Below are 72,089 nucleotides of genomic sequence, written 5' to 3' on the forward strand. Positions count from 1 at the left end.
GCAGCCAAGGCTGCCCTTGAGCTTGATGTCCCCTACCAGGCCCTCCTTATTGGTGAGAATAAGGTCCAGCATGGCACCTGTCCTCGTGGGCTCCTCTATCACTTGGAGGGGAAAGTTGTCATCGACACATTCCAGGAACTTCCTGGATTGCTTGTGCTCTGCTGCGTTGCCCCTCCAACAGATGTCAGGGTGATTGAAGTCCCCTATAAGGACCAGGGCTTGTGAGCGTGAGGCTGCTCCTATCTGCCTATAGAGGATTCATCTGCTCAGTCTCCCTGGTCAGGTGGCCTGTAGCAAACCCCTGCTATGATGTCTCCTGCCCCAGCCCTCCCTTTAATCCTGACCCATAGGCTCTCAGTAGGCTCCTCATCCATCCCCAGGTCTTCTTAGCCTTATTTGTTTTCTTTTCTTAATGTTGGGGAATAGAGACCAAAAGCAGCAGTAAAGTAACACTAAGAAGTCACTGGTCAACTTTGTGGCTGGCAGAACAAGATCTTACTGCAGCTGATACATGCAAACCTTGCCAAGCCTACTTTAAAAAGTCTTCATAGTTGTTTAAACGTTCCTTCCCCCCCACTCCCCCTTTTTTTTTTCCTTCATTGCCTGAGAGTGAAATATTTTGTTTGTATCCTAGCAGTCCAACTTTGGAGGCCATTTCCTTATGTAAAAAGTATGGGCATCCTAAATTAATAAACTAGCTTTCACATGATAGTTTTCATAAAGAAAATGAGTCAGTTACAAGATCTTTGGAAGAAAACTAATGACTGTCACTTTTACCAGTGCATTAACATTACTTTTTGGAGAACTTAATGTGAACTATTACTCTTAAGTTTATTGCCAATATTTATTAGTTTCCTTGCATAACATCAGTTTCTGTTTGTCTGTGGCGTCTCTAAAATGGCCTGAGGTGACTCTTACACTCTTTGGTTTTAGGCCTTCACTTATTATTGCTTTTTTTTGGGGTTGTTTTTTTTCAGGTCATCTCCTCCTCTTTAAACTCTGTGACTAATTACTGCTATTTTATGTGTATGGCTCCTTGGACCCTTGCTCTTCATTACAAATATTAGTGTCTCATTGAAATTGGCAGCCTGGGACTGAGTGTCCTTGATGAACAGCAAATTGTACTGGAGGCCTTTCAATTTTCTTCAGATTGGAGCTGATAAAGCACCTCTCATCTTTCCCAGCTGGTGCAAGTCCTCAGTTGATCTCGTAGGGGATATGTGTTTTACATGAAAACCCACAAACTTTTAAAACCTCAGCTCTCACAGCCTACCCATATTTGTCATCGTTAGTCTGCTTCATGTGTGTGGTCCTCCAGTGAGGGCAGGCTTGCAGAAGGTTGAAGTGGCCAAATGAAAACCCTTACATCCAGCATGCAGTCTCAGGTTAGAGTTTAACAACTGTGTCTGGAAAACACAGTCATGCCCAGAAGTGGTTGTTGCGAGGTCTGGGTAGCCTCATATTTGATTGATGAAGAAAACCATCAGTCTCCATGTATGCTTGTCCTCATGGGCAGTGCCTGGATGCCCAACGGGTGGTATTCTTGTCACAGCCCAGTGAAATCTGGGACTGCTGCTGCTTCCTTACTGAGGCAAAGCTGAGTACAAAGTTAGGCAAAAATGCCTTGCCCAAAGTCTTGAGCTGTGGTCGCCTGGATTTCAGTGCGATGTCTTGTGGATTGTCACTGTATCTCCAACACCACACCATGTTACTTCTTGAAAGAAGACTAAAGGGAGAAATAATGGAAACATAGAATCATAGAATGTTTTGGGTTGGAAGATCTGTCTTAAAGATTGTGTTGGGTTTGTGTGGCAAGGTTTTGGTAGCGGGGGGGCTACAGGGGTGGCTTCTGTGAGAAGCTGCTAGAAGCTTCCCCTGTGCCTGATAGAGCCAATGCTAGCCGGCTCTAAGACAGGCCCGCCGCTGGCCAAGGCCAAGCCAATCAGCGCCTCTGTGATAACATATTTAAGAAGCAGAAAAACACTTAGAGAGTTTTTGCAGCCGGAGAGAGGAGTGAGAAGATGTAACAAACTCTGCAGACACCAAGGTCAGTGCAGAAGGAGGGGGAGGAGGAGCTCCAGGCGCCGGAGCAGAGATCCCCCTGCAGGCCGTGGTGAAGGCCATGGTGAAGCAGGCTGTCCCCCTGCAGCCCATGGAGGAAGGATGAGGGGGTGTAGAGATTCCACCTGCAGCCCGTGGAGGACCCCACGCCGGAGCAGGTGGAGGCACCTGAAGGAGGCTGCGGCCCGTGGGAAGCCCACGCTGGAGCAAGTTCCAGGCAGGACCGGTGGACCCGTGCAGAGGGGAGCCCACGCCAGGGCAGGTTTGCTGGCAGGATTTGTGACCCCGTGGGGGACCCCACGCTGGAGCAGTTTGCTCCTGAAGGTCTGCACCCCGTGAGAGGGACTCCATGCTGGAGCAGGGGAACGATGAGAGGAGTCCTCCCCCTGAGGATGAAGAAGCGGCAGAAACACCGTGAGATGAACTGACCGTAACCCCCACTCCCCGTCCCCCTGTGCCGCTGAGGGGGGGAAGGTTGAAGCTGGGAGTGAAGTTGAGCCTGGGAAGATGGGAGGGGTGGGGGGAAGTGTTTTAAGAGTTGATTTTATTTTCTCATTCCTCTACTCTGTTTTGCCTAGTAATAAATTAGATGAATTCCCTCTCTAAGTTTGGTCTGTTTTGCTCATGACAACAACTAGCAAGTGATCTCTCCCTGTCCTTATCTCGACCTACAAGCATTTCGTTATGCCTTTTCTCCCCTGTTTGGTGAATGAGCGGAGTGAGAGAGCGGCTCTGGTGGGCACCTGGCCTCCAGCCAGGGTCAACCCACCACAAAGATCTTAAAGATCATCTAGTTCCAACCCCCCCTGCCATGGGCAGGGACACCCTCCACTAGACCACGTTGCCCAAAGCCTCATCCAACCTGGCCTTGAACACTTCCAGGGAGGGGGCTGCCACAATCTCTCTGGGCAACCTGTTCCAGTGCCTCACCACTCTAACAGTAAAGAATTTCTTCCTAACATCTAATCTAAATTGACCCTCCTTCAGCTTAAACCCATTACCCCTTGTCCTGTCACTACACTCCCTGATAAACAGTCCCTCACCATCTTTCCTGTAGGCCCCTTCAGGTACTGGTAAGCCGCAATTAGATCTCCCCGGAGCCTTCTCTTCTCCACGCTGAACAAGCCCAACTCTCTCAGCCTGTCCTCACAGGAGAGGTGCTCCAGCCCTCTGGTCATCTTCGCAGCCCTCCTCTGGACTCGCTCCAACAGCTCCATGTCTCTCCTGTACTGGGGCCCCCAGAGCTGGACGCAGCACTCCAGGTGGGGTCTCACAAGAGCAGAGTAGAGGGGCAGGATCACCTCCCTTGACCTGCTGGTCACACCTCTCTTGATGCAGCCCAGGACACAGTTGGCTTTCTGGGCTGCAGGCGCACACTGCCGGCTCATGTTGAGCTTCTCATCAATCAATACCCCCAAGTCCTTCTCCTCAGGGCTGCACAAAAAAAAAAAAAAAAAAAAAGGCTAGATTTCTCAAATTATTTAGTGAGGTAATGCTGAAACCAAACAAGCCAAGTGAGACATAGCTCCTTGTCAGACTGATTGGAGAGCCCAGCTGTTATGTTCACCCCTAAGGTATTGTGGGTGTGACTGTGGGTGTGACTGAATGCGACTGAGTGGGTTGCTTGGACTTCTCCGTTCAGACCAAGGCCCTGTTAGTTTTTCTGTCCATTTGCATATCTGCTTGCAGGGTTTTCTCCTAAACTCAAGCTACCTTCTCTTGAGTTGTCCCTTGTCACCAGCATGAGTTGTTTGACTCGAAAACCATGGATTGGCTCAAGCCTTTTGCATTTGCCAGTTCCCTGTTTAGGGCTTGCCACAGTCACAGAGTCGTTGGATTTAAAGAACGGTTAGTATTTGGGTTGAGTAGCACCAGGGAATATGAAATATCTGCCTTTACTGCACAGTCCTGATGCCAGAACTGTGTAGAGGGTCTGGGCAGAGAAGCCTAGGCTGCAACTCGCACCCACCACTGCATCACGTAAGGGGGGGTTTTAGCTGGAAAGGATGGACAGATGCATAAAGCTGGACGAGGAAATCAGGGAAGGGTTCCTTGCTAAGGAAACCTTGTTCTGAGGTCATTGCAGAAGAGGAACTTTGTTGTTCCCATGTGCAGCTGCTTCCAATTTAAGGCAAGTAATTTTGCTTCTTTGTAAGATTTAATTTCTTTTGAAGTACATGATATTTCCAAATCTCTTTCTTTTTTAGATGAGTCTTTGTGATGGAGTTTCTCTTGAATGCAACTGAAGCAAACACAACCTGGTACCATCATACAAAAACCCCAGAGCTACATGATGACTGTTTCTAGAGGTAGTTCATTTACCTTGAAGAAAAGGTGGAGAGACAGAGGCAGAAAAATTACTATCTATTTTAGTTTTCATTATTTTTCTTCAGTCTCGGGGAAAGTAGAAAACCCAGCTGCAACCCTTTTTCTTTGTATTCTTGCCCATGTTACATTAAGTTCAGATTCTTTGTTTTAAACAAGAAACAAAAATTAAGCTGTTATTGCATCAGAGACCTGGCTAGTTGACAATTTATTTATTAATAAGTAGCATTTATTTTAATTATGACCCAAGTCCTAACTGTCTATGCCACACTACTAATTATTATTCTTGTTTATAGCTGTGGTAAATTTCACAAAGGAATTTTAATTAAAAAGATGTTTGAACAGTGAGTAGGTGTATTTGCTTGTTATTTCAGATAACTAACACAGCAACATGGTCTGATGATGTTTATTAGTCTATTATTTGAGAAAGATGGTCCCACTGGAACTTTGGGGTTTCAGCTCCTCAGGTACAAAATCAAGACAATTGTAGCTGTTCGTGCTCAGTACCACAAGATGACAGTGGTAGCGTTAAGAAAGTTCCTTCATCCCAGGTTTCCTACAGCTGAGTTTCAGGCTCTAAGTCTCATGAGATAATTTATTTGGGTGGTACAGCAGTTGTAACAGCTGGAACTGGGTGCCTCCATAGAGGCACCCTGAACAAAGAAATCCCTAGGCAATTATACCCTTAAATCTAAGTTCCCCTCCCGTGACAGTTCAGACTAATAGTAATATTAGGATCTGGGGTCTTCCTGTTCTTCACTGGGTCCTTTTCTTGTCCTAGGTGGGCTGCTTCTTTTCTTATCTCTAAGGTTGCTGCTTCTGCTGGTGGTTGTACCTTCCTTATCTTCTGGCTTGAACCAGCTCTGGGGCCTTCTTTTACTTAAAATAAAAGGCAAAAGTTTAACAAAAGTTCAACATATGTAGGTGAAAGTTCACAGCTTGTGGCCTAAGGTTTTAGCAAATTTAGCCACTTAGGCTAAGCTAGTTCACCAACACTTATGCTAAGCTTGACAACTAATATTTCCCAACAGGTAGCAGCTTGAATGTTTATGTTCTAGTGAATGATGGTATCTTCCTGACCATTCAAGACTTGGCACGCTTGAGAAGTACAAGAAGTTTCAGATTTTACTTAATAGATTTTTTTTAAAATAAGTGATAAGATCAGTTAGAGTTACTGCTGTATGAAAAACTTACAAGAACCCCTTTTCAGGAGGGAAAATAAGACAGGAGTAATGTAGATAAACTGATTCACTAAGCAATAGATAATGACAGGTAAGTGCAAACTACCACCAGCCAAGGCAAGATGAGCTTTCTGGAAAAGGCACGAAACAAAGACCAAAGTCTGGGGAATTTGGCTTTTTCTGACTTTCTTTGCATTGTAATATCACACATAGAAATAACTAATGCAACAAGGAGAATGGAACAGTATAGAACTGCCCATTATCCCTGCATTCACTAATGATTTATCTTTCTCTCTCCCTCCCTGTCCCCTCTCCAGGGCTGCTCCTGCTCTCTGCCTTTCATAGGGGGCATCCACAACCTCTTCCAGGACAGCCCAAGGACAGCTTGCTCAGCAGGCTGGGCCACGCTGGTCACCGCCTGTGGCTGAGATCCTTCCCATCCAAGGGATGATTGTCCATGTCTGTATCCACCTGTGAATGACGCGGTGAGTGACAGGCAAGTCCATGCTGTGGACACCAGGAACACCTCCGAGACACACGGGGTAGTCCTGGTCTTGGCTCTGTGGTTAGAATCCACAATCTTGCAGCACTGCTCTTTAGTGGGTTTGATCTGCTCCCAGCATCAATGGTTGCTCAGCTACTCCATCTGCCCTGGCACTGGGGATAGTCCCAATATTGTAAATAAGATGACACTATTTACAAGAATCCTAGCCCCCAGCTTTGTCCAGCTAAGCTGCACATATGGAGGCTGCTTGGGGCTCGGTGGAGTGGTTTGGCAGCTCCGAGAGCCCACACACTGGTGGCTGAGTGATGAGTGGGGCAGTGGCATTGGCTGCACAGCTCCTGGAGAAGGAGAGCAGAGCGAGTGGCAATGTGGTGTGAGAGGGTGATTCCTGGCACATCTGGGGGAGGATGGCTACAAGGGAGGTTTCTGTGGCACTGAACCTGCTCAGCGCTCCAGCTCCATTGCCTGAAGCAAGGTGGCAGCTCTGTGAGGTGCTGCCCGTATGTGCCAGGGCTGGCCATGGCCATGGGGCACCGTACCACGCTCTGCACCGTGGGCTGGACCTGCCCTGGGATTTATGGCAGGGGAAAGCAGCAGCGCGGGCAGAGACCAGTGGTATTTCCTGCATTTTCATGCTGTACACCAAGCTGGATGAAATCTGTTCTCCTGTGGCAAGCCTCCAGGGCTTGCTGCTCTCTTTTAGTGCTCCTATCAATGGCGTGGGCTGCAGGCTCAGGCGAGGTATCTCAGGGAGGTATTTTGAAGTTTTTTAATGGACACTTTAGAAAAATTTTTCCTGAGAGTGCTTTTCCACTTCATCTTCTAAAGCTAGAGGAAGCCAGGTTCACTTAACCAGAGCTAGTCACAGAAGAAAATATATATGTTTATAAAGTAATTATATTACATATGTATCTAATTATACATTAGGATGATGACACATTCACAGTTTCAGGCTTCTTGGAGGTCGCTGCCTTTGTCCATAAAAGAGGACAGAACTGGACTAAGAGTTTGTTTTCCACATACATTTAGTATCGTAGACATGTCTGAAGTCCTTCTAAGTGGTGGGTGCTGGCCTCTCTGAAATAACAGGGGATAAAAAAATGCTCTCTGAATTGTATGGTGCTGCAAAATGAGGAAGATGGAATGGGAAAAAGCTTACAGTTATTCTCTGCTTTCATCATATTTAGTAGGCTTTTTTTTGGGGGGGTGGAAATGAGAAATTCATGAAGCAGGAGCAATCGTGTGGTGCTCCAAAAACTTTAAATTAGACTTGCTATAGTAAACTCTTTTTCTTGGGTTGAAACAAGAGCTGGACTCTACTACGAAACTACAGAGCTCTGTCTTCTGAAGTAAAAGAGGTGAGATGTTGAGAACTAGGGGAAATTCCCAAAGACGAGAGAAGATGTTTTCCATAGCTTACCTGGAGGAAAAAAAAAGATGTTTCAAAGAAACACAGTGAGTAGATTTACCCTTTATTTTTCTTTTTACTACAACTGGAAATCTTCAGATTTGTTGAGGGACTTCTGATGCCAGTTTCTCCTCAGGGCACTCAAAAACATTTTTATAGCGACAGTTCATAAAATGCTACAAGAAAGTACTGTATGGGTCCAATCCACTTTTCCTTTGTGATCTCTCCTGCAAGCTGGGTTTTTTTTAAAAATTTTTTTTTTTTTTTAATTTCCTTTGAGGCTGTCTTCCTAAATGACTTTACTGGAGTAAGTTTTTATGGTTTCCTGGACTGGAGGCAGACTGCACACTGTTTCACAACAAATAATGAGCTTTACCAGCTGCAAAGCAGATCCCTTGAGGATGTGTCGATGACCCTTCCCAGAGCACCTGAGGACAGTTTGTTTTGTTGTTGGTCAGGGCTTTTATTGTTGTTGTTGGTGGTTTTTTTTTCTCCACTTTGACATGTCTGCTTTTACCCTTGTTGAAGGAGGCATTTTTCCTCTGAGCTGATTTGGGAAAGTACTGGCCTGCCCTGACATCCCAGTCCATTACTAAAACATGTGAATTTGGTGGTGGAGAGGAAAAACATGTTGTATGGCCATCTGGACTGGAGACGATATAGAGGAAATCCTGCATTAAATCTGATACATGCATAGGGGAGAGGGTAGATGTGAGGAAGGGGAAAATCTGGGGTGCAGCTTTCCTCCACAAGAAGTCTCCCAACTCATCTGAGAGAGCAGCAAGTGTATGGGCCTGGATGGGTATAACCTCTGTGGCTGGATGTAGGTGTTTGTCTTGGGTTTAATATTGATTGCTTTTACACTTGTTAGAAATCCAGCAAATCTATTAGTGGCTGACCCAGAACACTGTCCTTCATGCTCGATGGCCTGCATAAAATGCTTCCCCTCTCCCACTTCTTGTTTCAGTGCAGTTAGTTCATCAGCAGCACAGTTAGGAGAGAGCATCACCACAGCTGATATTGACTGGCCTCTGCGTTGCTTATCATCTTGTGGGATCCCTGTGAGCCATGCTGCCTTCACATGGCTGAGGGCAGAGCAGGCAGTCGCGCTTACCCTGCTGATGAGCAGAGGACTTAATTTCCCAAGCACATTGGCCCTCAGCACTAAATGCAGTTGTCCATTCTAAGCATTTCTTATAGCTCTGCTTGGAAAGAAAGCTTTTGCCGGCTTTCAGCTCTCGTAAAACTATTCATTATATCAGTAGGACAACTAGTATTTTGTCTCAAGTTAACTTTGAGTTTCCTGATCCCAGTTTTGTATTATATATGTTCAAAGATGCAGTTTTGTTGTTTTCAGCAACTGCTTAAAGATATTATTGGAATTAAATGTCCTTAGCAGAAGATACAACTCAGAAGGCATTGTATTGGCTTTTGCTGAGTGTTTTGGTCATATCATGCCAGCTCTCATAACATTCTTCTGCCACTTGGATAGAATAATTATTAGTTACTCCTTAGAACCCAGCATCCTAGTAAATTAACAGATTCAATATCTTGGCATAACACTTTAGATGTTATCTCATAGTAGCAGTGCATTTTTACCTGTAGAATATGCTTGAATTTTGTTGATAAACCCCATTCAACCAAGTGCTGAATCTTTGCTACTGGTTGCAATACGTGAATCATACAATTTTCCTGCATCAGTCTTTGGACAAATAATGCCACAGTGCCTTAAAAGAATTTCCTGTCTTTTTTGGAAGCTAAATCAATCAGAGAAGGCTTCTTGACAGTTCAGAGACAATCTATTCTCTTGTAGGAGCTTGGCTTGTTTATTGTCCAAACTGTAGTTGAGTTCTCCTCAAAATGTTCTCTCATAGTGAGACGCACTGGATTAATCATCTCATGTTAAGAAGCAGCATGATTCAGGTGACAGCTCAGAATAACTGCAGGACCATGCATAAACTGAATCACAGACTCCCGAAAAAGTATCGCTGGCTGCATTATGGAGATGCGTACAATGGTCTACAGCTGTAGCTGTGCATCACTTCAAGTTCTCTGAATCAGTTGAGTGGACACTGGCGTGTACCCTAGTTTCTACACTCTCTGCATAATGAAAAGGATTTCTGAATCAGAAATTTTCTAGGTGGAGAGATAGGTTTTCCTCTGTAGCAGACTTTGTAACTAGCCTGGATGACAGTCCATTCCCATTCGACTAAATTTTGTTAAATAAATGAATGAGCACTTATAATAGCTGAGAATATGTGACAGCGTTGCCTGTTTGCTTGCACTGATGATTGCAGTTGGAATAATTCCGGAAAATGCTTTTATTCAAGTCATTGCTATCTTTTAGACAAAGTTGGTATTAACTGTTCCTTATTTCCAAGTCCCATAATCCTTTTAATGAGCCTTGGGGAATTACAGAAGAAAATTTGTTCGCACTTTATAGAATGTAGTTTCCACACCCAGTGAAAATATAAAGTGGGCTGGGAAATATTGATACAGGATAATATCCATTTTCATAAGAAACTTGGACTAGGTGAAAAATGAAACCTCTCCGAGCAGCATCCTAAAAATTTCCTGTACATATGTGAGAGGCAGATGTCTTTTCTTCCAGATAAATGGTTAAAGAGATCATGGCCAGACTCTTTTCAGTGGTGCCCAGTGACAGGCCAAGGGGCAATGGGCACAAACTGGAACAGAGGAAGTTCCCTCTGAATATGAGGAAAAACTTCTTCACTCTGAGGGTGACTGAGCACTGGAACAGGCTGCCCAGAGAGGCTGTGGAGTCTCCTTCCCTGGAGATATTCAGAACCTACCTGGACACAATCCTGTGCAACCTGCTGTAGGTGATCCTGCTCTAGCAGGGGGGTTGGACTAGATGATCTCCTGAGGTGCCTTCCAACCTCTGCCAATCTGTGAATCTATGATTCTGTTCCTGGTCTTCTTTTCAGTTTTTTCTGTTTATGTGGGGTTTTCTTTTTGTTGTTGGGTTGGGTTTTTTGTTTCCTTTTTTTTTTTTAAACATGTACCTTACCAGTACTTTGCAATGCACTTTGTCATTTAACAAAGCTGGACCCTCCTTGGCTGCATAGTGCCAGTCATTATGGCTGTGATCAGCAAGAACAGTGAACAATACAGGACATGCTGCTCTCTGTTGATCATTACTGTATATGGGTCAAAGCCCTTGTTTTGTCATTTTTTATCTTATGCTGTCTGAGTTCATTCATGCTTGATTACCCTTCTTGGTTTTGACCTATAGTCTTGAAAAATGACAATAAAAAGAAAAAACCCTCAAGCAAATCACCAAAAAAAGCAAATCATCAATAAAGTGCAATCTTCTTCCTTTAAAAAAAAAAAATCTATGGGAAGCCAAGTGTGCCTGTATGACCTTGGGACATTATCAGTCCATCTTGCTTGAGTAGCTGTCAGTTGTATTTCTTTCACTCCAGACAGGCATTAGAGTGCAAGCTGAAACAGTTCAGAGGTGCTTTCCATCATGTGTGGACTTACCGCTCCTTTTATGAAATATTCCAACTGCTTTGTGTTGATATGCGGGGGGTGAGGGGAGAGGTGGCCTCTTGCCTGCCGGGTGGGCAGAGGCTGCAGGGGTGCCTGGGGCTGCTCTCTGTGGCTCCCTGAGCCCCTCTGCTCTCAGTCAGGGCTGCAGGGGCAGGAGGGCAGGCATGACCCACGCTGCAGTTTTCACATAGGATTCAAATTCCTGTCTATGTACCAAAAAAGTGAAGCTTCGTATGATAACTGCACATGAGCAGCCAGCCCCCTGCATCTCTAAGGGCCACTGCTGCAGGCACCTGTCTGCCTGAAGAAGCTCAGGGGGAAACGTGCAGGCTGCTGATCTTGGCAGTGTGTGTGTGTGCACGTGTAAGTGAGTGTGTGTGCCCCCTCCTTGGGGCTCTCACTTCCCGGCATTACTGACTGTCTGTGCTTCCTCTGTCCTCTTGAACCCCGTTTGTCAGTGACCCCTCTCTGCTTTCATGGAGGTTAAATCATCCTGGTGTGATACAGTGTTATGCAGAGAGGAGAGCCCAGTTTTGAAAGGGCCACTTAGATGATTGAACCCAGTCAGACATGTTAGCATGATGCTTTTGGGCTGATTTAGCATACTTTTAATAGCTGAGCTCTGTCAAAGCTTGCCAGGATATTTTTGCACGGTGCTGCTTTTTGCTATGTGGACTTAGTTTGCACTGACAAGCACAAGGTCATTTTGTCAGAGAGCAACAAGGAATGTTTCTCCCCACATGACTGTGCCTGTGTGAGGGAGATGAATATGAACCAAACCTGGACATCTGAAGCATGCTTCAGTTCCTCGTTTGATATGGGGCTGAGTGGCATGAGGGCAGTGGGTACTGCTGTCCCTGGGATGTCCTTGTGAGTACCAGCTCTGCAGCACGAGCCTCGGGTGAAGCAGTACGGTGCACCGTGCTGTATGTAACACACTCATGCTCTGAGGGGGCAAGAGGCCACTTGACGGTTTTTACCGTCTCCCTCTCTGTAAGCACTTGTGGCCATCTCTACGTGCCCTGGGAAGCAAGCTGTAATCCTGCCTGCATGTCTAGGCAAAGGTGCTGAACTTTCCCCTCTTAAAAAATTGTTTGTGAACATGTAGTATCTCTTTATCTTTTCACAGGAGTGTTGTGCGGAGGAAGATGGTCACTGGGATGGAAGTGTGTCCCCTGTGTGCTAGCTGTAGGATTAGTGAGAGGTCTGCATGTATGTGTGTGAACTTCAAAATATTGGGAAAAAAATCTGTGGTGCACCTAGGTTTCAGAGTAAATTCTTCTGGCAATATTAGGCTGACTTATGACTGAGCACAGCTGAAAGGGCTGGAGACAGCACTTAGAGAGGCTTGTGCTACACATAGAATAGCACTGCAGCCTTTCCCTATTAATCTCTCTTTGCTGGAGCAGTAATGAAATCTCAGCTTGACTGGTATTACACCGGGCAGAACGAGACCCACCAGTTGGGTCCAATGTTGTACGGACGCAGCATTAGTAACTCGTACCTGTTTGCCTGTCTTCATCTCTCTGTGACTAGAATTGAAGAGTAGGGACTGAGAGGGAGAGCCGTAGACAGCCATCATTGCATTGCACCAACTTCCAAAGTCATGCAGTTGGGAAACAGATCTGCTTCCACTTAGTGGAGGGTCAGTCTTAATGAAGTAATGTATTTTACGGTGGAGAAGGCTGATGTTTCAACCCAACATAGTTGTTCCACTGCCCAAGAAAATACTCTGTCCTCTTGCTTATGGTATTAAGTAAAAGCACGCATGGGGCCCCATTGCTGTTGAGGGACTGGGGTTGTGCTTTGCATTGCTCAGGGCCCAGCACAGTCCTGCTTTAAACAGTGAGCAGCACAAATTAAGATGGGATCAGGGGGGCAATGAACACAGAGGAGAAAGCTTGCTGAAGTAAGGCTCCACTGTATCCTCTGTAAAATGCTGTCTTTTCCTTGAGTCTTTTTGTAAGTTTGTGACACCGAGATAACTGCCTTATCACCTGCCTCCCTCCCCCTGCTCCAGTAAGGTAAAGCTACCTTTACTTTCAAAGATGATCAAATTGATACGTATCTAATAAAATGGTGATAGTTTGCTCTCAGCTTGTATTTGCATTTGCAATATTCTACTTCTGTTTTAGACACCAAAAGGAGCTCGTCTACTCTTTGAGCTGTACAATTTAGTCTAATAAAATATACCACCACTACTGCAATGCTTTACCGAGAGCCTCATTCATCTGAATTCCACTGGGGCTAAGCCTTGTTCTCTCTTCTTTTGGGTCACAGCTAAAGTAAGGACATCGAAACAGAAAGAAATGAGTCAAGCACAACCCACTGCAAACCACTTACTTCTATCGTCAGTTTGAAATGACGGGGATGCAGCCCTTTCGGTTCGTGTGCTCGGTGCTTGGTAGCAATGCGTTGACAGCCTGAGTAATCGCTAAAAGCCTTGAACATTTTTTAGAAAAATCCATTGTAACTGAAGTGACGTTGGTTTGATGTGTTAAACTACTTGCTGCCCTGCTATGGTTTGCAGGGCCCTGGTGGGTATTTCTGAGAGCTGAATAGTAAAATACAGACTAGATGAGATGGTAGTTTTGCACATATGTGGAGTTGTATGTATAAATACATTTAATCACAAAGAGGAAAGAAAAAAGTGAGAGGGAAGATAGTTTTTCATTCTTCACTGTGTGGCCATAGTATATATCGTGTGTCACACTTACTGTCTGGCACCTGAGGAGAACAGCAAAGATGACAGTTGTTTTAGGACCTTGGCTGCAAACAGAGCCCAGGGCTCTGCTCAGACCCCTGTTCCAGCCTGTGGGATCACAGCTGCTTGGGTCTCAGAAAACTGCAGCCAGTTGCTAAAATGCCACAGATAATGGGATCAACCTACTGGATGCTTGAGGTGTCCAAGATCGCATCTGCGCAGGCAGTCGAGCATTATGGCAGCTCTGGTTTGGAAGCTGTGTGCCACACTGGCGTAGCGTTGCATCTGAGCCAGCACGTTGCTCCACAGGGCTGTTTTCTAATGGGCTGTGCAGCTTTTTGGTGACTGGGGCTGGCTTATGTTTGTCTTTCCAGCAAACACCACAGAGGCATTCAGATCTGTCTGCACTTGCTGGAGCAGATGGACATGCCCTAAGGCTGTGACTGAGCAGGAGACTGCCTTTTCCCTGTAAGCCTTGCTCTGTCAGATTAGAAAAAATTGCTTTCTCATGTGGAGCTCTGCTTCATTCTTTCAGCTTAAGATAAAATCTGGTTTTGGAGTAGGCTAGCTGAGAGCCAGCTTCTCTGCTTGATTCAGTATACCGAACACCACACTAACACAAGGCTTCCTAAGTAAGTAAAGCTGGAATTATGCTTACCTTTGTCCAAATGGTACATGGGTTGTGAGGCAGCTCTTGTAAGAGCCATGTTTCTGGTTTCAGTTTCAATGAATCCACGGGGCTCTTTGTAATTCCTGTTTCATAACCTTTCTCTTTCCCCAGAATCTCAGTAGGGCAGCTCCAGGAGGGCTGACTGGGCATGACCTGCACCGTAGGCTGCCTGTGACAGTGGGAGCTGCTAAATAACCTACATAAGGCTTTTGACAGATTGCTTATATTAAACTTCAGAGATATAGTAAAACAGGGATCGATGGCTTTGAAGTTGTAGAGTGATGTGGTGTGTGGCCTGGATATCATGTTGGGAGTCATGTGCTGGATGGATCCTCCACTGTGGATAAAGACTGGAGGCCAATGGTGAGTGCAAGTGCTCTGTGTCCTTAGGGGAAACCTTCCCAGGCATCTGCTCCAATATCTAGCTGCAAAAAGGCATCCTTGAGCCTGGCTGCCCTGCGTGCATATCCAAACACAAACTCATGTTTCCTCTCTGTTGTTTTTCTCAGTTTCTAATGCTGGGCAAACTCCAAGACTGCAGTTTACAACTTGTGACTTATTTCCGTTGCCACTGAATTACAGCTGCCTCTGGCAAGTTCATTTCATACGCGCAACTGAAGTGTGAAGGTGCAGTGCTGCTTTCTTTCGATTTCATATTTGTAAGCTTCTGTGTCAGTGGAACCCAGAACTCTGAATGGATACTGGCTGAGGGAGCTTTTTAGTATGGAAATCTTATGACCCAATATATTTCGAGTTGCAGTGAAGGACAAATTTAAACTGAGATTACAGGGCAAAAGTCCAACAGGAAAGCCAAGATGTGAATACTTAGGGGGAATTTTGCTGGGACAGTGGATTGCCTCCACTCTGTTGCAGATAAGATAGTCGAAGGGCTGTACAAAGTCAGTTTTTCTGTTTCACACACTCATTTTAAAATCTCCAGCTCTTGTGGTTTCTTTTCCTCTCTTCAGTGTGTTACTGGAGGCAACAGTTTTGCCTACTCAGTTCATGTGACTATAAAGGATATCTACTTTGACTGTTTTTTGTCTAGTGTAAGAAAACTACACTTGCCTTTAATTCGTAGCACGTTTTTCCTCAGCAAATTGTTGCTGCAGCAGGATCATTTGTGAAGCGGCGTGTGTGGAAGGACAGTTCAGGTCTGGAAAGAGACTCTGCAGGGTCTAAATATGAAGTCACTGCAAAGCTGCTCGTTGTGACACATGTGGCACAGAGTGGTTTTGTGTATATAACAGTGATCCTCCCTCCATGACAAAGTACTGTTCCCTGAGAAGAAATTTCCTGCAGTTTTGTATTCTACAAGGTTAAAAGATAATTCATTCAACGGTATCTGTTAGCGCTCTCTGGGAAGGCAGAATAACGTCGTAGCTTCACAAACTTAAAGCCTATCAATCAGCATTACGAACATCTTCTCTGACTATTGTAAGGGAGGGGCCACGTTTATCCAGTGGTTCCTGATTTGGGCCTATAGCTTCTGGGTGGACTGAGCAGTGTCACTGAGTGTCAGTGCCGCACCGTGAGAGGTCTTGAAATGACAGCAGAAATGCCAGCTTGCTGCGGTGTTGCTTTCTGCTTTAGCTCTTGTGCTAAAGCCGCCCAATGCTTTGGCATGACGGTTGCCGAGCTGCACTTGGTGTTTGGCTTCCCAGTTTGGCCCAGAAGCCAAGCTGGTGGAGAGGCAGAGAATGTGAAGCCTTGGTGCGTTGCTAGATTTGAGATTAAAAGGCAAGGCATGCACGTTGCTTCTGCTCCATGGTCAGCCCATGGGGCGAAGCCAGCTCCTCAAAGAGAGGACAGTGCCTGCTGGGTGTGCAGACAACTTCATGTCAGAAGTGATGAAAGAGGAGCTGAGAAACCTGCTACCTCCCTGCTAGCAGGGGGCATACCTAGCGAAGAATGTCCTGCTCCAAAGCGCATCAAACGCAGGGCAGTTCTTCAGCAGGATTTGCTCAAACACCTCATTTCACTCTGGTATGGTTTTCTTCACCAAAGAAGTGTTTGTCATTTTTTCTCTGTGAAGGCACAGAACAGCTGAGTCTCGGCATCCCTTCTGCTGGGGACTACAGGCCATCAGCATGGCCTTGTGGTGCCCTGCTGCGCCCCGGTTAAGTGCTCCTCTCTGCTGAGCTGGCAAGTCACCGGCTAATTGCCAAAGCTCTTTGGAAGGGGATCTCTTTCTGTGCTGATATTCCTTCGCTTTCCTATTCCTGCTTATGCTGATCTAAGATTAGAAGCATAGAATCTTTAAGGTTGGAAGAGACCTCTAAGATCATGAAGTCTAACCATCAACTCACCACCGTCATGTCTACTAAACCATGTCCCAAAGTGCCACGTCTACACATTTTTTTAACACCTCCAGGGATGGTGACTCCACCACCGCTCTGGGCAGCCTGTTCCAATGCCTGACCACTCTTTCAGTGAAGAAATTTTTCCTACTATCCAATCTAAACCTCCCCTGATGCAACTTGAGGCCATTTCCTCTTGTCCTATCACAAGTTACTTGGGAGAAGGGACCAACACCCACCTCACAACAACCTCCTTTGAGGTAGTTGTAGAGAGCAACTTGCAGCTGACTGGTTTCTGTACAGAGAGGATGTGCTTTGACACCTTTGCTTTCGATTGATCTGGTGCTGCGAGTTCCGGAAGGTCCCCCACTGCCACTGGTTATGCATGGTTGCAGCTTAAGGCTTTGCATGGACATGGGTTGAATTTTGCTCCTTGTTCTCACCTGCCTAAGTTTGAAGAGTATAGGATGCTCCAGCCTGCAAATGAGCAGTGGTGTGTACCAACAGCCATCATGACAGTAGTAAGGAAATCCTAAATAATATCTGTGTGCCCTTCTGTAGGACTATTTCATCTACCATGGGTTAAAGCATCTTGCTGAACATAGGGCAGTAAAAACTGTATGAGCAGATACCGAGTAGCACACATTCAACAATTTGGTGGAAACATGTTCTTTCTTAAACTCCTTAAGACACTACCACTTATGAATTGTTGCCACCATATGCATTTTTAAGATAAATCAGACAAGTTGCTACTCAGGAGTGTGAACTGGTCCGATGGCTGCATTTGCCCAGTGCTGCTGCTCTTTGAGGCTTTGCAATGTAAAGTGGAGGCTGCAGGTAGAATCCCTTTGGCAGCGTGTTTGTTCTAGCTTTTCCTTCTGCTATCGATTTTAAAGCTTTACCATTAATTGTTTCTATCAAGGTCTGCATCCTTTTGTGGTTATACTAGGACCCTTCAAGCACTTAAGTGCAGCAGACTGATATTGAGGGTGCAGATTTGCTAAATGATAAAATAATGGCACATTTCAGAGCAGATCAAACAGCAGGACACTTCCTGTTACTGACATTGGAACATTTTGCCAGGCACAGCACATGAGCTAGTGTCTCTGCATCACCTTAACTTGACCTTGCATGCTGGGAGGGAGTGTGGGGGGAGAGGGCTGGGAGATGGGTGTCTGCTATGTCTCTGAACATAAGCAAAACAGTAAAAAATTAAAAGGGAGAGTAATATATGTCTTTCATAGCAAGGGCCCTTAGAGAGCATTGCTATTATTTGATGACTTTAAGAAATGCCTGGACACCTTTTTAAGCACAGTCTAGACTGAAAAAAAAAAAAAAAGAATTGGAGGATTGATATAGGAGTAGAGGGTGGTGCTGTAAGGTTTTGTGGCTGGGTGGTCTCCAACTTGCAGACAGAAAAGCTGCATGCTCATCAAAAGACTGTCTTGTCCTGTCTTTACATCTTCCATTATTTCTGTCTGCAGCTTCCCCCTTCCCTCACCTCTTGTTGTATGTGTGTTTCTTGGGAGGGAAATCAAATGGATTGTATTACTCTCTGCCTCTAGCCAATTCTTAATTGACCTAATTGCTACTGAAGAGTATGGAAAGTTTGAAAGCAATCGTGAAGAAAAGAGGGGAAAGAAAAAACATTCTTCTGAGGCTGAGGTGTCTCGTGGGGAGAACCTGCCGGATAAAACAAATGGGATAACAATGCAGCTTGCGTATTTTACTTCTGCTAGTGTTGCTGTTTTCTTTTGAGTGATTATAAGACGTGCTTATTTGGGGACTTTTCTCCTTAGATGGCAGACATAAAAGCAGTCATCACACCTAGAGAAGAGAAGCCCTGATCTTGAGAAAGCCAGACTTGCCCCTGCACTGAAAGGGAGATCTGGACACATCCTTGCAGTAATTTTTCCTGGTTCTGACAACAAAATTATTTCTTTGGCTATAGTCTTGTTTTTCCTTGCAGGAGGTGCATTGGTGGGTTTTTTGACTCAACACACTTAATAAAACTTGCTTTTCAACATTTCTTTAGGCAACAGTGTCTTGGAATATTGCAGCAGCCAGAGTTCACATCTCCAAGGCTAGGTTTACTTATACTCCTACCTGGAAAGAAGAAAACCTGTGATAGCTTCCGCAGTACATATTTCACTTCACTGAGAATGAAATTTTAAAATTGACTTGCCTTTGAAATTGAAGCTGGCAGAGGTGGTGGAACAAAGATTGTGTTGGAAGAGACAAGGGAGAAGTGAATCAGGCAGCACTGCTAGCACAATGTTTACAAGGTTAGTAGTGACTCGAAATGAAGAAAACCAACCTGAGAGTTAACTAGGTTTAGGTATTAATCAGGAATGTATCTTGCTGGTAAGAGACTAGTAGGTCAAAATTATAATAAAAACTAGATTTTTCTCAATGCTTAGGACAAGTGTTTTCCAGCACTTCACTCTTTCAAATGTGATCGTGTTAAAATCAATATAGAATACTTGGACAATGCGAGAAGAAGAAGAATTTTCTTACAGTTGCACATAGATACTTATTTAGGACTTTTCAGGATAAAAAAAAGGAAATTATTATTAAAAAAGCAGGGGGGAAATGATTGAAAGTTGTGGACATTTGAAGAATCCACAGCTGGTAATTTATTCCATTACACCGTTGGCAGTGTATATAAAGAAAAAGAAAAAACCAATCTGGATGTAATGATATCTCTGTGCAGCCATTATAAGGATGGAGACTACAAGTAGTATTAGCAATTTGCTACCAGACATGTGGTGAGCAAATTAAGCCTTAGTTCATCCTTGTAATCTTCAGTTTGCTGTCATTCTATGGCTACTGCAATTTGGGGTTACTGGTGGAATATAAAGTTGCTTTAGTCTATTAATTTTCTGTTTAAATAATATGGTCTTGATGCACCTCTGCGGAAGCTTGTAAGTAGACTGGCCAATGTTTGTTAAATATATAAGAAATCAAGATAAAAAAATGGACTGTACTTTTTAATGTCCTGTTTGTGAGGGTGAATCCGGGCAGGCAGACAACCAGGAGGGAAAACTGTTTACTCCTACTAGAAAAAGTGAAACTGCTGGGTTTTGTTTAGTACACAGAGCGTTTTATGTTAAGAGTATCAGATGTCTGTGGTATAATCAGCTGTTCTTCCCCATGTTCCCCATGCAATACCTCCACAAGAACAAAACACTCAAACTCTAAGTTCCCTGCAAGGTGAAATTTATTTGAGGTTATTTCATATTTGATTAGGATGCAAGCTTTTTTTTTTTTTAATCTTAAGGAGACAAAAGCTTTGTATTTATAAGAATCTGCTTTTTAAAAGCTGTCTTTTTTTTAACCAAGATACCCTAGATAAGACTGTAATTGTTGCAGGGGAAACAATACTGTGCTCTGGAGGTTTGTCTGACTGATAGATGTGGCTAGAAATGAGCCTGTAGCACTCTGGGAACTGTAAGGCACAGGAGAAAGCTGTAACAAGGCACTCGTGCATGCTGGAGACTCTAATTATTCTGTCTGAATGCAACTAAAGGATTTGATTAGTATATAGGAGGTAGCATAGCAGTGGAGTCTGCCTGATGACTCTTGATTTTTAATAAGCCCAGAATAATGAATTGTCTTCAGGAAAATATTATCATAAATTTATTTCCTGTGAAGAATTAAGGAATTAAGACAGTGTGACCCTGGGGCTTTCATTTTAACTTGTTTTAACTCCCTCGAGCCAGAGTCTCTTCTGACTCTTGGTATCTATGGTTTTTGTTGGTTTTTTTTTGTTTGTTTGGAGTGGGGTTTTTTGGGTTTTTGTTTGTTTGGTTGTTTTTTTCTTTTTAAGTTTCTTTGCTGTCATTATCAAGACTACTCAATATTTTCACAGATACTCCTCAATTAGCCTTTTTTATGTCAGTTTTGCCTGTGGAGCTTTTCTACTGCTGATGCAAAAGTGTACATTCATGTCTTGTGAAGAACCATCTCCACCTCACGCCCTGCCTCTCTTTGGAAAGAAACACTGCTGCTTTTTCTGGGAAAGTGCCTCCTCCTTTCCCAGGGAGTGAGAGTACAGTTTTGGTTTTGCATTGGTTCAGCCTCATCCCAAGGGTGTGTGGCTGCTGGAAGAGAGGAGGAGCTGGTCTGCCTTGACTTTTAATGTCCACAGCAGTGGGAACTGGTAGTCCCTTGGGACTGTTGCAGTTTGGGTGTCATGGGAAGTACCGGCTCCTTTGAAGGCAGTTAAGAGTTTTGTCCTTGAAATCTGATTTCTGGTGGAAACACTGTCATGCTCTGCCAGAAGAGCCCAGGGAAGGCTCTGGCACTCCCTAGATCAGCTCTCAACACCAACAAGACAAGGCTGTGTGAAGACACTTGCACGAAGATAAAAATAAAAATTGGGGTACACAGTAGGAGTCGGAAATTGTCCAGGAACAAAATCCCTGCCTGTTTGGTTGTGAGAGCAATAGCCACAGGGAAAAATCATTGGGAAGGTGAAATGTCTTGAGATCGTTCAGGGTTTTCTGAAGTCTTCATTCAAACTCCAGGAGAAAAAGAATATAATCTGTTTCTAAGTTTGCAGAGCATAGAGTAAGATGTAGTGTGACTCCTGCACTGGGTTGGAGATGCCATGAGACAAAAACCCTGGGGATGCGGTGGAGGTTTTTAGGAACTGGTTGGACAAGCGCCTACCGGGACCATCATCAGCATCCTGCCCGGGGCAAGCAGAAAGACGAGATGACCTCTTATGATTCCTCAGAGCCAGAGAGACGAGATGACCTCTTGTGATCCCTCCCAGCCTGTTACTGCGTCTTCCTAGAACGGGTGGACACAGGACGGGAGGGAACGCTGTGTGTTGTGGCAGTGGGGAATGCAGGAGTGACTCGGAGTCAGCTCCTTTTCCCTGCACGTTTAGGTGCTCCATCACCCCGTGCAGGATCTGGCAGTCCCATCCTGCAGCTATAGGTCCTCTCAGAGGCTTCCTTAAAGACTCTGGGACCCCCTGAGCTCCCTGCTGTGGGGGAATGAAGCACGAGATACATCGTTCACATTGCTGGTGAAAAACATGGGCTAGAAATCCTGCAAATACAATATGTCCAGCAGCTTCCCTCCCTTCCAGAGTGAAGGGAGCTATAGGGGGAAGAAGCGTCTTCTAACTATTGTACCCCATTTGCGGTTGTTTTGGGCACTCCAGTTGAACAGGACTGGTGAAAAGGCTGTGCTGGTGAATAGGCTCTCAGCAGTGATGGGGCTGGGAAGATGCATGTGCTCTCTTACTGCTCTGCAGAGACTTAGTCCAGCTCCTTCATGTCTCTGTATCGGGTTTTGTTATTGTGGTCCTTATAAAGTACAGGAAGGAATGTACTTTAAAAATATTTATATTTTCGGGCAAGTAAAGTGAAGTTATTTGTGTGCAAAAAGGCTGGCTTGCCACTCCATGTGTTTATTTTAAATTTTTGCCATTTGCTATTTTTTGGCATTCATGGACTGTTATGCCAAAGAGTCACTCCTCTGAGGAAACAACTCACAGACACCCTCACAGTAGAAAACTGCTCCTCTGGACTATTCAGAGGCTGATATTTAGAGAAACTTGTGGAACACAGGATCAATTTGTGAAACAATTCACTGAAATAATCCCCATGAAAGATGCTGACTACCAAGTCATTTTTCATGGCTGTCTTGATGCACCTGTTTTAGTTTGCTAAGCACTTGTTAACCTGAAAAATCTCCCCCCCCCCCCCCCCCCCCTACTTATGACAGAAAGGAATCTGTGTGGTGTTACTCTATCTGTGGCTGGTCTTTCGACCTACCTAGTTTCTGCTGACAGTAACAGCAGGGTGCCCATTGCCTATAAATGCATAAAATTTTTGTTCTTCTAAGACCCATTTTTTTCTATTGTCTTTTCTTCAGGAAACAGTCACAAGACAACCCAACTGAAAACACAAGGTAATAATTTCTCAGGAGGCTTCCTGTCAGCTTGGCCAGCCAGGTAGCTGTATGCCATCTCTGGCTTTTAGTATTGCTTCTCTTTTTTACTTGCTTTCCTAGACAGCAATGTGATATGATGTGACCTCTTAAAGGAGTCACAGCCTGCTAAATCTTATCTTATCCCTTGGGGAATAGCGTTTTACTTTCCCAAGGGCTCTAGATGTACTTGTGTGTCAGTGTGAAGTTGAATATTGACTAATATAAATTTTCTTGTTAAAGGATGGCATTATTAGTAGTTGGCACGCTCACTTTCAATCCAAACAAGAAAAAAATAAGCAATAGCCAGAGGAAAATTTGGTTTATTTTCTTGTGGCGGATTTGTAAAATCACCAACTCTGGTTGGGCATAGAGGATTTTTGTGACCTGCATATGGGAATACATGATCGTGCTCCTCTGAGCTCACTGAATTGCCAGTTGGTGTTGGTGTTACCAACAGCTACAGTCAATAGCAAAACTCTCCTGACAGCAGTTCCCTGCTTGCTTCTGGAGATAAGACAGTTTCTTAAGGCTGAGATGCACCACATGAGAACAGGGACGGCTTGGGCCACTTGTGTCCTGTGAAGAAGATGCTGCATTTCCAGAGAGAGATAGTTTAAGTAGCATTTGTACAATACATACTAATTAACTGCCCTAGAAAGACAAGTTATGACACAGGCCCATTCGCCGCTGCCAGCCAGAGCAGCAGGAGATGTCCAAGGAGTCCCTCTCAGCACCGTGCTGCTGCTGCACGATCCTCATGGCCCCCGGCTCGTGGCGGATGCACAGGGACGTTCCTCTGCATGAGACTTGGCCCTCCGCTTCCAGGCAGGCCTCTGCCCATCAGGACTGCCCCCTCGGGCTCTCAGATGCGTTTTGTTGCTTCCAGGCTTTCTTTACTTTCCCCTGTTTCTCTTGGCAGCACACAGATGCATGCAATTGTGTTTCAGCCCACTCTATACCCCTTGTATTTGCAGTTGTTTCCCAGAAAAAGACCTAAATCTTTGGTTTGAAGGCTTTTGTTCCTTAGGCTCCAGTGGTCAGTGATTTGAGCAGTGGATTCCCTTGTTTAAACTACCCTGTTGCACAAAGGAGCTTGTTTTCCCTAAACGGATGGAGGAAGGATGATTAAGGCCTCTCTGCTCTCACAAGGTCTTTCTGTTCTTACGGACAGAAGAAGGCTTGGAGGTAGTTACATTCTATTGCAGTCCAAGTATAATTAGATTCTCCAAATAATCTTGAATGAAATGCTAGATTAATTCTCACTGCTGTATTTTGTCTGATGGGTCAAGTATTTATTTAATATTCCTTTTTAAATAAATGAAGAAGTTCCATGTATCAAAGACCTGAGATTCTTTTTTTCATGAATGAAAAGTCCTGAATATGGTGATGAAACATGTCTTCTCTCATAAATGTTGTTACTACTGCATATGGAGGTTCAAGAACAGGGTATGTATTTTTGATGAGTGGTGATGACTGGGTTTAGATTTGGATGAAGTTTGCTGAATATACAAATATTAAGGTATGGGCTTTTTCCAGTGAACTTTCTGCTGTTCTGTTAAAACTGCATTGATTACTGGTGTTCTGTAAAAGCCGTCGCTTTTCTTGACCACTAAGTAGTAGACATTGGCTAGTTTTATTCAATCTAAGTTCTATGTTTGTACATGCATAGACGATATTGCCAAATCACCACCATGATGGTAAAAAAATGTAAAGATTAAAATCTTTGCTTCAGTTGTTGCAAGGCATTTTCCTACCTCTGGAAAACCGTCACTGGACAGAGCTGTGCGTACCAGTGCTTTAGCTTAAAAGCAATCACTGCATCTCACAGAATCATTGGCAAGGCAAGGGCACCTCATATGAAAAGTGATTGTACAATTAAATGAGGATTTTCCCTGAGATTTACTGAGATTTTACTACTACCATATTGGTTACCACTAATTATAGTTTACACTGCGTCGTTGCAGGATTTTTTTAAAATACTTAAATCTGTTTGCGAGTATGTTTTACTTGTCATGCTTTTAAGAGAGATCAGACAGGAGGTAGCTGTTACCTCTATTGCAGCCTTTTGAAGTTTCGTAGGATAAACTTTGTTGAATAACCCATAACATAAATTTACTATAGACTAATTGGTGTCTCTCAGTTTGTTCCTAACAGAGTCTGTCTTGACAACAACATAGCAGTCTGTCTTTGTATTTCAAATCCTTGCTGCTCCTCCATATTGGAATTTATATTGCATGTGAAAATTCACTAACTGGAACCAGATAGTTTTCCTCATTGAAAGTACCTACCAGCCTCCAGTGGGGTAGGTAGCATTGCAGTCAGGCTGCTGGCACCTCGTGCAGGACCTGGGAGCATGTTGGGCTGCATTTGGGTTCCCTGGTAGCTGGGATCAGGGCTGCAAATGTCCCATGCTTGGATTTCTCCCTGCAGCCCGAGTGCTGACTCCCACATCTTTCTTTTCTTTTACAGAAATCACTTTTGTTGCTGAGTGCTTGGGACCTGGTGTCATGCATACTGTTAGCGACTATTTCTGTTGCCCATCATGATGGGACAGCATTTATACTGCAGGGGGTGTTTTTTGGTTTGGAAACAAGTGTGTTCAAATAAAGAAGTCACACTTTTTCCTTTTTTTTTTTTAAATCTGGAAAAGGCAGCTGTCACACTCTCACACCCACCCCCGCAATGCTGCTCACAGGCCCCTGGAACGTGCGGCGTTGAGGCAGGGCGAGTGATCCTCTCTGCTGCCAGCACCTCTCTGCTCCCAGTGCTCGAGGTGGCCCTTTTGGTAGTACTCCACTTCTGCAAGTCTTGATGGATGGTCTGTGTGGCTTTCCTGAACGTTGCTCAATTTAAAGCATGTCTTCAGGGTCTTTTTCCTGAGGGAGTGTCACCTTTAGGAGATGCTGCCATGGGAAGTTTCCACCCGCCAATGCTTTATGGAGGGACAGGGCAGGGTAGCTCAGCTGTGCAGCAGCAGCAGCGCACGCAGAGACCACAGAAGAGACACTCTTTCCTTCTGTTTAGAGGCTGAAGTCTTTAATGGCGTGGGGTGATACAGTTAACGTGTGGTCTAAGCTCAAATCTTCCTAGGGTGAGGATCTTTCTGCCTGCTGAAGATTTGCTGCAATAAGTTTTGCCTGTCCTGTTTTGCCGCTGATGTGGCAGAATCTATAGTGTGTTGAGTAACAGGGGCTGTTTCCTCACCTCTACCCAGGTTCTGATCTGATGGTATCAAGCCAGGGAAAAATTAACACTAATAGGTACGATTTTTTCCCAGAGTCAGAAGGTTATGTTACTTAACAGTTTTGCCTCACTGGCTCAACATCTGTCTGCGTGAACAATTTAAAGAATAGTAGCCTGGTTTCTGGATACTACCTTTGCAATGGTCTCTGCAGTCTGAAGGGAGGCTATCAGCCACCACCTTCAGGTGTGCCAAATACTGATTTCACCTTGCTTTTCCTAGGAGATGTCGATATCTGAGGCTCTGAGAAGCTTAATTGAAAAGGAAGTCATTGGGCTGAGTTCTTGCGGTACGTGCGGTATGTGCAAAACTGGTGATACTGAATATTTCACTTGACTAGATCAGCAATATGAAATTTCTACAGTAGCAGCAGAACCTGCAGCAAATTTCTGTAATTGAGGGCCTATACATTATTGTCTCTGGCTAAAACAACATTTTAGAAAAAATAAAAAGTTATAAAATAGGAGCAATATACATATGAAATATGAAATCCTTGTGGTACTGTTATTAGGAACTGGGTGCCAAAGAAATAGAGCAAACGGAAGTCATTGGTGCAAATGCATAAAGCAATGATGTCACTATTCTGGTGGCCAGTATCCAAAATACGTTGTTCTGGACCAGTTCAATCCTCTACATGCCAAAAGAAGACATATTAGGGTTTCACACTTAGTGTGGTGCAGTTGTGAAAGTGATTCAGGAATTGCTCTGCAGGAGAGAAGGCAAACTGCATGTTAAATGTCAGCTCTGCTTCAAATGAAGTTTTAGGCCAGGGTAAGCATGAAGTGACATACCATGTAATACATTTTGGCAAGATACTTGTCCTTTACTAAACCAAGGTCTTTTTGCAATTGAAATAAATTGCACATATAAAACCAAACAAGCCAGTTCTGATCTGGGCACATGCTGAATGCTTTCTGTCAGGTGCTCAGTACCTTCCCCTTCATCACCTTGGAGCACCTTCTAATGCCAGGCTCTAATTGGTATCAAACCAGGATGAAACGTGGCTTTAGAGAAAGTGTAAGCCAGGAAATAGTTCTTCAATAACCGTACCTTTCTCAGTAAATGCTAGGCATGCAAAAAACAAGCTTCCCTTCAAAAGTCTTAAGACAGGCATTTCCAGTCACAGATCATTTCATAGAATCATAGAATCTTGTTGGTTGGAAAAGACCTTTAAGATCATCAAGTCCAGCCATTAACCTAGCACTGCCAAGTCCAACCACTAAACCATGTCCCTAAGCACCACATCTATGCGTCTTTCGAATACCTCCAGGGATGGTGACTCAACCGCTTCTGAAAAGCTAGGCCTGTATATATTTATGTGTGTATATTCATATGCAGATACTTCTTATACACACACACGCACTCTCACACATGTATTTAAAAATGTATATTTATATCACATGGCATTTATTTCACAACAACTTCCAAATGCAATATTTTCCCACCTTTTGCCAGTTTCCCTCTTCCATACTGTTCCCCTGTCCCTGGCTGCCTCAGCACCTATCCAAACATGTCTGGCATGTACTTCACCTTGGGATTTTCTGGACTGAGGTTCAGTCCTGGTTTGTAGGCTCACTTCCTACCCTTTCAAATCTTTACTGATGACTCGTGTCAGGTCTGTGACCTGTTGTTACCTTCTGAGCTGCTTACTTCTGGAAGAAAGGGATTTTGTGTACTCTGCTTGATCATCCTTGGGCTAGTGAAGACAGTATATCTGCACTAAGGAATTTGGGGTGTTGTGATGGTGAATGTAAATTGCGGTTGTCTTTGGCTTAAAATGAGCGTAACTGGTGAGAATGTCTCTTTTTTTTTTTTTTTTTTTTAAATTTTATTATTCCAGTAGTCAGGGAGTCTCAGGAGTCACAGACCCATGTTATTAATTCATACATGGAAGCAACAGTGAAAGCTTTTGCTCTCCCCTTCCTCCCTGTTGAACTCTGTTTCAGGCTTGTGAAGTTGCATCTCCTGAGTGGACTTTGTTGCCTTTGCTCCGAAGAAAGACTGAGCAACAACAATTAAATTTTGCTTGGTTTGATCTTCAAACCGTGAACTGACCATGGTTCACTTGACATTCCTTGCAATGCTTTAGGGACTCTTTAGACCTTCAAGCTAGTAATGCAGTTGACATGAGCTTGGGGCCTCGTTTTCTGATGTGAGGAGTACTCACCTCCAAGTTGAGCAGAGCACTTGTGTACCTATCCTATTTTAAGATTACAAATAGTTCTACTACAGTTGGTGGGACTATTGGCAGGCAATAAGCTACAGGCGCACTGCAGGTTTAAACCCTTTGTGTGATTTGGAGACTACTGTTTCCTGTAGCTTAATAAACATTTTAATTTTGGACTGATTTTAGCAGGGTTTGGGGGTTTTTTGACCATTTTCATAATATCTTCTTGCAGCAGAAAAAAAAGTAGTTTCATCAGTTACAACTATTAGTAGTGTAGTCAATATTTGCAAACTAATACTAGACAGTTATTATTCCAGAAGGTGTTTGCATACTTAATAGGTCATGAAGAGGAAAAGAACACAAAAGAAACCCTATCCAGCTTGCCTTTTCTTGTGTTGTAGTGATTGAAAATCCTTCTGGCTGTTAATTGTCTTTATTTTAATCCAACACATGGAGAGATGAAGGTATGAACAGAAGGCCACCCATCCAAGATAGAGGCACAGCCATTCACTGTGGGCTCTGTCAAAGAAGAAACTGCTACAGCACACAGTGGCAAGGCAAACAATTACCCCCTTTTTGTTTATATACCAGAAATGTCAGTTTAAAGGGCTAAACGAGTGATAATGATTCTGCTTGAACACCCACACATTGGCATGACCACTCTGAGGCAAGTCGGGGTGGAAAGGGAAAGAATTCATTGCTTTTGAGGACAAAAGTGCTACAGATGAGTTAAACTGTCAGCTCCAGATTTTGTGCATTTTTATTTAAGGATTTTTGAAGAAAGGAACATGAATTGAGGGTGTAGAAATGTGTCCCATTGGTCTTTATTTAATTTATTTCATGCCCCCCCATTTCATAGCGGCCAAAAAGAAAGCTGGAGAAGGACTGTTTACAAGGGTATGTAGTGACAGGACAAGGGGTAATGGGTTTAAGCTGAAGGAGGGTCAATTTAGATTAGATGTTAGGAAGAAATTCTTCACTGTGAGGGTGGTGAGGCACTGGAACAGGTTGCCCAGAGAAGTTGTGGATGCCCCATCCCTGGAAGTGTTCAAGGCCAGGCTGGATGGGGCTTTGGGCAATGTGGTCTAGTGGAGGGTGTCCCTGCCCATGGCAGGGGGAGTTGGAACTAGATGGTCTTTGAGGTCCCTTCCAACCCAAACCATTCTATGATTCTATGAATTTTCTTTTTGTTTAGAGAGACGTGTGCTTTTATTTCTTTGAGGCAATTCTGAAGACTATGCCTCTAGTTTTGGGGTGGTCTAAATATCATAGTAAAACATATAAAGTTGTGTACTCAGGAGCGCCTGAAGCCAGTTGTCAAAATCTACTTTCTAATTACAGACCATATACCATGTTCATCATGAAGATCATACTAAAGTTCTCAATTCTCCATTCCCTTTCTGTTTAAAATATTAGAGGGTGCTTGAATGAAACACTCTTGCGCATTTTCATTCACGTTGCCGTGAATTGAGTGGTAATGATCTTAGCTGTAAAATAAAAGATTACAGTCCATACATGGTTACTTGTTATTTTGATAGTCAGGTCACCAAAATACAAAAATTTAACAAAGTATTTAAGAAACCTATGGCTTCTTTTATAAAAGTGAAAAATGTGTGCAATATTCTTGTTTTCTATTTGGTGTATGAGAACTAGGAGTGGACAGCTGTTGTATTGTATTCAGTGGTAATACTGGTAGGTGAGATCCCATTTTGTGTCTCAGCTAGAGTGAAAAAAAAATAAAACTATATTGGAAACCAGTTTTTTCCTTGTCAGAAAAGCTGAGATTTTATGTGGAAACAGTTTGCCTTTGGAAAAATTTGCTGTGACAAGAACTTTGATCCTGCTTCATGGAAAAAAATAATCTCAGGAAAGCCTTGTAAGTTAGGAGCGTTAATTCCTTTTTATAGGCTGAGACTACTAACTTTTATACTGAGCACTTCTTCACCAAAATCTTGCAGCACTTCATTTTTCTAAGTCAACAGAGACTGTGAAAGGTCTCTGGAAAATTGTGTAATGATTTAGATGAAAAGTCTGTTTTGTCTCATCCAGCAGGAAGTATGCTTATCAATGTGGCTGTTAAATGGCGAATTTTCTAGGGAGCACTACATGTACAAGTTGATGATCTTGATCCATAAAAGTGGGCTCTTAGACATGACTCATAAACCTGTCTGTGATTCTAATGTGCTTTTCAGTTTTCAATAAATGAGTTGTCCAATGAGTTAAATAGGCCCCCTCATGCTTTTATCTATATCCAATGTAGGGTGTTAATCCTGTGATAGGTAGTTACATTGCACATGGTGGACAACAGGTCAGTCCTACAGTGGCTGGTTCAGGAGTAAATGTTATAGGAGCAGATACTAAATACAAAGATTATGTTTATTAATATGAATACTTATCTTCCACTTTTTTAGTTCTTTGGTTTTCTGGGAAAATTACCACAATGTTATCAAAAATAATTTCCCCCATGTGCATGTACTGTGTTGATTAACAGGTTTAATGACTTTCAGTGTTTTTATAGCCTTCTAAAGTCTTATCTGTCTTCCTGGCTTTTGTGCTTTTTCTAGTCATTTAGAAAATCCCGAAAGGAAGACAAAACAAGGGCTTTTGAGACACTGAAGTGAGACAGCTGATTAGACCTAAGGAAGCTTCAAAGTAGATAAGCAGACTAGGTCAGATATGTAGTAAGGACAAAGATTAAATAATTTAAAAGGATCATTCATTCAGGGGTACAAAGCATTTGATTGGAAGATTTATGAAACTTAAAAAAGCATGCTCAGAAACATTTGGATTAATAAATAACATGGCTGAAATGCCTGGATGTCTTCAGTTTATAGTTTGCTCTTGAAAAATTGAGAGTTCACTGAACTATGAAGTTCTGAAAAGAGTTTTTGTTTATCTTCTGCCATCCCTTTCCTTTCTGTGTGTAGGATTTTGTTTTGTTTTTGAATAACCAAAGCAATATTTTTGTTTTCAGATTAGTGAGCTGCAAAGAATGAGAGATGATGATGTTTTTTTCCACAGTTTGCACACGCTTTTCAGCAGTAGATCTGTACTTGTCCACATCAATAATATAGTGAGTTTGTGGGGTTTTTTCCTCCTCAAACCACATCTCCAGTTGTTTACCCATTGTGGTTAGGCTTCAATCACATTTTTCAAATGTTATTGCTGATGTTTTGCCTCTCATCCCTGCCTTAATGGCAGTGAGTGCAGAAAGTGCCAAGCAACTTCCTCTGCAAATCTGTCTTTTCTGAGTCTATCAAGCAGTAAGATGAGCATTGTCTTATTTCACAAGTTGCATTTCAAAATGCACATCAACAGGATTTTGCATAAGGACTTTCCTTTGAATTTAAGGAGCAAGTAGCAGGTACAATTTCACCCCATTGGCAGAGGTAGATGCTCTACATAATAAAAGATTTTTGCAATTCTTTAAAAAAATAAAGTTTTGAATAGAAACTAGATAATCTAATTTTTAAAGGCATTTTAATTTAGCAAATGTGATTCCTTCCATTCCCTCATCAGCCCATAATAATTTAGGTAGATGGATATTTCTTACTACAAGCTGATCTCCTTACCTGTTGTGTTCCCCACAAAGGTCCTAAAACCAGACAGCAGGTAAATGCATTAAATTCCAGAAATGACTCAACTATCTGAAACTGGAAGGAAAACATGTGCTGCCACCAGTGACCTTTATTAGTCTACCAAGATGAATTGTGTATTTTTTCCCTTCCTCAATGACAAACACAATGTGAGTCATTAAATCTTCCATTGCAGACAGAATTGTTTTGTGGAGAGATACTTGCCATGGACAAGGTTTAACATATGTGTTTTTAAGGGAGTAAAGACCTACACTGAGAACTGTGTCTTTGAAAGGACAGCAATCCCACCTCTTCATAACTCACTGCACTTCCTTCAGTGATGTTAGATCTGTTCTGTCTTTATTTGAAAAAGATAATATCTCTAAGAAAGGTATTAGCTGTGCTTAATCACCACCTGCATGTTTTTTGATGAGGATTGCTCAGCACATAACATTATACCAAGCAAATTACGTTTATGTTAACTGCCACAGCATCAGCAACAAATGGGCAACACTTGCCTGACGATCTGTACATGTACACATTTGCACATCTGCATTTGAGCTGTTGACTCTGCACTTCTCTCATCATCAGCGAAGGAAAGCAAGTGCTCTAAGGTTATCATGACTCCCTAAAGCTGATGTCTACAACGGTATTTTTTTTTTTGTTTGCTCTAATAGTCAAGCATGACTAGTGCTTTAGCTGTCTAAACTATGGGGACATGAATCCCACTCTACATGTTACTATTACCCAGTATAATTACACTGGGAATTCTGGGGTGTTTCCACAGACTGCAGTTCACTGAAATACTTTTGCAGTGCTGCTATCATTTCACTACAAGAGAACCTTTTCATAGCTAAGGTTGCAGGAAAAATCATAGAATCACAGAATGCTTCGGGTTGGAAGGGACCTCAAAGACCATCTAGTTCCAACCCCCCTGCCATGGGCAGGGACACCCTCCTCTGGACCACGTTGCCCAAAGCCTCATCCAACCTGGCCTTGAACACTTCCAGGGATGGGGCCTCCACAACCTCTCTGGGAAACCTGTTCCAGTGCCTCGCCACTCTCACAGTAAAGAATTTCTTCCTAATGTCTAATCTAAATCTACTCTCCTTCAGTTTAAAGACATTATATATAAATACAATTAATATAAATATATACATAAATATAATTATATACATGATCTTCTCTGTCTGAGTCAGATTACTGGATATTGTGTGTAACCTGAGTGAGACCTGACTCTAGGCATAGGCGAAGCAGGCGCTTACAGGCAGCAGTGCTGAGCCATGATTGTTCACATTGATTTATGCAAGCCAGAGAGAAGTGTAGGGGAGCAGGCATGGTTCTGGAGATGGGGCACAGCAGGCCCTCCGACCCCTTCACCACAGGGTTTCCCCATGCTCTCCTTCTCACCCCGTCGCTCCTGTCCCCTACCCTGCTCCTGAAGCCAAGCTCTTGCCTCATAACTGGGGCAGATAAACAGAGTTTTACTGACAGCAAGCACCTGAGTATGTGATTTGAGATGTGATTGAGAAACAGCATTTAAACTATTTCCTTCCTGGTACTATTTCTTAATATTTTTCTGTTTTCCAGTATGTATGTACTAATTTGCAAAGCCTGGGATGTAGGACATTTCTCTTGTAAATCTAGGGCGGCCTTTTTTGTTACTGTTCCTTTAAGGGATGTTGATGCTCTGATTCACTTTGTAACGAGCATAGTTGAATGATAATGTGCATAACCGTTTTCAGGTAACTATCCAGACATATTTCAAATGCTCTTCAGTACCTTTTCAGCAGATAGGAGTTGTACGATGGTGGAAAGCAGGACAAATGAGCTTCCTCGTTTCCTCTGCAAATGAGTCAGAGGTTCTGTAAGCTGGCAGGCCTCCTCCTGCTGATAAAAGTGAGGCCATTCAAGCCTGGAAAGGGAGGAACGGTGCTTGATTTACAGCACCATTTCTCTGTCTGAGCTTGGGTTTTTATTCACTTGTTTTTAAGTCGAAGGAACTCCTAGCCTTAAAGAAGTCCAAGGACTCTTTTTATATAGTGTTGTCCTTGTGTTGTTTCTGACAGATAACCAAGAATGATGTTACTGGTTTTTAATTATTTCTTATACTTAGTCCCCCTCATTTTATTTTCTTGCCAGTGTGTGTGCATTTCTGAGGGAGATTTGTTGCAGGATTCCTTGCTGTCTTGCAAACAAACCAGATGTAGTCCAGGGATCACTGCTAGAGAGATGCTGGTGTGAATGATCATGCATGGGACTTTTTGCAGCAGTCTGGGATGAATGAATATCAGTCAGTGGGTTGCAATGTATTTACACAGTGTATCTGCACTACTGGTGTGGCTGTGAATAGCTTTGGGGTGAGAAGCGGGAAGACAGCCTGATTTACAGTAAATTGTTCATTGTGTTCTTCCTACACTTCCCAGCCCAGAAACAGCTATGTGCATACCATTTCTTCCCCATTTCTTTCTCTTTCTTTCTTTCTTTCTTTCTTTCTTTCTTTCTTTCTTTCTTTTGCTCTTTCTCTCTTTCACTCTCTCTCTCTTTCTCTCCTTTTCTCTCTCTCTCTTTCTCTCTCTCTTTCTCTCTCTTATGATAACTTGGCTTCTCTTTTATGATCTGTCTTCAGCTTGTAATTTCATACATACGTGGTCAGAAATATTTTATAGCTCGCTAGAAGGAGGGAACTCATTGTGGAGTGTGTTGGGAGGAGGGAGGGGGACAAAGGGACAAAGAAGAAAGAGGTATTGGAATCTTACCTGTACAAGAAGCTCCAGCTTTCTAAGCTGCTATAGTGGAGACATAAGGAGAAACAGATTGTTGTTGCTTTTTGCCATCTGCTCAGTATGTCACAGATAGCTTTTATCAGCAGGGAGCTATTATCGCTAGTTAAAAAACATGCTCTCTTTAGATACTCTCTCTCTCAAAAAAAAGTAACAACAGAAAGATAATTTTCAGCACTTAGATACATTTCTATATTTTTCTCCTACTGGGCTGAATTTTTGTGCTTGCAAAAGAAGCTCTGTCCCATGCCACACTCTGGGTTGTTTGTGCGTGCCTGTGAGGTATGGTGAGACCTTCCTGGCAGAGCCCAGCCAGCCCACCCAGCCTGTGCAGAGCTTCTGCTGCTCTCTGCCAATGCTGCTTGTCTTCAGAAGTGTCTGCACTGGCCCGTAGTGTTGACACTATATAATTCTGTAGGACTTTGTTTTTATAGCACTCCACCAATCTCTAATTCATGAAGTGAGCTGTCCTGAGATCACCGTGCAGGCACATTTCTGATCCAACCCGTTCTGGAGCTGAAGTTACCAAAAGTGAAAGGCCAAGATTTATGCAAGTGAAATGCGCACAGATCAGTTCCCTATTCCCTATTCTTATCACAGCAGCTGCAGTGTTAACACCGGCTACTATGCATCTCTCCACAGGTACTTCTGTGCCATTTCCCATGAAATCTCCTCTTAACTCCCACCTGTCACAGCAATGCCTGTCTTCATTTTGGGGAACATGACGTACTTAGGTGCAGGCTTTCAGAAAGGCCGTGTATTCACTCCCTGGGACGCTAAACTGCACTTGAATGTAGCTCTTCCTCCTGCTACTCTACATTTTATCTCCCTGGGGCAGTACCCGGCAGCCGGGGTGTAAGGCAACCTCCTTACACCAGGCACTGACTCCATTTCACATGAAACTCTTTTTCCCTGCGCTAAAAAGTTTTCACTTTAAATTAAACATCTTATTTTCATCTTTGCACATCTTATTTCAGATGCAGTGCCCCACCCGAATTTTTAACTGAATCCCCATATAAATCTTCTACAGCTTTCTTCTTGCTTTCCACATATGTACACTAAACTAGGTATATGTGTATTTTAGCCTATGATGTACCTTTTAGCAGGTAGGTTCTCTAAAGCAGCTACTGTTTCTTTTCCAGTGTGGTAAGTCCTGGCCCTACCCCATCTGGGGAATTGTACAATTATAAGTAACATGTTTTAGAATGAAAATTATATTAATGATATAGAAAAAGAAGGAAAATCTGGTATTTGCTGAATTTTTGACTGGACGCTCCAGAGATTAATTAGTTTCAATACCAGTGACTTTCTATTGCAGGATGGGACCTTAGACCAAAAAAAAAAAAAAAAAAAAAAAAAAAAGAAAAAAAAAGTTCATTGCTCCTTGTCCTAAATATCAAGGCATGGAAATCAAAAAATGTTCCCTTTTTCTTTGTAAAAATCTTTTATTTAATGTCTTGTACTTATAGACCAGTCTTTCTTCAGCTCGTTTCTTTTGGGGTGCCTTACCTATTCTGGGCATGGCATTCCAGACAATACAGTGGAAAACTGTCTTCCTTTTTTTCCATCTCTTTATGGTATCTAGCTTTTAAAGAGTAGGAAACATGAGGGTTAATGATTTCTGTGCAAAAGATAGCTGAGGTGTAAGCAACAGTTCTTGGATGGATGGATGGATGGATGGATGAGGCAGTTTCTGTTGACATACTTCAGAACATAAAAAAGAGCATGAGAATGAAGAGATTAAAATGGCATTTAGTTGGGGGAAGGTGGAATAGGTGATGGATGAGTGATGGGACTAGGTAAAGAGAATTAAGGGCTAAGAGAAAGTCGGTATGGTTTTGTTTTTTGGCTTTTTGAGAGAACAGTGATATATGGTTTGATCTTACCTATGTGAACTGGGCCACTAGAGACCATTTATACTGTTTGTAAGTTTTTGGCTTTTAAAAAATGTTAACCGTCCCTCCCAAGTTTGAACATTCATCAAAGGAAGTTGCACCATGCAGCCAAAATTAATTTCTATACTAGTTGAAATCAGTTGGACAATTCAGTTCTCATAATAACATAGCTCCTGTCCCACTGGAACTGCTTTCCTTGCTAATGCAAACCATAATAAGTACTTTGCAGAGATTTATTTTTGATTGGTCTCCTCTATTCCAGGAATGTCAGCATTGTGGATTAGAGAAGACTTATGAAAACATGTATTTATTAGAAACATACTTCTCTGAGATAAGGTTTTTAGAGATTTAACCCCCAGTTATTTTTATGTTATGGAATTTTTTGTGTGGTTACTTATTACTAAATTTTTAAAAGAGCAACATTAATTGCCAAAGGTGACATGAATCTTAAGTATATTGACATTAAAATAATATGTTGCTGAGATCAGAAGTTTGTCTTTGTCCAATTTGCATGATATGTGTATTGGATTACCTGCAAGCTTCTTATTCAAGGTTTGTTATAAACATATCAATAGGATACTTTTGATTGTGAAATAGTATAAATGAATTGGTAAAGATCCTCTTTTGAAGGAAATTCCAGGGTAAGAAGTATATAATACAGTAAGGTAGAAGGCAAAAGTGTTCTGGTTTTGTTTCTTGATTTTGAGGCATTTCTGCAGAAGACCAGGACCAGAGTACAAACGAGATCAGCGTGCAGGTGGCTCTTTTATGGGCAGCATCTGGCACCAGAGTGCCAAGATGGAAGACAAGGATGGTTTTGGAAAAGAAATACCTTGGCCTTAGGCTGATGTGGGATGTCTAAGAAGTTTCCTCCTGTTTATCCAAAAAGTGATTCTGCCTGTGATGGATGTGCAAATGACTTTGGGTCAACTGATTTGGAGAACCTGGACTTGGCTTTCACAGGGCAGATTTGGTTAACAGTGTTATAGTCTTCTGTCAGCAAGTAGGTGGCTGTTATAAATACTGTCTTGTTCCTTTTCTGCTCATCTCAGCAGATGTCATTAATTTATAACATATGACTACCATAGTGGGAATGACACTGAAACAAAACTTTCTCATCGTGAATACGGTAATTTGATATTACAAAGCAAAATGTTGACCGTACTTTGACTAAATGATATACCAAGGCCTTTTGAATCATTCTATGACTCTCTCTATTTATTTTACTTTGCGAGCTGTAGTGGAAATAGCAAATGGCATATCTGGCTGTTCAGCTAAGCCAGGCATTTCTTGGTTGTATCACTGTTTGCTGTTTCTGGAGAACCTCTAACCTTGGCTGTCCAGTCTTTGTAATTTATTCTGATGTTTTCCTCGAGGGTGCTACCAACATGTGAGCTGTACTTTCCTTCCTTGTTTGTAGCTGCGAGTCCTGCAAGGCAGACAGAAATGAAAATTAAAATAGCACTCTGCCTTATATCAGTACTGTCTTTGCCAAACTCTGTTGTCCTATTGCACATAACCCTGCTGCTTCCCATCATCTGCTGATAAGAGCTGCAAGGAGGCTACTGTGGGTTTGGGCCATGCAAGAGAGTTTCTCCGTACAGTCTCTAAGAAAGAGCTGTTTTGCCTAAGTAGCACAATGTTTTCGTTTAGTTCTTGGAATCCTGTTTTCATATCCTATTAATAATCAGATTAAATACTATACTGCTGGTTTTAGAGGCCATCACACCCACACATGTTTAACTATTGTTTTGAGGATATTTGAGACACATGATTTTTTTTTTTTTTCATTGCATTACTGTATCTCCTCTCTCTCTGTTTACCTGTTTGTTTCCATTGACAGTTACTTTTTAAAGTTACGCTATCTCTCAATAGATGCCAGAGGAGGTCACACTGTGCAAAAGAAACTGAAATATGGCAGCATTTCCTCCTCCTATGAATGAGCAGCTATGATGAGAGCAGATCTCTATGCCACTCTTCCCCAATCATAGAATCATAGAATCATTTAGGTTGGAAAAAACTCTTGAGATCATCAAGTCCTACAAATGCTGAGACTTCTCCTGAGTCTCCAGGCTGGTTTGCAGCTGTGCCAGCAACCACAGTCGCAGTGCCACTAGGCAGCTGGAGCAGCGTTTCGGGGCTCACAGCTCAGGTCATTTTAGGACAGGCCTTTCAGGTCAATTGCACCAAGTGTTGGCAGTTTTTCTGCTAGCACAAAGAACATGTTTTTTCAATAAAGTATTTATAAGCCATACTAGATTTTTGTCTTCACATGAGACAGTAAAATATTAATCCTGCTCTGTGCTGTCAGAGTTGAATGCGGCTGTCAAAGTCTTTAGGGCAGAGCTGAGGAGAGGGCTGACGCAGAGCCCGCCTGTGCAACAGGGAGTCACCCTGCCCCGTGCTGGCCTGGCCCCAGCAAGAGCTTTCCAAACTCTCACCGATGCATCTTGCAGCCACTTAAGCTCCCTTTTGTGGCCGTATCCCTCTGAGGATGTGGATTGTTTTACTGCGCAGTTTGTCCTCATGTAGCTTTAGTAAAATTGCAGCTAATGTAAGTCTTCTTTCTAGCTGGCCTGATTCTGACATGCCATCACATCTTCTTATTCTGTCTAAACTGTAATGTTAAAATGCATGCAGAGCTGATGTTTACGGCAGCGTCCTTGTCTTTGGGTACTTTACATGAGTGATGCCAGGTGTCCCTTGCAGCTTCCAGCTTCCATCCTGCCCTGACATTATGTCTCTGCAGTGCTACATCTGAGTCTGTGTTTTATGCACCTCCTATAAAGGAGAAAAAAAAAGTCCATTAGCTTTTTTTTTTTCCTTATTTTTTTTTTTTTTTTTTTTCCTTTTGGCAAAGACCTGACAGAATTGCTACTCATCCTAAATACTGGAACTGTTTCAGGAATGGTAAGTGTTGCTTTTGGGCCCCAGGAGAAGAACTTTGTTCTTTTTAGAAGGATTTCTCAGGTTTGGAGAATGGAGATAATAAAGTGGGAAGAGGAATTAGTATCCATATAATATTAACACAAGTAAGTCTATATAAGCATCCAGTCTGCTCTACCAGATGTCATTATTCACACCATCATGTCTACCCAGATAAATCTTTGGTGGTTTCTCAGCATGTCTGGCAATCTTTGCTGTGCTGCCACTGTTTTCAGGTTTTAGTAATGCTATTCTGTAAAGCAGATTTTGAACTGTGAAAAGGGAGGACTTGCTCTCAGATACAGACCATAACGAATTTCTGACTGCTATTGTTGGTCTGACTGAGCTTTTGACTAGAGAATTTTAGGGAAGATATTTTTAAAATGCCTAAATAAGAAGCTTGTGAAGAGGGAGACTACAGAGAGTTGAAGGAGAGAACAAGAGGGATGGGTCAGAGGAAAATAATTTGAAGCAGAAATAATAGAGAGGATTTGCTAGGGGTTATGGAGAGGATACAAATAAATTTTCAAACAGTACCATGACAAAAACCTTCCAGATATTAAACAGTTTAACTTCAATGGACTGGTATGTACTTGAGGGAGCAGCAAAACCAGCAAGACCTTGCCAGATCCTAAAACTCATCGGAACAGATGTCCAAGTACAAGCCCCCATACCATGAAGCTGTGCCTGCCTCTTCTGTCCAGTGAGTGTGGACACCTGGAGAGGCTGGTGCTTCATGTTGGGGTGTCAGGGGCCAGTGACCCTCCATTCCCTGTCTTCAGGATGCTGCTCTGAAGGGTCCTGATGGGTCTATTTTGGCCTTTCTGTTTTGCAGGTTTTGTGGGTGTATTGCAGTAGTGATGTCCTCTGCCATAAATCCAGCTCAATGCTGCAACTAGGACCAGGCTTCTGGGAAGGCCCTGTTCCTGCTGAGGGGGACGTTTTCAGCAGCAACATTTCTTTGACCAGATTTTCAAAAGGATTTGGCATACAACATGCTTTTTGTCATTTGAAAACAGATCTCAGCTGTATGCGTTGAACCTGATTGAGAAGGAGACCCTGGGATCCTGTGTTGTCTTCTCTGTTTCACCTCTGCAAGCCACTGTCCCTCATGTCTCACTGTCTCTGTCTTCTTCACATTTTTCACCTCCTCATCAGTAGGTCTGTCTCTGCTTAAATACTAGCTTTCCTGACTTTCATCCTCCTTCTCCCCACACAGGTAGGAAGGGAGAGTTTTCTGTTGAATGTAAAAGCTGAGAAAATTATATCTGAATTAAGAAAAAACATAACCAAGAATTGTGGTTTGTGTGTGCAGGGGGCAGAAGAGAAGACACAAACTGCTATTATTATGCTCCTTCTTTTATTCTGATAATTACGGGAATAAACAGCCAAAAATAATTCTGGTGCAAGTTGTTGTGCTAGGGTCTATAGCTGCTCAACTGAGGCTATAAAAATCCCCTACTGAATTTTATGGTACCAGAATTTTATACAGTGACAGAGACTGTCTGAGCCTTCAGCCTTATGTCTCTGATGGATACAGGTCAGGAGGTCCATGCATAGCTGACATAACGAATCGGTTGCAAGGAGTTGCCCGGTGCCTCTTACCTTGGCACATGTGATTCTTCTGGCCTGAGCAGTACATGCATGACCCTTCCCAGCTGAAACCCAAGGAGTACCAAACCTGCAAAGGTCCAGAAATAAAAGTGATGTGGTCTGGAAGACTGACCCAAACTACCCTTACCTCAATCTCCTGCAATCTCACTGACTGTGGGTCAATAGGAGCTCCAGATGTTAACCCACAGCACATAGCCGCTGCTACTGTTTTAAAGTAATGTTACTCCCCATGTTCATTTAATTACTTTCTTGTTTTGTTTAAAGAATTGTCTTGGATTTTTCTTCAAGGTCATTCAGATATCTGTTGTTATCTGGTTTTGTATTTAAGTTTTTTTTCTATGGAGAAGGAGTCCACCTGAGTTTTATTTATGCCCTGATTAAAAAAAGCTGTTGAATTGATCATTCAACACTGATGATGAACACCATCAGGCTTTTGTTAATCCAAAATTTATATAGCAAAACCTGTTCTTCAAAATCGCGTGGACGTACATTTTAAGAGCTTTTATGAGTACATGGTGTGGTAGTGCCAGCCTCAGCATCCTGACCTTTGGGTGCTTCGTTAAAGCCCGAAGACTGTGGCCTGTTTTTTGGCAGCGCTGTGCCTTGGGCCATATGGTGGGTGTGAAGGCCCATGCTGCTGGTCCAGGACACCTCAGCACTGTGGTGGATGAATGCAGTCCCTCTTCAAAAGCACTGCCAGTGACACAGTTCAGATGACAGCCTAAGGAGCTGCTTTCTGCATAAATTAAGCTGTGATCCTTAACCTTTCCTGGTTTTGGCCTCTTTCCCAAACCCGTATGCCCTTCTTTGCAGCACCTCAGGGGTTAGTTGCTTTCCTTGTGCTTTCTTCTTAGACTTTCTTACACCTTTCCCTAATCACATTTTGCTCCCAGGAGTCTTCCTGACTGCAACAACTGTGAGAACATTAAGCAGCTGCTTGACCAAGCAGGCATTTGTTTACATTAATCTGTTTGTAGTTGTTCCTCATTAGGTGATGGTTAATGATGTTACACATACATAGGACCTGAATTTGCAAAGACACTCCTTTCGGTTCTGATATTGCTACTCTGCAACTCCTGGATGAAATCTACTGAAAAAGACCTCCATACCAGTGAGAGGCAGCATCTTGTGATTCCTTCACGAGAGACTTTAAGAAAATGTTAATTTTCTAAATTAATTTTAGATCATTTTTTTCACTTCCCTCATTTACTCTGCTAAAATTTTCCTTTGAACTTGGGAATGCTTGCAAGCTTATATTTCCTGGACATGCCTTCCTGATGGTACCTCTGCCTACAGATCATAGTATGAAGCTTCAATAGCTCTTCCTTTAATGGGACACAAACAGATTTAGTGTGATGGGAGTGTTGAGACATGTCCAGAGAGTTCAGGAGCAGAAGCTGGAAAATGAGTGTCATGGAGTGTGGCAGTATGTCTCACCTCTGGACACTGATAGCGGCATGTTCATCCTGTTTCTTCAGACCCCATGAAACATTTGATACTTTTTCCCATGCTCAGACACTGCAGATGAAACATCCTTTCCGTACTTGTTTGATCTGGATGGTTTCATGACTACAAGAAGGATTCAGGGAGGTGCCCAATCCTTTCACAGATAACTGGATTTCCTTGCTAACAACTGCCCACTAATGTGCTAAAAAGCTTTCGGATGGAAATGGTAAATGAAACAGAACCTGCCTAAAACAAGCTCTGGCCTCAGTGATACCAGCACTCATGGGGCTAGGATATAGATAGGTAGAGAAATGCCACTGTCCCCTCCAAGTCCATTAACATTTCTGCACAGGAAACATGGACTGTCCCATTTTCCTTTAGTGACTTATGGCTAGTTATAACTTTGATATATATTTCAATGATAATTTGCCATTCCTATTAATTCCATTAACTTGTAATGCATCTGTGATACCTGTGACAGTCAGATAACACATACTAATAGCTACTGGCTATTTTTTTTTCCTGCCAAGTACAATAAATTTTTCACAAAAATATAAAGAATTTACAGCAACTTACTTGGTTTTCATGACTTTAAATGTTTCAAAAGCTAAAAAAGAAGCCAGTCCAAAATCAAATGAGAAGCTGACTGGAGGTCACGAGCTTATCCTTAGAGGTCAGAATCACTCCTACAAACCATCTCAGTGCGGGTTGGTTCTGTGGTGGTCCCTCATCATGGCTGGAGGCATTGGCTGAGCTCTGCATTTTCTGGGGATGGGTGTACCCAAAAGGCCAGGTGAGCTGGGCCTGGCAGCAGCTGAGGGCTTTTTCTAGAAATGAGCCCGTTTCAAAGGGAAGGTGGTAGAGCTGGAGGAGTGAAAACCACTTGTTTAAATGCTGTAGACCTTCAAACTACACTAAGTAGTTAACAGCCTTGCTTAGCTGCTTCCTGCACTCTTCAATGAAAGATTGAATAGGGTGATAGCATCGGCTCCTGTATCATGGTGTGTGGGCTACCTCTGGGATTCTCAGGGATTTTCTAGAAGAAAAGTCATCAATATGTAATGTGACATATCAGGCTTTGCAGAGACATCTAAGGAGGAAATTGTTTCCCTTCTCCCTCAGCTGTTTTCTTTGAGATGTTTCCATTCCCTTTTGCTTTTAAGCTAATTAGAAGCATTGCTAGGAGTCCATTGAAAACTCACTGAAATGTAGTGATGTGGTCAGAGAGACTGATAGACTGTTTCCCAGAATGAGGGGGCTCTTGCAGTCCCAAAACTATTTTCCCCCTGTGGTGGGTTGAGCCTGACTGGGGCCAGGTGCCCACCAGAGCCGCTCTCTCACTCCCCTCATTCACTAAACAGGGGAGAAAAGGCATAACGAAATGCTTGCCGGTCGAGATAAGGACAGGGAGAGATCACTCACTAATTGTTGTCACGAGCAAAACAGACCAAACTTAGAGAGGGAATTCATCTAATTTATTACTAGGCAAAACAGAGTAGAGGAATGAGAAAATAAAATCAACTCTTAAAACACTTCCCCCCACCCCTCCCATCTTCCCGGGCTCAACTTCACTCCCGGCTTCAACCTTCCCCCCCTCAGCGGCACAGGGGGACGGGGAATGGGGGTTACGGTCAGTTCATCACACGGTGTTTCTGCCGCTTCTTCATCCTCAGGGGGAGGACTCCTCTCATCGTTCCCCTGCTCCAGCATGGAGTCCCTCTCACGGGGTGCAGACCTTCAGGAGCAAACTGCTCCAGCGTGGGGTCCCCCACGGGGTCACAAGTCCTGCCAGCAAACCTGCCCTGGCGTGGGCTCCCCTCTTCACGGGTCCACCGGTCCGGCCAGGAACTTGCTCCAGCGTGGGCTTCCCACGGGCCGCAGCCTCCTTCAGGTGCCTCCACCTGCTCCGGTGTGGGGTCCTCCACGGGCTGCAGGTGGAATCTCTACACCCCCTCATCCTTCCTCCATGGGCTGCAGGGGGACAGCCTGCTTCACCATGGCCTTCACCACGGGCTGCAGGGGGATCTCTGCTCCGGCGCCTGGAGCTCCTCCTCCCCCTCCATCTGCACTGACCTTGGTGTCTGCAGAGTTTCTTACATCTTCTCACTCCTCTCTCCGGCTGCAAAAGCTCTCTCCCTAAGTGTTTTTCTTCTTCTTAAATATGTTATCAGAGAGGCGCTGATTGGCTCGGCCTTGGCCAGCGGCGGGCCCATCTTAGAGCCGGCTGGCATTGGCTCTATCAAACACAGGGGGAGCTTCTAGCAGCTTCTCACAGAAGCCACCCCTGTAGCCCCCCCCGCTACCAAAAACCCTGCCACGCAAACCCAACACACCCCCCTATAGCAACAGTTTGTGAAAATCAATGCACACCCAAAAAAGAAGCAGAAAAAGAGAAGCAGAAGTATAGCCCAGTCTCCTAAAAGAAGGAATATAGCCCAGCAAGTACTGGTAAGGTTGCCCTGAAAACAAATTAGAAGGGGCTTTTAGTCTCAGCGCTGCCAGAAAAGAAGTTGGAGCCATGAGCAGCTCCTTGTTTGATGCCTCCTGCTTCAGAAGGTTGTCAGAAGTTCCTATGTTTTCCATACAGAACTAGGACTGCATGAGTGAAATGCCTTGAAACCATTGACTTTTCCTCCTAAACCAGCAATGTCTCCCAACTGATGATGTCCAATGGGCTAAAATTAGCAACGTGCAATCAGGCATGGGTTGTAGCGGGGAGGTTTCAGATTGAGCTCTGTAAAACTGGCAAAACACTCACCCGCTCTCTTGAGAATAAACATAACTAAATCATTAAGTCAGGAAGTCCTGCTCACCTCCCAGTTTGCAGAGCAGCACCTTCCTCAGAGCTGCCTGCGCTGCGCCCAGCGTGCAGCACGCCTGGGGTCTGACCCTGCGGCCGCCGATGCCTTCCTGCGGCCATCAAGGTCTCAGCACTGGGACCAAAGTCTGCTGTGGCAGATGTTTCTTGTTGCATTGCAGGACAGTACCATCGAGTGTTTGGTTTGTTTTTAACCCCGTGTGGGTTGACTCGCGTGAGAGCAGAGTGCTGTCAGCACCGCTGCAGTTCTGCCTCGGGGGCAGGAGTGTCAAGTGAGAGGGTGCATGGATGCTGCATGGAGGCAACGTGCGTGAGCCAAGGTTGCTTAGTCTCCTCGGTATTCATCTCGTCGATCCCAGCCCTTTGCCAGATTGCTAGGCAGGAGGATGAGTGAGGGGGGTTCAGCTTTTAACCTCTGCAAAACTCCCTGTCTGAAGGTTACCATCCGAGCATCACGCCACAGTGCAGACCTGCTCTCGAAGAGCTGCATAGACTCAACAGACAAGAAAAAAGAGAGAATCTTGGTCAAATTTGGAGACTACTGATTTTTCTGGTGATTAAAATATTTAATAGAGTAACCCTTAGTGTATGTGGGCCTCATGCCTCATCTGTGCTTTAGCCTGCAGCCCAAAAGAATTACCATTTGGTAACTGAAACCAGATGTGAAAGCAGCTTTTTTACATCCCTAAAATCTAAAAATGAGCTATGTATGTATAACGTAGTCTTTTCAAATTTTGCTGAAAATACATTGCTTCTGGCTTGACTTTTCTTATGCCAAAGCTTTGGATTTGAGACATTTTTTCAGCCAGAGCTCTAACCTAACCCCATTAAAAATTTGTATTAATATTGGAAATGTGGAGCAAACCTGAAGACAAATAACGCTACAGTGTTGCATTATATTAGGAGACGTTGAAAAGGTTTTTTTGATAGTTTTACTTTCACATCAGAATTACATGTGAAATTCTTTATAAGAAAATAGACTTTTTATTTAAATAGAAAAAAATTATTCAGGCAAAATTCTGCTGTGCTCTCCTTGCAAGTCTGAAATTAATGGCATTGCTCTAGAATTGCTCCTCTTTTGTGACTTCCCCAGCAGCGTGAGAACACGTTATGCTCTATGTATTTCTAGGCAATGTTTCCTAAAAGTTACCCATAAATATTTATAATAAAAACATTTCTGGATATAACATAAGGATTAAAAAAAAAAAAGACAGTTCTCCTTAGGATTCCATGCAAAAACTGTATGCGTTCATGTGTAACTTGTCAGACACTGTGTGCAATTATCTATGCATGTGTAATATTCCGAATTGCAGTTTACTCACAAGCCTAAACACCTATTTTCTCTTAAAAAAACAAAATTTCAAGTGTGTTTTTGCAACAAAGCCCTTGTTCTCTTGCAGCTTGTGGGTCACTTTCAGATTAATTTCTGAAGGTGAAGGACTTTCCAGTCTAGTCATTGTTCGAGAGATCCAGCCACATTTACCGACTAATAGTATACACAAACAATTGCAATGTGTTGTAGGGTATGAAGGTAATTTGGGGTATAGTTGCTTCACCAGATATATAGATGGATACAATGCTGGAATTGCAGTGTTTAGGGGTAATCTTTTTCCTGGGTGACTAAACTGATTAGTATTGTAGAGTTTAGCTAGCATGCCCTGCAAAAGCTCTCATAAACATGTAGTTGCTGGATATTTTTTTTCAGCCTGATGATCCATCTTTTTGATTACAGTCCCTTATAAATCCTATTACTGTGTGCACTTCAGTTGTATTTGCTGATACTGTGTTTTAGCTCCTATGGTAGTAATCGTCTTAAGTTCCTGTTTGTTTGTTCTGGTTTTTTTTTTTGAATATTTTCTCTGAGTTAATACAACTTTCAAAAATCCAATAAAAAGCATGTGCCTCTCTACTCCCAAATAAAGTTAACTTAGAAATGCCTGTAATTTAGGCAGCAGTCTGACCTTATGACCTTTCAGCCTGAATTTATGAGATGTGATACAAACAGTGCAAGAGGTAGGCACAAATACAGGGAAGGAGAGTGCAAATTCAAGGTCGAAGTGGGGCAACAGAAGTGTGGGGTTGGGGGAGAAGTCCTGGAGGACAGAGAAGTGTTTTAATTGAAGAACAAACACTAATTGTTTTTAGTGGAGATAGCCACATGAAACACATACAAGCTTAGGTGGAAGAGGTGACAAAATTAAGATGCAGAGAGTAGGTAGGGTGTGCAGCCTGTGATAGAGAAATGCAGGGGGCACATGGGCAAATTTCCCACCTCGCCCATGTGCGAGAGCATGCGGGATGAGCGTGGAGGATGTGAGATGTGCGGGATGTGTAGGGAGTCAGTGACAGTCAGGAAGACATGACCGCAGCAGTGCAGAGCTCAGCCCTGGCCAGAGCTGCAGGTTGGGCTGAGCAAGGTTTGTGGCTGCACAGGTGCTGTCCTGTGAGTTTTGGAGGCCTGGGGGACAGGCAGGATTAGGTCAAGCCTAGTGCTATGTCCCGTGCAGATCTCGTCACCGTAATGGGCTGGTAGGGCACCTAGTCCAGTATGGGAGAGGTGTTTCCAGCTGTCACTTAAAAAAATAGAAGTCTCTTAAATACAGGTAGGGAAGGGGGAGGGAAAGGGGAGAGGACAAGAGATGCAGCAGGATACTGTACAGGGAGAGAGGAGGGGGTGAATGAATGGAAAAACAGTTGTTGGGGACTGATGCTGAAGAGCAGACCCTACTGTGGACAAAACTGTGGGTCAAGCATTCCCCTAATAGGTGTGGCTGTATTAATTTGCTCTTTTTGTTCTGTTGAACAGAAACAATGCTAGTGTCTGTGTCTTGCTCAAAATATGTGTTGGTTTTCTTTAAAAGTGCATTGCAATGAACAGAGACTATGCCAATGTGTTGGGTTGTAATTACTGAAAGTAGGTATGCCTTTTTTAATGTGAAGAGTGAATCTGATACCCTCATCTCTCCCAAAATGATAATGGGGAGAATCTTACTATGTTGGGTGGCTCTGGAGTTAGCAGCCCCACTGGGCAGAGTCCAAAGATGGGGGAAGAAGGCAAAACCAGGACTGGTCACACTCAGTGAGTGCTTGGAAAAATGACTGGTTTTGAGTTGATTGGCAACAAATCTGAGAGCCCAGAGCTAGAGGAGGAAGGCTGCTCTCTGGGCTTTGACAGGCTCTGTAGTGTGGATTTTTGGGTTGTCCAGTGCTCCTGCCTGTAGGCTTGCAACAGCGACTGCTCGCGTCCTTCTCCACTGGCTACTTAGTGAAACAGAAAGATGAGATCTTCTCGGTGTGATGTGAAGAATGAGTAAGTTTGTTACATGTGATGGAAGTGGTTCCTGGATGCCTTTGTGTTTCCCTCTTCTCTGGTGCTCTGTGTGCAGAGCAACAAACTAAACTGCTGATCTGCTTTCAGTTCTTCTTGGAAAGTAGGGAAAGGGCCAGAGTTAAGGATGAATGCCAGGGGTATGGAGGGAAAAACATCAAAATCTTAGAAGGAGAGGTGAGGGCTAGCGTTGAGTGCAGCTGACGGGGTGTTAGATGCAGAAGGAAACAAGTCTCTCAGCTCCACCTACGTTCCTGCTGATCCTGAGACTTTCAGTGTATTGGCCTCAGAGGGTGAGTGTTTAGCCAGAAATGTGGATTGGAAAGCAGGAGGAAAAGGAAAATAAAAAAGCAAACAGAATATTGTGCAATTCAGATGAAGCCCCCTGAGGGCCAAATTCTACAGTTTTTCTTGTTTCCCAGATTTCCTGGATTAACTGGAAATGAGGAAAGCCACTGTAGGGAGAAACAGGGCCGTGGCAATTATGGAAATGTGGCATTAAAGAAGAAAGTTGATGTGCGCTTAAAGAAATAGTGAGTAATAAGAGGAAGTTGTTTTTCAAGGACCTTAAAACTGAGGTGTTTGATTAGAATCGCTGTGGCAGTCCTGTTTATCCATACTGTTTATGCAGAGAAGTGGAAATGCGTATGAAATACAGTATCGCATATTCCTGCCATGTTTCATTGCAGTCTATAAAAGAACTGCATTATAGCTGTTGAAAAAATGACAGTTTTTGCATTTTTTTACTCTCTGTATTTTAAATTCATGATCTTTAACGCAGGGTTGTTTTTCTTTCTGAGCTGTGGATTTTAATGGCTGGATCTTAATGTTGCTATTCAAAACCCATGAAAATAGAATACTTTTTCATGTGTATTTGTCTTTATTCAACCATATTTACTTGTTTCCTTCATTTCTTTGTTTGCATCCTTATCCATCTGGCTCCTTTTACTCTAACTTGGACTGTGATTCATATCCAGGGGAGTGAAAATGTTATGTAAAGGACATTTACATTTAAAAACATTTATTCCCTACAGTGGCTGTCGCGGCATGTAGGCTAAACACAAGACAGATCGCAGGCTTCAGTTAACATCCTCTGATCTCTATCTGTGAAATGGAAGCAATAATGCTTATCAACCCAAGGAGGCTGTGAAAATTGCCTGCTGTTTTTACATATGAAGGTTGAATCCCTGCACAAAATCTCAAGGGAGTTCTCTGGTGTCTGGGTGGGCCCTACATGTGTGTAGGTCCCAACCTATTGGAAATGTTTTCTGCACAAAGTATTTTTTTTCCTATGTCAATTACTATATACCTTTTTTAGAAGTAGCAAGTGTTTTCTGAGAACATAGACATTTAATAACAGCTTTTTTCCTCTTCTTTTCATGGTTACTTTATTGTTTACAGTTCCCTACACAGTCATTTTGAAACCACTTGGCTGTCACCGTGGACTTAAGGTGTGTTTGTCTTTATGGAAGCAGAAAAACCAGGGAGCCAGCACAATAACCTTTGAGTCCAGTATTGAGAATGACTGCTTGGTTCCTTTCCAGAATGTTTTTTCAGTAGAGATGGAAAACATCTGGATTTTGATGAGTGCTATTTTATCTAATGAAGAAAACAAAAAGAAGACAAAGAAAAGGAAAAGAGAATAGGAATATTTCACTGAAGCCCAAAAGGACAGTATATGATTCTTCCTTCAACTGCTTAATGTTTTCCATGGAATATTTTAAGGATGGGAAAAATCATTTTCCCATTACCACCAACCCCATTACCTTGGGAATACGCTAGCTGTAGCAGCAGGTATCTTTGCCTTCCAGTTGTGAATTCCATAAAGCAACTTAAATTTAACCTCAGCTAGTTATTATTCTAGCATTAAAATAATTCTCCTCCTCCACACTCTCAGCCCATAGCAAAAAGCTGGTGTTCTTCAATACTTGTCTATGTTAAAAAAGAAAATAAAAATGTCCAGATGTTGGAAAGCTGCTGCTGCATAAACATCCTCCTCTCCCCCACTTTGTAGTAGAGGCAGAGTGAGGGTGACAGTTTCGATGGCATTGCCAGCATGGGTGGTGGAGAGCCACTGCCTGGGGCTGGTCTCACAAGCTGCCCCATGTCTGTAGCACACAGGGGTAAACCTTGAGAAGACCTCCCTTGAGAAGAGAAGCTCTTTACTTGGGCAGACTGCACTCACCTGGGCTTCGAAGGCCTTTAATGCTTATCACCGCATTCAGCATTTCAGGGTGGCATTTTAGTGTTCGTAAAGGCTGTTCATCATTGCAAAGGAAATCAATTGTAATTTTTTAGTTTGGCATTGGTATGCTCACACCATAAACAATATTTTCCAATCACCCCCTACTTCAGCCAAAGGAGAAGTAGGATAGGCATCTGGAGAAAGGAAGCAAAGAAGGGTTGTTTTCACGTGGGAAGACGAACTAAGAGAAAGGGAGCGATATGAATATAGGGAATAACATGCGATACAGAGGGCAATGGACACAAACGGTGTTTGTCACTGAGCAGCAGATTGGGCATGCGATCGACAGACAGGTTGTTGTGCGGGTCATGCTGCAGGAACGGGAGTCCTGAAACCCACTGATGTGCACCACCATCCAACAGAGAATGGTTGTTGGAGACCCTGGACCTGGCCTCCGATAACGAGGACACACGGGTTTGTCTCTCATCTGCTCAGACGGTGGTGTGGCTGGGCTTTTCTCTTGTTCCAATATCCTAGATGCCAAGCTCACGGAGGCACTGGAGCGCAGAAGCTGCTCCCACACAGCCTGTGAGCAGCCCGCTTCCTCCGCTGCGGCACTGCCCTGCCCTTTGAAGCTGGGTGGGAAGCAAGTGACAGCAATAACCTGCTCCTTGAGGCTCTTTGATCTCCTGCTCCAGGAGAAATTCATCCTGGCTTGGGAGGTCTGTGTCTTGGGCAGGTTCTGGCCCGGTGGTGAAGGGCTCTGCATGGCAGCTGAAGGTAGAAACACAGGGTTTTAACCTTTTTGTGAAACAACAGACTTAGATGAAATCGCGAATTTTAGTCTTTTTTCCTTTCTGGTCTGGAAAAAAAAGCATAATTTTAATCACTCAGTTTATTGCTTGGGTCACTTCTGTAGACTTCAGGAGGATTTGTAACTAATGACTCAGAGCAGGATTTTTTTTTTCCAGTTCATAGTTTTCCTTTGAACTTAGCATTTTTTTTCCCCTATTCCAGACAGCATCATTTACATAATGAACAAATGACATATTAATCTTTTGATGTGGACCCATGTTGTTTATCAAGTTTCTCAGATTCTTAAACCTGTCTGTCTTGTCGTGTTTTTAGAGATATTAATCTTCAGCAGGGAGAAAAATGATGCTTTCCCTCCTGCGTCCTGTTATCCCTGTGGAATCACACTACCTACCTACCCATCATAAAATGCTGGTAGGAATAATGCATTATAATTTCCTTATGAGGTAAATTAGTAAATCATGGCATGTCTAACTGATACTCCATGGTAGGTTTTCAGATTCCTGTCCCCAGTTATGGTTTGATTACTAGCTGATAATTAATTGCACAACAGTTTCTTGTAAAAAACACCACCTTTCTGGAAGAGAAAGCCAAGGTTAGTATTCATAATGAGAAATACTGTAGAAAAGTTTGCATTAAACTAGGACGAAATTTTGGCTGCATCCACAGCTTCTCAGATTTATTTGAATTTTTGAGTACTGTTTTTCATGCTGCACATCGTTGCACAGAATTTTGGATAAGTAATCTCTTTTTTCTGTGATGGGCTAACTCCATGTTGTCCTCAGAAATGCGTATTTCCCTCTTTTTGGACAAATGTGTCTGTGCATCAGTGACATGAGTGGCACGTACCTATTTCACAGAAAGAGAGGTATGCTGCGGCTGGCTATTGTGGCAATAGCCACCTGCCTGTTGTTCCTCAGGTAGGTAAGCCCATACTCCATGTGAGCAGGAATAAGCATCTTTTGGTGACTAAGGCAAAATCCCAGTTTTCTGGAAACCCAGATTTCTAGTCAGGTTTTGGCATGGATACACTCTATGTAGTTACTTACTGGCCAGCACTCAAGTGTCCTAAGACAGCGAGTTCTCTTGTTGCCTTTGCCTCCAGGATATAGAGGAAATCAACGAAAAGCAAAAGAAAGGACGGTTTTGTCCTGCCTCCAGCCCACTTTGGAAAATATCTTCTTCAGGCAACTTTTCTCCATTTCATGTTTCAGGAAAACAGGCATGGCTGACTACACGTGGCCATCAGGGAGGAGGAAAGAAGGGGACATAATATGTCACTCTTAGCATCTTGCCAAAGGATAACTAAGGAGGAGCCCAAGGGTTGTTATTATCACTAAAGTTGGTAACTGATCTAGTCAGACAGTCCTCTGTGTACAGTGGATACTGCTATGTTTCTTCAGAGTAAGGACTTATCTGCCAGATACCACCCAGTAGCTCAGCTTCCTTCTGTCCTCAGGCACATTGTGATCACCTTGTGTCATGCGGAACACAGACTGCTGAGGTCCCTCATCTCCTGTCACTCTCTTAACTCCAAATTTTGTTAACAATATTGACATAAATTTCTACTTTTTAAAATCTTGCATTTATTTTTATTTATTTATTTATTTATTTATTCCTCCTCTCCAGCAAGCTGTTTAAAATGAGTCTTCTAGGTCAATTGAATTCTTATGAATTCTTAAACTTGGTTTGTTTTTATGCATGTTTAAGGTTTGGTCTTTAATTCCAGGAAGTGCACCACCAAGGACAATGAATAGGGAAGACCTCAGTGACTTTTTCTGTAGCATATGCTATTCTTAACGTAAACTTTTCTCTCCATATATTGCCTACTACTTCCTATCCTTCCCTTCTCGCACCCATGCACACACTTGGCCTGTCTGTAGGAGACAAGTATGTGGGAGCAGCAGGCTATGTAATGATCTGTGTGCATGTTCAAAGGACATATATAATTTGTCCTGTTTTCCACAGAAAAGGTAGTGTTGTGACAGACTTTCTTTAGCCATTTCTGTATCTCTAGTTTATTGCATACAAGGGATGCTACAGTTTGAACCCGGGTATGCAATAACTCTGGCATAGGTGAAAACAATTCTGTCGTAGTAGTTTTAGTGCTGGTTTATCTTGGTTCTCCATTAACCCACCCCTTTTAGTCTTTCAAGCAATGCATTACCATAAACAAATGGTCAACCTGCCAAACCAAGGGCAGAAATGTGGAGTAATTACTTCTGCCACATAAACAGGCTGAGTTATAGACCGAAATGTCGTTGCTGCAATTGTGCAAAGCATACTGGTCTTGGTGGTCAGTGTGCCCTGCTCAACTACAGACCAGCTGATCAAACAAGAGCTGGTGGGTGCCAGTACAGACTGGTATGTGGGTTGGTGGAGGGACATAATGAATACTGAATGAGCAGAATTAATTCTAGTATTTAAAAGGCTTAGATCTGCTGCAAAGGTGAAGAAAACATTTTCCCCTTCAGACATTTAACATTTCTAAAGATCCCTGAAACAGTTAGATATTATTTTCTGATTTTCTGGAGTGTTTCAGGATGCTCAAAATGCTGTTAGGACTGTTGTAGATATTGCAGGCCTCACTTGGGACTAGGTATTGCTTTGTTGCCTTACAGCAGAGATGACTTTAGGACTGAGAAAGAAGAGTTTGACAGCTTCTTTGTACAAAGGAAGGCGAAAGGTTGTTGGGGTTTATTTGTGAATACTTCAGAGGCTAGATTGTGGTTGAGCCTCCTACATCCATCAAACCGTTGTGATATGCCTGAGCAGTCCCATCAGACGTATGTAAGGATTTTCGCATACTCAAGTCAGCTGAACTACACTGAAATAATTGAACACAATAGGCCAATTAGGATGCATACCTGCCCTGTGATGTCTGGAAGTTAGAGAAACCCATGACTATAGTTTTGTTTAGTTCTTTGGGTCTCTGTATGGCTGCAGGACTTCTCCTGATGCCCTCCTTGAATCTTGTTAACATCTCGGTTAAAATGGCTTTCATGTTAATTTTTTATATTATGAAGATTCTTAAAAAATTTGTTTTGAAATGTTTATTTTTTTTGTCTTTTGAAAATCCTGGAAGAAGAAAATGTATTTATTTCTACAATGTTTTTATTTACTGTTGTAGCAGAATTGTGTGTTTATTGAAATAGAAGCAAATGTTTGTTACAAAGCTACATGTGTGGGTTTTTTTCTTTTTTTTCTGGGGAATATGTTATGGGCCTATTTTTATCACTGAATGTCATCACACAGATTTTGTGTGATCCAGATGATTCTGACTAAAATATCTTAACTGCCAAGGCAGACTTTTGTCTCTTTTGGCAAATTCTAATATCCCAAACCAAAGAATTTCCATAGACAAGAGTTTCTATATCTGAAAAAGCAGTCAGAACTCCAGAATGAGGGCTGATGCTTTTTTCTGAAGGTCTATGTGATTTTGGGAAGGGATAATCTCCACTGGCTCTTACCTATTCTTTGACTAGGGGGTGTTTCCTAGCAGCTGGAAGGAAATTGCAAGCTATAAAGCCACTTATCCAGTCTCTTATATTTGTAATGTTCTAACGCTGCCAGGTCCTGAAAATCCACAGATGTTTAATTTGCTACTTTGTAAAAACCCTTATTTGTCAGACCTGTATTTAACTTCAGTAATAGAGCATTTGGCAGTATGAGTGCTATATTTTAAAATTCTTTAAGGTTTTGCTTACTTTGAAATACGCTGTGTTCTTGGTTTTTGTTCATCTGGTTGTTTTGGCTTTGTTTTATGGCAATTTTGGTGTTCCTGGAGCTTAAAGGATATTTGTGGCATTTGTGGAGGCCTGAGCGAAAGCAAAGACAGAGGAGGTAGTCAGAAGCATCTCTCCCTTTCCTTCTCAGGCACTCCTTCCTTTGGCAGAGCGTGGGGTGCAGGATGGGGCTGCCTCTCAAGGGGATCCTGTGGGGACCAACCTCTCTGCGCATCTTCTGCATTGCTGCGTCTCAAGCTTGCCTTGCCCAGAGGCACCCTGCACTTGTCCTCAGAGCTGACAGGGGTCGCAGAAGATGTGGGAAGTACGGCTCTTGCATGGCACTGATTCAAAAATAACAGCTTTTATGGGAATACAGTAAATATTGGCACCTTGTCGTTAAACGTTACCATTGAAAATCTTCCTGTTAAAGTCACTTCTTCTGTCAAAGTAACTTCTTCCATAGTAGGTATGGTGATACGATCTATGGATTTTTTAATTTTTTTTTTTTTGAGAAAACCCAGCCATTTTTCATAGGTGCCTGGACTCAGCCCTGTCTCTCCTCCCTGCCTCTCTCTTGCTGACAGTAAGTCTGATGTGTTAATCCACTCTGGTCCTGTGCTGAATACGTTCACGCCTGGAGTAAATCAGCTTCCGTGACCGGCGAATGCCCAGACTCGGAGAATTAGCTCAGAGAGCTGCCCACTTGCCATTTATTTGCAGAGTGGGTAGAGGAAAGTGATCCTGAGGTGAGTTCAGTTCAGGGAAGAGGGAGAGTTGTTACCTATCATACATTCCTCACTTGGGTGAAGTCAACAGCATCCTCTTCGACGCAATGACCCCAGCATCAGGACTGTTTGTTTCAGAGTTACCTTATGGTCTTGGGCCTTGGCTCTCTGCTGTGGTTTTTCCTTACTGATAAAATGGGCCAATAATCCTCTCTTATCAAACCTCAGAGGGCGTTTAGAGGATTAAGCAAGTATTATCTGTGCAGGGTTGGAGACTGCATACACAGAGGTGTGCAGGCAGCTTGTAGCACTGGATCTATTGCATAAACCAAGAAAAGGAAGAAAAGAAGTATTTATTATCTAGATGAAAGCAAACACTTACAAAAATAAAGAGGCCTCAGGAAAGATAAGGAAGGTAAATATCACAGGGCTGTCCGATACTGGCAAGGCAGTGAAGTGTGTAGTCAGACAGGCCTCAGGGCAGCATGCGTCTGTGATGCCTGCTGCAGGTGGTGGGAGCCACCGAGGCAGTTCTAGGTGAAACCATAGGATAAAAACCTGCAACATGGTGCTGGGTTATCCACGGACCCAGAAGAGCAAGTGCTCTTGCACTGGGGAATTAAAGAGTCAGAGACTACCAGAGCCAGCCCGAGGGCCTGATTTTGGACTGTGGTATTGGGAAGAATCCCAGTCCCTTCTGCTGATGATAGGATGGAATGCCCCCTGCCCTGCTTTCCAGACACCTGAGGGATGCTTCGAAACTTTACATGTGAACTGTTATGGCATGCTTTAGGCTGGCTTGCAGGTGTGTACTGAGCCCTCAAGTGCCCTTCTTGTCACTGAAAATTAGGCTGGATTTGGCATAAGTTAACTCCCTGAGCCCTTATTAGAGTCAGTTTTAGTATCTCCAAAGTACTTACTATTCACGCACCGACATAGGTGCTGGGGTCAAGCTCTCATCTCGCACACAGAAGCCTTGTGTGTAGCGCCTGGAGCATTTGAACATCTTGGCCTGGGATCAAAATCTGACCTGGTGTCAATGGCATGACTGCAGCATGACTGGTTATTAGATGTTATACACATAGACTTGACTTCACATGGGAGTAAGTGGCAATTCATGAGGAAATCTTTGTTAAAACACCCTTCCCCATCTTGCTGATGAGACAAGGAAGTTGCGTAGTCGCTGCTGGCACTAGGACAAAGACTATGTCTCTACATCTTTGTCCTGCCCTCAAGAGACCTTGAAGCTGGTTGCTCAAGGCATGGCCACCAGCTCTGGGGCCCACAGGTGCTTTCCCTTGGCTATTCAACACGCCGATTACTTGCTGGCTTCCTGCGCAGAGCTTACGTGGTACTGAGGACTTTGTCCCAGCCTTCTACGTCAAAAGGGAATTAAATTTCAGTGCAAACACAGGTTGCATAGTTGAGCCCTTAAGCCTACAACAAACTGTGCAGTTTAATCTGCTGCTGCTGTAGACAAGCTATCCCTGTTAAACAGTTTAAATTTAGCTGGTAGAGCCCTTGAGAGATTATTTTTGGGACACATCCTGTTTACTGATCGCCGCTAATCATGTTATCTATTAATTCTGCTCTTTAAGACCACATGCCTAGACCTTGTACTGTGTTTCTAATTTGTCTCTCTGCTACATGAAACAGAGACCCAAAGAAATTAGAAAATTACTCTGACTGTTTCTACCAATTCTCTTTATTAGTGCTTTGAGCAGTAGATCAGATCTGCACAGCCAGGCTGAAACCTGGCTGACCTGCTCTTTGCTCTGAGTTTACAAACATGAGGAGGAAGTTTGCTTACTGCAGATGTGCAGTTGCTGGATGCACTTGCAAATGTCAGCAGTCTGAGCTCCCCTCACCGCTGCTGCTCAGAAGTACCATGCTGTTGAGTGGAAGATGCTGTGCTCAAACCATGGCAGTCGGGAACACAACTCTCCCTGTGCTGGAGCAGCCCAGTGCTTTTTTTTTTTTTTTTTTTCCTTTTTCTAAAGTTTTCTGCCCTAGGAGGGAACCCGGGCAGCCAAAAGGTGAAGGATTGCCCTGGAAAGCAGGTGAGGATATCATACACATATTACCAGGTGCAATTTGCTTTCAGGCACTGCTGGGGAGCCCAGTGTTTCTGCTCAGGATTTAGGTGCTATAAACTATCCCTGAAATGGAAAGAGTGTTGTTCTTCAACCCTGCTGGTCTGGGAGGCAGCCAGGGCAGCGCAAGCAAGGCCGGTGAGAGATTGGAGATTAGTTAATAATGAGGATTTAGCTATGAATTGACAACTGTCATGGGATGGATGCACAAGCACTGTGGTCATGCTCCTGCTGCTCCAGCTTGTGTGATATGGTTTGTCCTGAGATGGTCCTTGGAAAAGCCACCATGCAGTGTTACATACTGCCATACTTTTTGGGAAATGTAACACAATATACTGTCCCTGCTTAAGCTTCCTAGGTAAACTTAAGTCTAAATTCCCAGTTAGACTATCCCAGCCCTACTGAAAAAAATATCATTCTGGTTTACTGCAGAAGACAAAACACCTTGGAGAATAGTAGTGCTGCAGTAAAACTGTCTCAATCTCCTCTGTAAGGCCTTTTTTCCACTTTTGTCGTTAACATCACAATGATAGTAAAAATACATGGGGGGGGAAGGGAAAGAGAGGCACAGAGTTTATGAGAGGAAAATGCTCTCACATGGCTTTTTAAATGTATGGAAAATATTTCTGTCATACATTCTCTTGCCAGCTCTTCTCTAAGTTGTATGTCGGGCTGTGAAAACAAACCAGTCTGATTTTTAGACAGGATGCCCAAGTATGTACAGGGATGTGCTGTGTCGTTAGGGCACTGAGGGAGAAGGATCTCTCTGGATGTGAGCATCACGTAGAGCAGCTGTCTGAGCAGGGCACTGTTGGGAGGGTGGGACTCCGTGTCAGGAAAGCTTCAGTCTGTTTTCTGCTTGTCCTGGAGAAGTTATCTTGGCACAAGTGGTACAAGTGAGACCAATAAAATGCCTGTCCAACTGCTAATTCTATTATTGGATAATATTCTTTTAAATTGTCTTTTTATTATAACTGAGGAAATTTCCCTTTCTTAAGTGGTGAAGACCCAAGGCATTTTCTATTTGCAGTCATAAAGCTTTTTCTCTTTTCTCTTTTCTTTTCTTTTCTTTTCTTTTCTTTTCTTTTCTTTTCTTTTCTTTTCTTTTCTTTTCTTTTCTTTTCTTTTCTTTTCTTTTCTTTTCTTTTCTTTTCTTTTCTTTTCTTTTCTTTTCTTTTCTTTTCTTTTCTTTTCTTTTCTTTTTTCTTCTCTTTTCTCTTTTCTTTTCTTTTCTTTTCTTTTCTTTTCTTTTCTTTTCTTTTCTTTTCTTTTCTTTTCTTTTCTTTTCTTTTCTTTTCTTTTCTTTTCTTTTCTTTTCTTTTCTTTTCTTTTCTCTTTTCTTTTTCTTTTCTTTTCTTTTTCTTTTCTTTTCTTTTCTTTTCTTTTCTTTTCTTTTCTTTTCTTTTCTTTTCTTTTCTTTTCTTTTCTTTTCTTTTTTTCTTTTTTTCTTTTCTTTTCTTTTCTTTTCTTTTCTTTTCTTTTCTTTTCTTTTCTTTTCTTTTCTTTTCTTTTCTTTTCTTTTCTTTTCTTTTCTTTTCTTTTCTTTTCTTTTCTTTTCTTTTCTTCTTTTCTTTTCTTTTCTTTTCTTTTCTTTTCTTTTCTTTTCTTTTCTTTTCTTTTCTTTTCTTTTCTTTTCTTTTCTTTTCTTTTCTTTTCTTTTCTTTTCTTTTCTTTTTTCTTTTCTTTTCTTTTCTTTTCTTTTCTTTTCTTTTCTTTTCTTTTCTTTTCTTTTCTTTTCTTTTCTTTTCTTTTCTTTTCTTTTCTTTTCTTTTCTTTTCTTTTCTTTTCTTCTCTTTTCTTTTCTTTTCTCTTCTCTTCTCTTCTCTTCTCTTCTCTTCTCTTCTCTTCTTTTCCTTTCTCTTCTCTTCTCTTCTCTTCTCTTCTCTTCTCTTCTCTTCTCTTCTCTTCTCTTCTCTTCTCTTCTCTTCTCTTCTCTTTTTGTAGCTTCTTGTAAAAGGTTGTTTTGTTCATGCAAAATTAAGAGGTAGCATTAAGCAAACAAGTTTGCACAAATCAGAAAAATTAAAATCCACAGCTCCTTACTGGCTGGGGTTTTTTTTATGGAAAAACTTTTAACTTATCTCTTCCCCTTTCAGTTCTTTTATTTCTGTACTATTTGACTCTTTGTGTAAGATTGTAACACTCGCAACAGAGCACTCTCCATGGACAGACCCTGATGATTGCAGAGTATTATGGTGACCAGTGAAGAATATAAGTGTGAATAGGTGCTATTTTATCTGGAGAGAGAAGTTGTCTTTTCCGACAGACCTGTCCAGCAAAAGACAGGGCTTCAGTGGGCTTAATATTCAATTTCCATCATGGAGAAGAATCAGCAGCAGTGCCTCTAGGGACAGATTTTTTCCAACAGCATCATCAGTGAGCTGGGTAAAGGAGCGAACAGTGAAATCTCCACGTCTACAGGTTTTATTAAACTCTTGCAGGTAATCAAATGTGCTGATGGAATGGAACTCCAAATGAACCTTGCAAAACTGAGTGAGCAAGCAAAAAGGTAGTAGATGAGTTTCAAAGTAGACAAATATAAGGCCGCGCACTTACGGGAAAACCATTTTAACCATGCATACATGATTCTGAACTTGCAAAGGGATCTTGGAGTCACTGATGAGTGCTCTCTGCAATTATCTTTTAACACACAGCAGCAGCCAAAAAACCCCAACAAAATATTGGTCAGCATTAGAAGGACGATAAGAATAAGGTAAAAGGCATTATTTTACTTGATGTGTGCACATCTCAAGTGCTGTGTGCAATTCCAGTTTCCACACCATAAGAAGGACTTAGAAGAAGGCAGCAATCAAGATCAATGTGTAAAGAGATATTAAAAAGACTCTTCATCTTGGAGAGGAGGAAGCTGGAGGGCTATGACTGAAGCCTACAAAATCAGAAAGGAAGTGGACAAGCCTAATGCAGAACTAAATGTCACAGTACTGGGACTAGGGGCATTCACTGAAATTAGTAGGACATCAGTTTAAATCAGATAAAAGCACTCCATTTTGTGGGTAATGAACTTCTAAATTTGATATTGCAGGAGACTGTAGAAGCAGATGGCATCAGCATATTCAAATACAGATTAGACAATTTCAGGGATAACAGGTCTGGAAACAGATACTTAAAAGTCTAAGGGACGCAAAAAGAGGCATGTATGCTCTAACAACCCTAACACAGCCCCTGAGGGTGCTGGAGGAAGTGTAGGAGAATGGAGCAAGAAGTGCAGCAGGGTTTGCACGAGTGATTGGTGTCTCCCGTCGTGCTGCCGGAGGCAGAGCATTAGGCTGGATGCACCCGTAGTCTGACCTCTCAGTTTGTACCTGGCTGTTTGGCTGGCCTGTGTCCAGTTCAAGACAATAACTGCAGCCAGCACTTGCAAAAGGGCAAAAAGGATAGAGAATTAGGACCTCACGCAGCTAGCAAACACAAACCGGCTCCAAACTAGCTATCCCCTTTGAAAGCAACTGGTTGCACTTAGTGCTGCCAGAGCACTGCCAGCGCTTAGCTCGGGTGCCAGGCTGGGGAGGGAAGAGATGCCTGACCAGTACAGCAGCTGAACTTCTCAGGGACAGCTAAATTGAAAGGTGGATAGTCGAGCTAGGCTACTTTAGACTTATCCTTGTGTGCACTGAGTTTACATAGGTCGAAGGGTTAGTAAATGAAATCTAAAACATTGCCTCCTCTCTTCACAGGAAAAAAAAAGAGTCACAAGGATTGGGCTACTACATATTGTATTTATATATTAGTTTTTAATAGAAATCTTCAGATTCTTCCTTTTTTCAACAAAAACATATTTTTCTTTAAACAGAAAATATGTGCTTCTATTACTGAGAGTTACACTTGATGCTTTCATTTTTTTTAACAAAAACATTTATGTTTTCAAGACTTTTTTTTTTTTCTCTTATGAGAGCCTGTTTTTTGTGTTGGAAATTTTAAGGAAAGGCTTTGGCAGCAATTTTTATTGTTCACTGTTGAGGTCATGCTCTGGTTTGAAGTGGTTGTTTCCCTCTGACATGCCAAAGCCGAGGCCATCTGCCACAGGGACGGATTTGTTGTGTCACCTGGAAGCCTCGTGTGGAGCTTTGCAGTGCTGGACACCCACAGCAGCTCTTTCCCTCCTGCCTGCCCACGGGCTTGGGCCTGGGAGATGATGTGCGGAAAGGATTCCATGCGTACATGTGCAACCCCCCTCCATCCTTAAATGCAGTGCTTTAATGAAGTAGCCTTCAAGTGGCAGTTGTTTTGTAAATGAAATTAAATGAGGGAAAACTAAAAACAAAGTAAAACAAAACAAAGCCTCACAAAAATGCCCCAGAAAACTTTATGAAAGCTCTGCTTATTCTGTAATCTACTGCAACTGCCTAGGTGGCCTAAGAGCTCATCAGTGAAGAAGGTGGCAACAGATTTGATTTAAATGTGCCACTTTTGGGGAATAACTGAGCAGGAAAAGCAAGGAGCCACGCCATCTTTGGGACACAACATCACCTGAAAAACTTTTCCTGTCAAAAACTGTATTAAATGGACACACTCAGTTTGACTCCCAAAAGTGATTTGTGAACAGCAGATGGGGTCTGTTGGTTTCGTGTCTTTTTTCTTTTTATCCCCCCCCCCATCACCTTATAGGAACTCATTGCTATATCATCTCCATCTGATGTAGGGCAGACTAAACCTAAGTTAGAAGGTGTGGCAAAAGTTCGCGAGTGATTGACTTCATCTTCCAGTTGAGACAGCCTTCTCTGTTAGCATGGATGGGAGTGCTAACTTTTCCTTTAATCACAAACTGTACCTCCAATATAAAATATGCTGACTGATAGGACATTTCAGAAAAACCATCTGTTAAAAGAAATAGTCTCTTGATTCTTTGTCTAACTTTTTTTTTCTCTTAATTATGGTGAGACTGGAATATATTGCCGTCCAGTTTCCACATTTGCACCTCCCTCCCGGAGGTTCTGCAACACCTCTCCTGCTGTAATGCTTCTCCTGCTGTAGCAACCCCTATAACATCGCATCAACAGCTGCTTGTCACTTCAACAAGCCCTAGACCTTGCAACCTTGACAGGAGTGTGTTTGCTGGAGCAGAAAATCTGCCAGATTCTTCCAGCATTATTTCTTTTCTTTCTGTTTTTATACTTATTTCATCAGAATTGCTTTTTGTATCCTCATTACACTGCAGAACAAGAGCTGGCTGGGTGGCACAACCTGTGTCTTTTTAGGCAGTTATCCGTACATCCTTGCCTCCCACTGATTTGTTGCTTTTTGTCTTCTCTCCAAGCCCACCAGCAGCTTGAATGAGGCCAATGTCTCTGTTGCTGCTCTAACAGTGGCAAAGAAAACAGCAGCAACAGGAAGAAAAAGCCTCAGTGGAGCCAGTGGACCTGTGTATGACTTAATTTGATTACTGATTTAATGTGGCCAATATAACAGTGATTTCATAGCTTTCATCCTGGCATGCTCTGTTGGTGCCTGAAGCAGTTTTATTTGTTTTGAACTTGTTCCTTGGTGTAGCTCCTGACTGCAACTGCTATTGAAGTGATTACAAGCTCCTCCTTCACAGGCTTATTAGCGTTCAATCATGCTCACAGGAGCCAAAACCACATACAGTGAATTATAAATTGCCAAGCGCCTGCTTTTTTTTTTTTTGCCTTTTTTTTTTTTTCTTAAACCCAGCTAACGATCTTTTCAGCCTAATTACGTTTAAAGGTAAAAGTGGCTTGGCTTCCTCCTTGTCAATCAAAGGTGCCCTGATTTACCCATCTTAATCATTATTAAGGGAAATAATAATAATTTCACTTTATTAAAACACAGCCTGCTAGTGCTGCTATCACTAAGGCTGTATGTGTAACTGGAAGAGGTACAGCTCCATCAACACTGGCACAGTGTGCCGTTTGCTAGGTTTGAGGCCATGGTGTCACCGACCAGTGTCATCAAATTCCCCATAATGCCAGAAGGACGTTGCTGGCATGGTAATACCAAGAATCACAGAGCCTATGTCCTGTTTTTCTCATGGGACAGACCTCTGGAGGGGTTGTGGTCACTCTCTTCCCTGCCTGGAGCTTTGCCAGACTTGTGTGGTCAATGTTGAAGTGCTAAGGCAAAGCTTTTCTCCCTTGAATGGAGGCAACTGGCAGCTGAGGGTCATTTCAAACTCCTTTCTTCTTCTCCCTTTGCAGACAGGTGTCTTCATAATCTTTGACAGTGTGCACCCTTTGGTTTCACCAGCTCTGGTGGTGGGATGTAGAAGACGGAGCTGAAATGATCTTGGACAAAGAACAGTAAGTATTTGCACAAACATGGATCTGTTGCATTTTCAAGATCAATGTGCCATTACTGATGTGAAAACCTTGGATGTAATATGTTTCCTAGTTAGTGCTCTTCTTCTTTAAACAGTCTTTGTGGCTGCCTGGATGAATATTCATTGAGATTGTTCCTGGGTAGTCAAAATGTATAAATCTGGTTCCTAAAAGCATAATGAATTTTTTGCTTGTTGTGGCACAGCAGAGCCAAAAATGAGATTTGTGTCAGAAATATTTCTGGAGAGCAATTATTGAATTTTTGAAACTGTCCTTACAGCATTGACTGGCACTATAAGGAGCTCTCTGGGCCACTGTTTAACATGAAAGCTGCTCTGTGTGCACTATATGCATGAACATGTATTTTTAGCCTGTACTGCTGCTTAAAACTTTGGCAAAAACCTCTGAAGAGGAGTGTCTGTTTCTACCAGTAAGTAAATAAAGAGCAGATACACAGAAATATGGTAACTTTGGAAGCCATATAGGTACAGAGAAGAGCAGTATTGCCCTGGTTCTCAACTGGGAAGGCTAATGCTCTTTAGATCTGGTGTGGAAAGTGCTGCAGTGACTGTTGTGTGTGTAATTGCTAGACAGACACCATATAGACCAGATGATGAGGTGAGAATACCAAACCCAAGTTTTGCCTTCTGCATAGAAAAGCAAATACTTGTCTCTTGTTTTATTGGAAGAGAGACACAATGCCAATTCTCAACGGAAAGGAAAACTCACTTTCTAACACTCTGGATAAAGAATTGTGAACCCTGTTAACTTTCGGCAGATAAATTCTGTCCTTTGAGTGACATGGCACACCACAATTTTCTACTGAGGCACATTGATTTAAATCATCATTATTAGTGATTTTTTTTTTTCTGGTATCATTTACCATAGTGACTGGTATTACAGAAAATTGTAAAACACATAGAATAACCTTAATTTTGGCAGATACATTTGTGGAGTATCTGCCCTTTTATCAAACTATTCAAAACTTTGATAGTAAGAAGAGTAGCAAGAATTGACTACCATTACATCATAAGGACATTACACATTCATAGAGTTGCTGCTGTGTTCACAACCTCCTCTACCTTGTTCTCCACTGTTCATTCTAAGAATATCTGGTGCACGTCAACATCAACTTCATTTCCCTTTTACTAAAGAAAAAAAAAGATATATATGCATGGTTTTTAATGACATAATGAGCATGCCTTGCTTTTGGATTTTGGCTAATTCTCACATAGGCTTCTGAAAATAACCAGTCTTCAAAAGTTTTGAAAACAAACTCCATCCATCCTAGCAACTATGTCTTGTCTCCTTCCTTGATTATGCCCACTATTTCTTTTCTCTTCAAATAAAACTGTAGATGAGTAAATTCTTCAGGCACTCCCTGCTATTCTCTCTGACTGTGAGTCCCTGAGCAAACAAGATTTCTCATGGGTGGCTTGTAAGAACATGGCGGACAAGGGAGAGAAGGGCAGAATTTGTCAGAGTTTCTGATTGAAATTATTGGTGCAATATCACTACAGCTGGAAAAACAATTTGCTCTACTAAACTATATGGTGTGCTAAGGCTGTCATTAAATGCAAAAAAATCTTGCTGCCTTTGACTCTCATGGAAACAATGTTGATGTCAGCGGAGGAATGAGAGGAATCAGGTGGAGGATCTGTTCTAGAAGTCATGGCTGTAGCTGTAGCTGTTGATATGGAAGTACTGAGCTGGATAAAAGGCCTCTGTGGAGCTACTGGTGGCAGGGAAGCTCCTTGGATGGTATGTTTGTGCTCCAGATGCCAGGGGCTTGCACAGCCTGTGCTGCATCCCTTTTCTGGATGAGTAAAAGGGCTGCTTAGGTGTGCCTCGTCCACCGCAGACCCATGTGAGCAGAGCACAGGATGCCCTGAGAGATCAGCCCTTGCCTGCATGGGAATGGCTCGCAGAGGTCGCATGCACTCTCCATGCAGGGGAGGGGAGCGTTAAAGCACACAAAACTGTTTTGTTTGGGGATTGGCAGAGGAGTGGCCTGTATGAAGTTTGGTCTCCTGAGATAGTACAGGTAGGGTGAGTTTTAAAATGAATCTGCTCTTATCTCATGAAGTAATCACATGTGTGGAAGGTGTGTTCAGATCCCTATCTGGCTTATTGGATCACCAAAAAATTTGTCAGTGTTGTGCATCAAACTAGATAGCTGTTTTGCGTAGAAATTGTATCTCACAGAAATGCATCATTTCCAGGGCACTTATTGAAGATTTTGCAGAAATAATGGAAGTGATTATGGTCTCAAATTTCCTCCATATATGCAATTAACACTTACAACATGGATTATTGTCATCTTCTATGATTCTTTCCTGTTTGTGCCGTGCACCTCTTAGTACATTTTGGATGTAATACATCTGTGGTTCTAGTAGCAGGTGATGTACCTGGATATCTGTAGTAAAATCCTTGCTTAATGTGATCCATTCAATTTAAACTTTAGTATAGTTTTACCTGCTTTTTTGGCTGGTAACCCAATGAACACACAATGAATCTAAACATCTCCTTCAAAGAGACTCTCTTCCCTTGAAGAGACTTGGTTTCGGCCAATGCTGATGCCAACCATAAATCCTAACTGCATCTGAACGTGCTAGCAAGTTTAGTTTGTAGCTTTAGTAAAGAAACTGTTCCCATTTCCATGTAGGAAAGATATTTTTCCAATGAGCTATGTGCTAAGTCGAAAGTTAGATTTCCACAGGTATTTGTGCAGACAATAGCCCTTTCTTGATTGGATGTTTGTGTAAAGAGAGAATAATAAAAGGAGTATGCATGGTAAATCTAAACTTAAGGTTGAATTTTTGTGAACTTGTTTGCATTCACTTTTTATTTGCACAGCTCAATTAACCTCAGTGGAGTTGCTTTGTATTTCAACAAAAAGGGAATCATAACTTGTTGACATAATGGTGGAGTTTTTGTTTATTAGCTAGCTCAATATACAAGTGGCAGAAGAGTCAGCATCTGTGAAGAAAATATGAAAATCATGCATTATTTTTCCTTTTCTCCTGTGTGTTGTGGTTTTGGTATTTTTGTTCTGTTTGGAAAGAATCAGGATGATGTATTCAGGTCATAAAGAGGTAGAAATCTGCCTTACAATTTATTGGCAGCGGGTGAGGATGCCTGAAGAACGTGTTTTAGAAAATGATTTCTTTTTCCTTTGTTCTAAATAGGTTCTTCTGTACAAATTAGGCAAATAATCTTGAAAATCCTGGCTTTGCTGGTCTTTACTTGACCAACGTAAAATGTTCTTTCTAGTTATGAAGAAGTCATGCATCTCAGTAATTGCTGAGCTAGTATATTCTGGAAGTCTGAAGGAGTACTAAAATTTGGAAAAGTCAAGGGGAATGTCCAGTGTAACTTATAAGTCTATTGTCTTGTCATCCCTTGCAAGGAAAAAAAAAAAAAAAAAGGAAATGTGAGGCTTCAGTGATAAAGAGATTAAAGGATAGGGAATGTATTTAATGGAAACCACCATGATTTTGGAAGAAATTAATGATGTCAAGAAAACCTAACTAACTTGACTGTTTCATTAAAATGAATAAAAATACAATGACAGTATTAGTACTGCATAATATTCTAATTTAAAACTAACATATTATGGTGTCAGTAAAGCAAGTACTATATGAATTAAAAGTTGGACCCAAAAGGAAACCTTACCAAATGGAAGTATTTCTAGCATGTGCCATGTCCTAGATTATTACCAAGCCTTACACATTCTGTGTTTTCATCAACAGTCTAGATGCAAATATTCTCATACTATAATTAGCAGTGATTTTTATGTTATGAAGATTGGTAGAGTTTTAATCAATGATGACATAGGAGCTGGAGGGACAAATCAGAATGTCTCAGTATAGAAGGCCTATTTACACATGGTTTGCTAGCAGAGATACAAGCTTGTCTGTTCAGAACCAGGCAATGAAGGCTGTCTCTTGAGTAGGAAATCCAAAGCAGTGAGTCTGGAAAGGCTGTAGGGGCTGGGCCATCCCTTGCCATGCCCTCCCACCGCAGCCCTGGGGTCAGGGAGGCTGATGCTGTCATCAGAAGAGCAAAGAAGATGAGGGAAGGGAGAAGGGGGACTGATGCTGTGATATGGTATGCATGTCCAGAGTCCACCTAAAACGCAGAACAAATTTGAAGATGGTGATGACAACAGCTACAAAAGCCATTGCAGGGCTGAAGGGACAGCATGTCAGTGAACAACTTAAAGTAACTCGGTCTACTTAACTTAGCAAAACAGGGCTGAGAAGTGATTTATTTAAATTTTTATATATCTTCAAGTAATTTTTATTTGCCTATATGTTACATGCTTTTTTCATGGAAAGCAAATAACAATAGAATAAAAGAAGAAGGTGAGAATGGAAAATTTCATTCCTTTGAAACAATACTGTTCATTTTTACAGAAGATAAGCTCCAGCTAGAAAATTTATGCTTTAGTCAGGTGTGTATTGTTGGGTTCAATACAGGGTAACTGAATAAAATTTTATGGTTAGTGTTTTATAAAGGAGCAGCCTAGATCCCTGAGTGTGGTTTATTGGTCTTCTGTTTTATAAATCTAGAAACTGGAAGGGAAAACATGCATAGGACAATTGCACCTTGGCTTCCCCTCGAGTGAGGCTGTAATGCATTGTGGACAGCAGGCTCTGTGAACATGTGTGTTACTCTGGCTTTCTTTCAATTACTATGAATAAATATTTGACTATTTAAAACTCATATAAGTACTGACTTGAAATTAATATTCCTGTATTTGATTGTTAACCAAATTGCAATGAAGGCAAGTGAAGTAAGTCCTGAAGAGACCTGAGCCTGTTGCTCGCTGCCTTATGTTGAAGAATAAGCAGAGATAACACTGCCATGAGGAATTTTCCCTTCCTTCTTGCCAGTGGAAGGCTTCATCCTTGTGTGCTCATTCGTTGCTGCCATGTTTCAGAGGTTGCTCAGAGTGCTGAGGCTGTGTCATGGTTCCTTTCTCCATTGTGCTGGCTGCCCAGGGCCAGGTCATGGGCCCTGGGGTCAGTGGGGAGCTAAAGACCTTGTCTGATACCTCAGAGCTGATGGGAGGAAGTAAGTCACCAGCAATGCCCTCCTTTTGCTGTGTGTCCACATTATCCCAGGAACTGCTTTCCCTCGTCTTCTTTGCCAGGTGGCCTGATAAAATGCCTCATAGAGCTAGAATAAATTGTGAAGAGGCCACAGGGTGTTGTAGGGTGAATGCTGAGCGGGTGTTACCTGTCTGGCTGGGAAATGCAGAGGGTGGGTGTGAAGCAAGGCCATAAGAGGACCAGAGCAAGCAGGGTCCACTGGTTACTAGAGGAAGCCAGTACAGCCCATGTCAGTACAGCACTTGAGGCTAAGGTAATTAAACCTGCTGAGAGAGACAAAATGCAATGGCAGGGTATATTACCTGGGGCTTGGTGTGATGATAACATGGTTACATTACCCTTTTCAGGCTTGCAGCATGGGCAGAGCTGGCCTGCATCTGCCACAGTTTGTGTTGTAAACTTCCCCAATCCAAACCCAAGCACAGGTGCATGGCTTGGCCACCTTCATGACAAGAAATCAGCAGTTGGGCGCTGCTCAGAATGCATCACTTCCCTTGTCCCAGGCCAGCATGTCCATTGGAACATGCTTTGAATCCTTGTTTTATGGATAAAGGGCTTTATGCCCAGATGACTGGGAGCTTTGGGCAACACTGTATAGAAAAAGAAACTGTACCAAATCTTAGAAGTATTCCATAATCAGGAATTACTCAAGGCTATAGTCTAACTTGATGTGTTGCACCTCTCTCTGTTGCTCTGTGTGACCTTTATTCAGCAGGGATGGGCACCCACAGTAAAGATATCCTTCTGGGTAAAATCTGAAGCCCTATCCTGCAGAAAACATTTGGTAAGTGGATTCTTACGTGCTCTCAGAAGGACCATAAGATCTTAGGCTTTTGGAAAAAGTTCCATAAGTGAATACAAAGATCATATTTTATGTCAGGATGGAGAGCTGAAATTGCACGACAGAAGAACTCAGTTTCTTCGTGGTTTCCCCTCCTCTCACAGACAGCTAATTTTGTGGCAGAAAGGTCTGGAATAGCATACTGAAACCTGTTCTGCCTGTCAGCTGAGCTGCTATGTTAGTCTCTGATTGTTATATATCAGAGAATATAATAGGAGCCACTCCCATGTAAAATTAGCTCTATTTGTGTATTGCCTGCCAGAAGAATATAGTGTTTAAGCACAAGAACATAAGATATTGGAGGGACAAGGATTTCTATGGTTCAGTTCTGTGTCTCCTCATTGACATCTGTGTAGTTTGTCTAATTTCAGTGTACTCACACTAGTACAAATAAGATCAGGTTTTTAGTGTAGAAGCTATTTGAAATGACACAGGTTGTTTTTATATTTGTGTTCTTTGATTGAGCTTTGTCTTTAAATGTGGGCTCCATTGCAAAAATGAGGCTGTGTCTGCACGTGTTTTTTTATAAGTAGGATGTCTTTGTAATACTGGAAGTCTTAAAATAGCTGAGCAACATGATATCCTCACACATTCTTTTCTAAAGCCAGTACATCTGTGGTGGGATCACACATTACTTGGATATAATTTATTAGTAAAGCAGGGAATATTTCTCTGGAAGTAATCCCTCCCCACACCCCCTCCACCACCCCCACTCCCATCCCCCAAAAAAACCCAAAAAACCAAAAAATCCCCACCCCAAAACAAAAAACCCACACCAAACCCAAACCAAAAACCAAAAACCAAACCCAGCAGTTTTGAAAACTAGGGAAGTTCCATGCAAAAAAGTCAGTTTTGCAAAAAAAACCCCTACCTCACCTGATTTTCTTTTCCCCATTAAGAACATTGAACCGGGAACTCCTAGCTCCATCTCTCCTAGGAAAACCGTGATGAAGTTAGCCAGATGTCTCATAACTGGGCAGGTCTCCATAGTTGGTACCTAGCAATACACCACTCAACACATGCTGCCAAATAGCGCAAGCTGCCACCCTTCATTTCCATGCTAAGGCAGTTTACACTAGTTTTATGGTATGAAAACTTTCTTCATCAAATGTCTCAAGGAAAATGACAATATTTTTCTCCTTGTTTGTGGGGAGATACGTTATTTCCCAGAGAGCTGTCTATGAGCCGGTCAACTGGACAGCTGTAACAGATATGTCCGTTCTCCTACAGGACTGTGATTCTTGGAACCACTCCCCTAGTTTTGATCATAACCTGCAACTGGAAAATGTGCTCCAAGGCTGGGTTTCGATGTTCTGGTTCTAAAGCATTTCATGTAAATACCTGCCTGAAAAATAATGTTTTGGTCTGAGTAGACTGGGTTTAAGATTTTTTTGGATAAACAGATTTTCTTTTGTCATGTTATTCCTGATGCATGTGAAGCATAACTCAGTTTATGGCCACATGTGGACAACTTCAAACTACAAGGATATTTTAGTTATGACATTTGAGCATATTCAATGATTTATTCTTTCACAGGCATTGAGTAACTGACTCAAAATTCAGTTACTGCTAGAAATGAAGAGTGGAAACAGAGGCAACGAAGGACAAATGGGGTCTTTTGGCTACTAGCAGCAGCTACCTTTGGCTGAAGCTACATGGTGCTCTGTGTTTGCAAAGGACAACAGGGCTGCTCTCTCCAGTAATATCACCTGGCAATACGTGTCCTCAGAACCTGCTGTGAACATGGTGCTTAGTTGTGTTCAGAATTCACAGTTTTTCAAACTTTTCAGAAAAGGCTGTTAGACAGGTGTCTTAAAAAGGGGGAGGACTAATGAAAAAAGTCACAGTTTGATGGCTATCAGCAGAGCCCACATAAATAATGA

This window comes from Grus americana, chromosome Z, assembly GCF_028858705.1.
Source record: "Grus americana isolate bGruAme1 chromosome Z, bGruAme1.mat, whole genome shotgun sequence".
Taxonomy (NCBI): domain Eukaryota; kingdom Metazoa; phylum Chordata; class Aves; order Gruiformes; family Gruidae; genus Grus; species Grus americana.